A 64,722-nucleotide genomic window follows, 5' to 3' on the forward strand; every position below is an offset into this window, starting at 1 on the left:
GGAAAAAATTAAAATGCAGTTACATCTGCTCAGTTTAGGGTTGATAAAAATGTATGAAACGAAAATATGTATTTTTTAATGAATATCCTGGATATTTTAAATTTTATAAAAATAATAGTTATGAGAATAAAAAAGAGAGAAAACATGTCCTATTATTATTCATATTAGGTAAATGCATTTTTAACATGTGTTGTCAAGGTAATCACAACTAAACAAAAGAACGGCGCTGCGTAGTTATGGAGCTAGAAACTAGAAACCTTCAAAGGTAACTTGATCAACTATATGGAAAATGATTTTCAAAGTTCGATATCTCGAAAACGGTTTAGGTTAGGTAGTTTAGGTAAATGACGTGCTATATGAATTTCGTTTAAAATTTCGAGAAGAATTGAAATATGGAATAATATAAAGGGTGTTCCTCTAAAGAGAAAGCTACTTTGTTCCGTCATGACTTTTTGACTAATCCTGTAAACTTAATTTTTCATTATTGTAATAGATTTCAAAAAACTAGGTACTAATATTGTTAGTCAGTATCCTGAAACAAGACTCTCTTCATTTTATTAAGAATTATTTTTTATACTGGGTGTTCAGCAATAAGTTCATAAGCAAAAGTTTTGTGCCTACTTTAAATTTATCTGTTATTATTTCTGTAAGTATATCAGTGTTGTTCAATACAGTTCAACAAATAGGCTATTGATTAATATCCAAAAAAAACAGGGTTAAAAGGAACTATGACTTTCAAGCAATTTTATTGCATGAATGGTTCAGAGTCATTTTAGACGAAAAAACCGTGGAGTGCTATTAAATTACAGGGTAGAAATTGGAGATAGGGGTGAAAATACACCCCTATCAGTGTTTTAATTGTAGCTCGAAAACGAAGCAAAATTTCACTATGGTTCATAGGAAAAATTATTTAGAGTATTGAATTTCTCATCGATATGGCTTATTTAAAAAATTTAAAAGGAAAATTTTATGCAAAAAATTGGTAATAAACAATTTGAAAAAATAGCACGATTTTTTTTTACTTTTTTGCCTCTAGTTTTTTTTTGAGTAAATATAGGTATAGGCATTGCTTCATAAAAAAAGTAGATAAAATTTCCTTAAAAAAAAGAGGTTGTACAGTATTTTTGGATGAGAATTGACTGATCCTTCAAACTTGGCCAATTTTTCGATTTTCCTCGTGTTTATCCTTATACGTTTTAATTCCCATTTTTTGCAAAAAAGGAAGGAAGGAAAAGAAAAGAAAGAAATTTTGTAGAGAATTGAATTTCCCTTCGAAATGGCTTATTTAAAAAATTTAAAAGAAAAATTTTATCCAAAAAAAGTAAAAAATAAGATTTTTTGATTTTTCTTAACTTTTTTCACTCTACTTTCTTTTAAGTAGAAGTAGGCAAAGGAAATTGCTGTACAAACAAACTAAATGAGATTCCCTTCAAAATGATGCGTTTTCAAGATTTTGGACTAATATTGACTGAGTCATAACCAGTTAAACTTAAATATTTTTTAGATTTTCGTCGTTTTTAACATAAATTAGAGTCAAAGAAGTAAAAAAAATTTTAAAAATCTTATTTTTTGCTTTTTAAAATTGTTTATTAACGATTTTTTGCATAAAATCTTCCTTTTAATTTTTTTTAATAAGCCATTTCGATGGTAAATTTAATTCTCTTAATAATTTTTCCTATAAACTATAGCGAAATTTTGCTTCGTTTTCGAGCTACAATTAAAAAACTGAAAGGGGTGTATTTTCACCCCTATCTCCAGTTTCCACCCTCTAATTTAATAGCACTCCGCAGTTTTTTCATGTAAAATGACCATTTGAACGATTCATGTAATAAAATATCTTGAACGTTATAGTTCCTTNGCGTCTATGCTTAAGCCGGGGATTAGGTCGGTGATTAAAAGGAAAGAAAGGGATTCTTTCCAGGTAGCCTTAATAAAGGCAGGTAGAAATTGCTCCTTGCACTACACTTTCACAAAACACGTGTGCTCTGGTCGGCTGCCCGCTAGGAACTCTGATCAAGTCGGCCGACTTTATTCGAAAACAATAATTCGTATAAAGCAGCATCCGTTTTTAGATAATTCATCCAATCACGAGGTTCCAGTCACAATTCTTCAAATAAATTTACATGTAAAAACGATTCCCGTTTTTTAAATCAGTCTTTTGTCCACCGTGATCGTTTTTTACATTTTTTTTTTCTTTAAATGCAATGAAATTGCTATTGCAATTAAAATATCGTCCGACACCATATCACAAGAAGCAGAAGCGGCTTTCTCAGTTCTCTCGCACGTTATTCTTATTAAAAAAAAATCGTCACCAAAAGTATATGTGGTGTGAAAGCCAATCGACAGACTTGCATGAGTGTGTGTGACAGGGCATATGCTCGTGCAAGTCGGCCGACTATAGTACGATCGTATACGATGCAAAGTAGAGCAAAAAATTGTCGGTCTTTTATCAAAGAAAAATCGTGTCATCATTTTTAGGAGGCGTAAGATGAACCGTTTCAAATTTAAAATGAAATTGAATGTAAAATCTGAAATACCGCCGCATACGCACTGTGTTCTGGTACTAGCTGTAGTCGGCCAGGTGCATCGAGTGTACGAAGTGGTCGGTTATACGTCAAATACTAACCTGGCGAGCTTGATCGTAGAGCAGGGAACAATAAACAGTGGCGCGTACAGAGGTGAAATGTGGAATTTAAATAACGAATTGGATTTATAATAAATTACATTTAAAACAAATAGTTTATGAGAATAAAGGGATTTTTGTAGGAACAGGGTTCCAGACGTGAACTGATCTCTTCATCGCACCCCATTACGATTATTTTTTTTATAAGGAGAACGGAGTTTCAAAGCAAAAACCTTGTATAACAGATATACTATAAATATTTACAGAATGAAAACAAAATATAAATCCTATGATATGATTCTATCAAATGAAAACACTAACAACAATTCTCTACCAATCTCAACAAAATAAGTTATTTTTCTATCAAACAAGAAATGTTAACAAATTATAAACAAAATATAAATTCTATGATTTATGTACTGTACGCCAAACTGCATTTTTCTCATCTTCATTTAATATTAATTTCTTCTTTGCACCCCCTTTTTTAGGTTTCTTAACGTCTCCTTCAATTTTCTTCTCTCTTAAAATTTTGAAAACAGATAATTCGCTTACTCCAGTATATCTAGAACACATTTCCACCAAACCAGTCTTCAGTTTCATGGGATGATCCTTTTCTAAAGGGTTATAGACATTTAATATTATCGTTTTTTCTCTGTAACTTAATATAGATTTTTTTGTACCCACAGCAGTACATCCGGCTCGCGAACATCCAGGCACCGCCTCCATTTCTCCATATAACGACAACAGAGCAATAATAATACAAAAAACTTCACTTCACTAGCACAGAAAATATAATAGCATTCACGATTCACAAACAACTGCCCGAAACACACACAGCAAACAAATAAAACACTAAAAACACTTTTGTTACGGAGCACAAGAAATATGATTTCACTCACAAATTCTCAAATAATAGCGCGAAACACACATATAGCCCTAAAGAAATATAATTGCACTTATAACAGTTATAACCTCACAAATATCGCGAGCGAGAAACACGCAGCACCAATACAACCGAAACGAAACTGACCACGCCAGGCCGGCACGCGCGCCGCCGCAAAAAACACAAGACACCTGCCGCCCAATGTGCGAAGGAGATGCCTTTGTTTTTCATTTTGTCCTTCATAAATATATAACTGCTAATCCATAATGCATTATTCAATTTCCAAAACCCCCTATAAAATGTGTTGCACTGATTCCCTTGACAGGCAATGATTTATTACTTTGCATCAAATACGATCGTACTATAGTATTGTACAAGCCAACTTGGCCGACTTGCGTGAGTATGTGTAGCAGCTTTTACACCCATGGAAAAGACATTTCTGATGTCCCCAGTCTAATATATATTCTTCCAGAATCAGAAATTTACCAAAGAAAATTAATTCCGGTTGATCAGAATACTATCTTTATCCTTGTTATACTTATGGTTTTAGAAAGAGAGAATAGTGAGAATACAACGAATAAATGATCACTACGAGCAGACTGCAGAACGAATTAATTTTCGTAAACTCCTGTGGTTACGACGTTACGTTTGTTTGTTGTAAGTTCGTGTTTATGTTCCTGTGAAGTTATACTAATTTTTTTTATATACCTACCAAATATTGATTTCTTCTATGTTTTGTGATTGATTTTCATAAATATAGAAATTCTTATAATGTAGTTATACAAAAGATTATAAAAGGGACTGATTTCACGAGTTATTTCTACCTGAGGTGTTAAAAGTTTCACAGGTAAGCTGTTGGATGAATGTATGTAAATAATGAAATATTTTAGTTTATTTACCACCGCTGTGCTGACCAAGTGGCAACATTTTTTCAATACAGAAATAAGTTTGTTGTTTTTAAATTAGATGCCCTATTTCAGGACCTAGTTTAAACATTTACTAATGATGACTATATCAGGACAGTGTCAAAATGGCTCTACAGTACACAGCAACAGCACAGAAATACCTCATTCATCTACAAAAGTTTGTAGTCTTGAACCAATATCTGGTGTAACAAAGAAACTTCTGCCTTTGGCAGCCTTTTTCATGGCTTTTACCACAGTTATGACGGTTTTGATTATATACATGGAAAATACTGGTATGTTATTAACTTGTAGTTCATGTAGGTAATTCAAGATATTTATTCTCAAGAATCCTCTTGGCATTTTTTTCATGTGAAGTTAATTGAATATTTACATTTATAAGACTGGCATAAGTACTGCATTCGTGCGACATTAAAAAAACTTTCAAATTTGATAATACATTTTTTAGTGGTTGTTAAAGAGAAATTATTTATATTTATGTACTTTCGTTTATTTGAGGTTGCTACACTATTATATTAATTATCAGTGTGTTCATTTTCACGAGAAACGTGTGGCACATAAATAACAAACATTTCTTAGTGATCCTTATATTTTTACAAACTGAAATTGACACTTGCTCTTCTTTCATCCTTTAATCAGTACTTTACTACTTCGATAAATACTATGCTCTTTTGTCTTTATACAGCTTGGCATATCTGCACTAAGGACATTGCCTATTTGTTAGGTTAATTTTAATGCCAAATGTAGTATTTACCTTTTTTTTTTAACAGCACAATCAGTTTATACCTGTATGTTGGAATTTTGTGGTTGTTTGTTAGCTGTATCTTGAAAAGTAAATGAGACAGAAAAACCGCAAAATTTCTATCCTAATTATTTTTTCTCCTGAAGTGCTTGGTAACATTAATTTCAGTTAAAATTATTAGCCCATGTTTCATCATGTTGTGTAAATAAGTAAATTAAGAGAACATTTTTAAACCAAACTGTTGCAAGTTCGCTGTTTCAAAATACACCATTTTTTTAATGAATGTCAAATATACTTACAGCATTAACAAAAAAAATTCCAATCACATACGAAGAAGTTGTGATATCTCCAAACCAAACCGTTAATTAAAATTTTACAAGAGCGAGGTAAAGGATACAATTTCAACCAAATGTTTTAAATGAGAATTATAAATAAAAATCTTTTTTAAACTGTATATATCCTCTATCTTGAAAGGACACCTAAATAGGACATAAGGAAAGTACTATTATTTTGTAGTTAATGACATAAAAGCACAAAATACATTGTGATAGTAGATAGAACAGATCAAAGAAATTCTACTCATTGCTGAAGCACAATGAAAAAGACAAATAAAGGTTGTAGCCAATACCAAATAGCAAGTAACAGATGATTAACATTATTATTATCAAATCCTTTTCAAGCACTCTGTTGACATCTCTAACCTTTCTTACTGTGTTAATTTCTAGCTATGAGGCACTACCAGTTTAGAGTTAACATGAGTCAGGATTATGAGCTTCTTGGAGTTTCACAGGACAATCCCCAATTAGTTACATATATTAGGGAAGTTCATTTAGCTCCTGCTATTGAACCACATCATAAGCCATTAGAATCAGAAAATTCAGTTTCGAAAGATACCGCATACGTTTTAAAACTTCTTAAAAACAAGGTTAGTATGGAAATTAATATGTTGTCGTTAATGTTCGTTTTTGAATATTAAATTTAATTATTGTAGAAAGTTTTGCATGAAATATTTGCTGCCTGTCTGACAAGCCTGGAGAATTTGTTTTTGTATGACAATATTACAATTGTTTAATAGACCTTTTTAGTAATGACACCACATACTCCAAATCATAGACAACCCCATAGTACACATTGTCATGAAGAATTCCTCAGTATTTTTACTAGATCGATTTTCGACCTTATGTACTTTGGACATAAGTGCCAAAAAAATGTCTTCTTTGTCATGACCTTAATTATCGCAATATTCGGGCAAAATTAGAAATATTTAAGAAGTTTCAAACCCCAAGTGACAAACTTACAGAACTATAGAATTGATATTTTTAAATTTATAGAACAATATTGACTTTTATAGTAATTAATAAATTAAAATTATATCAATGTTATTGAGCATGCGCATTAAAGATAATTTCATGTAAGCGAAATAGCCTCGCAACAGGATACCATTCAAGAAAAGTTATATAATATATAATAATCTTTTATATTGTTTTTTATAAGTTTTAAGCACATTAGTGTAATTATTTTACGAAACAGGCGTTGACTGTTGCTTCTAAATCCTTGTAAAAATAAGTAAATTTGAAATTGTTCATTTCTATAGTATCTATGTAAATAGTAAACAAGGGTCAGGTTTGATCTGTACAAAATTTCAACTATGACAATTTGGTGCGGGTTGCCTAAATATGTGATGTCACACTAAAAGAGTCTATTGACTAATGCACTGTAGCTCTAATCATTTGTGTTGCATGTTACAGTTTTGTTATAAATATCACTGTTGATGTTGATCCAATTTAACAGTCATTCGTTTGTCACACCGATCTAAATTCTGTCAACTGTCCGAACAAACTGATTTTCATATCAGTATTCGAGCAGCACAAATGAACAGATCTGATGTTTTTCTTAATTTTCATGCTCTTCCAAAATCGAACAATAACAGATAAATGACAAAAAATCCCTAAAAAGATGTTGGTCAAATAGGACTGTGAATTTTGAGGGATTTTATTTTTTTGTAAATTCAAGGCTTTATTGTGATAAATTGTGTACATTATTATTTTTCAAAGTATTGTCCATCGCTGGCTACTACTTTTTCCCTTCTTTCTGGCAGCATGCGGATTCTGCTTCGAAATAACGACTCATCATTTGATGCTATCCACCAATCTATAAGATTTTTCGTATCTTTGTAAAATTGGAAGTGCTGCTTAGCTAGGCCATGTTCCATGGATCGGAACAAGTAGTCTAGTGAATATGGCGGGTGGGATAAAACGTCCCATTTCAGCGTTTCTAAATATTTTTTGACTTCATGAGCAACATATGGTCAAGCGGTGTCGTGTTGAAAAATCGAATTGCAGCCATTTTTCTTTCAATGCATGGCTCAAGCGCATCAATTGTGTTCACCAGTGATGGTTTCATTCGATTGAAGCAGCTGGTCCCATGAAATACAGAGCATGAGCTTCGAACCATGAATATTTGGCTTTGCAGTTGATGTTAATGTATGACCAAGCAAACCCCAAGGTTTTCTAAGCTTAGGATTATCATAGTGTATCCATTTTTCATAGCCAGTGAGGATACGATTAAAAAAAGCCTCTCTTTTTTGCCCTTGAAGCAATAGTTGAATGTGAAAAATTGCTGTTCAACATCTCTCGGCTTCAAATCGTATGGCACTCAATTTCCTTGCTATTTAATTATACCGATCAATATGCAACTATTCAGCAAGTTCAACTTGCGTTTGACACGAATCTTGGTCGAGTAATGCTTCTATTTCCTCATCTTCGAACTATTTCGGTTGACCGTTCTTTGTCAACCGCCGTTCTTTGTGGTGAAAATTGGAAATATTTGCAATTTCCAAATTTCGTGGCTGAAAACATACATAGGTATTGTATTTTTGAAACCGAGAGAGTTGTACGAAACTAAATTTGTACAGGACATAGCTAATAAAATGTGAAACGTCGCCTTAATGTTAAAAATGTTGTCACCGCCGGTCTTGGTGGTGAAAATTCGAAATATTTAGAATTATTCAAATTTCCACTTCTAAAAAGTCAAAACCAATACTAACACATTTTTATCAATGTAGTATGTATGTTCACCATAAGCCTAACAGCACTCAATGACTTTCTGCTGCGTTTTTCTTTGCATTAAATAGGAAAAGTAAAATTTCCTGCAAATGTTTTGTTGGCTCCTAATCCGACATTTTCGGAGCTGACAAAAAATATGTTGTTTCAACAAAATGACTCATAATAAAAAGTAAAGCCTAATGACAAGAGGTTTGACATGAATATAGTTAGACAAGGGTCCGATGCCATATAGCATAAGTTACGCCATCTGTTGTAAATCCCACAAAATGAATTCACAGTTCTAGTACTTTTCATAAAATAGTATAAATTAATTTGTTGATGATTTGTCAACGTCGATGTTTCACCAAATAATGGTTGTGATGTCAGAAAAGTTATTTTCTCTATTTTAAAAATTAACAAACAAATATGAAAAATTGGCTTTCTTAATGATCTTTCTCATACATTAATTATGATTGAACAAATATATTAAAAAAAAAATCTATACATATATGTCCTTCCAGAGGGATGGAACATTTGTTGAATCTGGTGCTTATAGTGATGGAAAGACATCAAAGACTGAATGGTTAGAAGAGAAATTAAATTGGCGTGGACTCCTTATTCAACCTGATCCAAAACATTATTTTAGTTTACGTAGACACAATAGGGTACGTTCTCAAGCTGTACACGCTTGTCTAAGTCCAATGCCATATCCCAAGGAGGTCACATTACACCAAGAGAGTGATGGCGTAAAAATAAACAGTGTACATGCTAATAGTATTGAAGACCCAGACTGGTTCAATACAAGAGTAAAATGTTTTCCATTATATTCTCTACTTTTAGCTATGAATGTAACGAATATTGACTATTTCAGCTTAGAGACAGGCGGCACTGAGCTTCAGGTGCTAGAAACTATACCATTTCAACGTGTTAAAATTGAAATTATTGGAGTACATTTGGTTGCGAGTGACTCAGAAAAAGATACCATAAAAAAATTTTTAGCTACAAAAAAATATAGTTTTATGGAGAGCTTCAACAGTTCTTACATTTTCATGATGAATCACATCAAAATATAAATAGATTGATAAGAATAAGGCACATAAAAGACTGAAATGCACAAATCAATTTTAGGTTTTAAATACGTCTGTATGTCATTCCAAAATAGTAATATTTTACCATTTATTGATAACACTACTGCAACTAATAATTTTAAGACGGTTTGAACCAAAAAATAGTTAAAAATGTATAACTGGTATTAGATTGTAATAGTTGAATGCATTTATATTTGTTATTTTTGCATAGAATTTTTTAGCTCTCTGTATTATTTTTATTGTAAAACGTGACATAACTGCGGAAAATACAAAAATGAATCTCCCAAAAATTATCGAAATATTTCACATATAATTTTAACTCCAGTACTCTTCTAAATCTATAATTTTTCGATTCATATATATCACTTTCTCAATCTAAACATGTAGTGCCATGTAGTATAATTCTGTTTGGAGCAGCTAACTAATTTTTATCGGTAAAGTGATATACATTTGTGTGATCAATAGGAATTGTAATCATCAAAAGGCTCAAAATATATAGATAACATGCCCACTTGCATAGATATATGTTTAAAAATTTGTTAACTAGATTTATTAGTTACATCCAGTGCCTTGTAGATATTTCCAGTTGTTAAAAAAGCATTCCTTATAACGTTAGTTATACTGTTATGGATATTAAATAAATGTGCCCTTATAGTTGCATAAATTAGGTACTAGAGATCATCACAAATTAAATACTTCATATTTTAAATGCACATAAATCGAATAAAATTTTTTACAAAATAGAAAGCATTTCTGCACATACGAATAAAGTAATGATAAGTTTCAAGTAGATTTAAGATAAACGAAATTCATTTCAGTCTGAACTTATGATTTGTATTTTTTAGTTTTTTTTTTCATATAATATACTCTTCTATACTGAGGTATTCTCCAATACTTTTTTTATTGTTTTTTTTTATTTTGCACCAAGTTCACATTTCACTCGTAGATATGACATAAGTATTAATAGGTATTAGAAATTGGATTTTACTTCAGTGTAATGTGATAAATGATAAGATTTTTGTTTTAATGGTATTTTCATGACATTTTTTGTACTTATTATTTCTATTAAAGACATAAAAAACAACCGTATTATTTTATTTTCTCTAATCAGTAGTAAATGATTACCCATTAAATTGAAATGTAATTTATTTTTGACAAATCAACAATTGTGGATTTAAATACAAGTGCTAAATAAAAAAAAATTCTAGGGTTCCTGTTATGAGAGGGGTCTCATATTAGGACCTACAATGCAGTAATTTTATAGAACAATTTTTCAGGAGAATTCTAAACGCCATATAATGCACTAAGCAAAGGTTTTCTCCAGGAAACAAATGTAGAAGTTTCTTTCTCACCGGCTCTATGTTTTTTGGGGTGCTGAATCCGAATCTGAGGTTTGCCACCTCGCCAGGCGTCGGCTTCACAAGGAAAGTTGCAAAAAACCTCATATTTTCCGCACTTTCTTCAGTTTTTGAACTATAACTAAGCTTTTTTTATTATAACTATGATATACCAGATTAAAGTAGACAAAATTTCCTACAAATACGTATAATAACTAAAGTCTGGACAATCCATAATGTCGTTAGATTGTGTTGAAAAAATGGCATTTCTTGACTTTCCGCTAAAAAAGTTGAACTAAAATGTTAAATTTAACTGCGCTGGTGCCCTACTATCAACTTCATACACCTCTAAATTCAATTATTTTATGATTACCTGGTATGTCCAGGTTACATTTAAGGGATTGTCAAACTTGAGTGGGGTCCATATACGGTCAACGGGCCTCCTAGTTCAAACGAAATCGTACTACTCTTATTTCAAGGAGAAGATAGAAGGTTTTGATAAAAGGAAACACATTTGGAACAAATTTGTATATACAAGAAAAAAAGCAAAAATCATTATTTAGTAATTTTCATATTCACGTCCTCATTTGCAGAATTATCACCTCGAACAACGAAAATGGAGACTTTAGGTAACTATAATAGAATCCATGTAGTTTATGTTCACTATGGACAAAATGAAAAAGAAACCGAAAATATGTATGTAAGATGAAGAAGAAGACTGCCTGCATAAGGATCTGGATTGCGTTCGCAGATGTTTCGTTTAAATGGACCAGGCTGTATATCATATAACTATTGTGCAGACATAATAAATTTTGTCCATAATGAACATAAACAACATGGATTCCATTATAGTTTTCTTCTCCATTCTCGTTTCAGGTGATAATTCTGTAGATGAGGACGAAGAATGAATACGAAAATTATTAAATACTTAATGGTGTTTTTGCTTTTTTCGTGTAAATACAAATATGTTTCATTTTATCAAAACCTTTTATCTTCCCCTTTAGAAACTTCAAAAGATTCCAGTGACATTGAATACACTATAAATCGTGTATGCCCAGGTACTTCAAGAGATTTCAACAAATCATCCGCGTTCAGGAACCTTAAAATATTGCAGTGACACTGAGATGCTTCAAAGCCACGTCTAGGATATTCAAAAAGCCCAGTGGATGTGTTGGAAGTGTAGCTTCGATTATGCCCTCTCCATATTAGCATGACTTTAGATAAGAAGTTACCTTAGTATAATTATGCTTCCTTAAAAAGTTAAAGCCATGTTTAGGGCGGTTAGCTTCCCGAGGACAAGGTCCGTCCTTGTACAGGAGTGTGGAGGTGCCCTGGAGTTACTGGCCAGATGAAGAGAGGTAGAATTGGTTTGGGTTCCGGGTCGCATGGATATCCCTGACAACTAGAGAGCAGACCAATTGGCTCTCCTTAGATCCAGAGTACCTGGCCACGGACCTGAACCAATCTTCGGAATCACACGAGGTAGCATTAACGGGACCCTTAATAAATGGGCCTACCAAATACTAGGTCAAAACAGGAGGATGTACAAAGGATGTAGGCCTATAGGTTTATCTGAGTCTTCATCTTCATCTTCATCATCTAGTGGTTGGTCCACTGCGGCCTAATTAGGCCTATTGTGCGTCCCACTACTAGTCCTATTCAGCAAGTAGATTAGTCCTTTTTACAAAGTCCAAAAGCTTCCTTGCTGACACTTCTCTCAGCTCCTTGGGTTCCAAATAGGGTCTCCCAAGGAGCGCCATTCTGCTACGTGCAAATCCCGGGCACTCGCCCAGGATATGCAGAGAAGTTTCATCCGCCGATTCACATCCTCGGCAGACCGGACTGTCTACAAGCTTTAGTCTATGTAGATGTTTCTTAAAGTGACAGTGTCCCGTTATGAGTCCTGTCACTCTCCTGAGCCGGATTCTATTCAAGCTCAGTAACTCAATCGCTCTTCCATTCGAAGGATACTCCATAAGCTCCTTGGAATGGCTATGTCCTGGCCTTGAAGTCCAGTATTTCCTATGTTCTGTCTCTGTCCATTTGCCCATAGCCCGCCTGACCACACTGGGAGATGTGCCACAGAAGGGCTCCGGGCCAATGAACACTGTTTCGGATCCCTTCCTCGCAAGTTCATCCGCTTTCTCATTTCCACAAATGCCTTTGTGCCCTGGCACCCAACACAGTCTGACTGTATTGTTGGTGGCCAGTTCAGTTAGCATTTGTAAACAGTCCCACACCAGTTTTGAACTTACCTTGTGTGCGGCTAAAGCTTTAATTGCAGCTTGACTATCAGAGAATATATATATGAGTTTACGTCTATAACCTCTACGTACATTCTCTGCCAGACACGCCATTATTGCGAAGATTTCTGCTTGGAATACAGTAGGGAACTCCCCCAGACTGTAGCTTGCACTCCATCTGGGTCTGAGTCCATATATTCCTGCACCCGTCCCTCTGGTCATTTTGGAGCCATCTGTAAACCATACTAGGCTCCACCTTTCCAGGGTATTAAACCTTTCCTCCCACTCGCTTTGATCCTCTATTCGAGTCTCAAATGGCTTGTGGAAGTGAAACTTTGGAACCATCTTGTCGGATACCATCCCAAGAATTGGTTCCGACATAGATGTATCTTTGATCCTGGAGTGGGAACCACCCCTCCAGTCATTATTATTCCTGAGTCGATATGCTGCTAGCCGCGCTTCTCTCTCCACCACTATATACAGCGGTGGCAGATTTAGCATGACTTCTAGTGCAGCTGTCGGGGTCGATGCCATCGCCCCCGTTATACCTAAACAGGCCAATCTCTGAATTCTATTCAGTTTTTCCTTCGCTGTGGTCTGTTGTGTTTTCTGCCACCATACCACCGCGCCGTAAAGAATCCTGGGTCTTACTATCGACGTATACAACCAGTGTGACATCTTTGGTTTCAGTCCCCAGGTTATCCCAATAAGGCGGCGACATACACACAGTGTCTGCTTCGCCTTACTCACCATCTGAGTCTTAGTCAAAGAGCTCTATACCAAATGGTGGGGGTTTATATCCGAAATGGGAGAAGGGGAGGATACTCCTACCCATCTTCTGTGACACTGTGTAGCCTTCGGGATGTCAAGATAAGTCTTTGGTACCGAAGAGCTGCAAGGGGAAGAGGTGAGGGACTTACCATGGACCAAAATTTTAGCGATCATCAGGGTGTCAGGTAAGTTCGAAGAAGGTTAGAGGCAAATAGTGAAAGGTGATGGCATGGCGGGGTAAGTAAAAAGGGCCCACTTGTGGCCTAATTGCCAGGCTGTAGCCGACCCATTTCACTGCTACTACTACTAAGGGTACTCAAATAGTACATTGTGTAACGAGAGGAAAAGTTTGCCAATAGCGCCACGCGGACGCAGTTGACGCTATGGCAACTTTTCCGAACGAGTTGCACATACTATTTTCTATCACAAGTGCGAGTCGTTATGGGACCTATAGCATAGGGGGTTATGCGCTTCAGCGTTGTACTATCTGGCACTTTCCGTGCGCATAACCCCCTATGCTATAGGTCCCATAGCGAGCGTGTGATATAAAATTTATTTTTTTAATATAATTGAATAGAGGTCGCTAAAAATGCCTGAAATCTTTTGTCCTTTGTTGGTAAGGATTTTGATAAAACAGACTGAATGCTCACTTTACTGCAGAGAAAAATGAATTTCAATTTTCTAGTACTCTATTAATTACCGACAGTAGAGTTTTTGGATATATAATTTAATTAAACTTGATCTGTTTGCTAATTTGTAGGTATACAAAGTATTTTTACTTATATTAATTCGTTTATATTTTCCTCTTTCAGTTGTCATCGTCTAATAAGATGCAGCTTCCAGGATGTTTTGCGAAACGAGATTTAGACATATGTCGGCATTGACATTTTGTTTGTTTCTTTGTTTATTTAATTCCAGGGATCAAGACATTGTACAACATACAATTCTTAATATAGGATACGTCACAGAAAATAATTAAATACAAACATTAATGTTAAAATATTCATCAACCGAGTAGAAGGACCAAGGGAGGAGAAATTTTTTTAATTCTTGTTTAAATTTTGTTTGTGAATTTATATTTTTTAAATATTTTGGTAGCTTATTAAATATACGAATAGACATAGACTGAATACCTTTAAAACACTTATCTGTCCTACACTGTGGCATTCGCAGATCGTGTTTGTACCTTGTGTTATATGAATAGATATTCATATACATAATTCACAAGATTCTTGTTTTATAAATTCATTTATGTTCTTTACGTATAATGCACTGAAGTATATGTATATAGAAGGGAATGTTAATAAATTATATTTAAGGTATAGTTTTTTGCATGTAGATCTTCTCAGGACCTGTGCCATTATACGAATGATATTTTTTTGCGCTATCAAGATCAAATTTGCAGTTACAGCGTTTCCCCAACAAATTACCCCAAAAGATAGTAAGGAATATACATGTCCATAATATAATGAGAGAAGCGTTGAATCAGCAACTACCGGTCTTAGTTATCTAAATAAGAAGATTAAAGAGTTTAATTTTTTACAGACATGGATCACATGTTAACTCCATGATAATTTCATGTCAACATGTATCCCTAGGAATTTACATTCATATATAACAGGCATGGACTTACCAGAATCAAATTTAATTAATTGGCTGAGCTCAGAAATTGTATTTCTTGCAAGAAATTTCATAAGATGGGATTTATCACAATTTAACTTTAACTTATTCTTTTTGGTCCATTCCATTATATTTTGTAAAAGACGTTGAATCTGTTCGGTGGAACAATTGCCCTGCTTGATTTTGAAAATGAATCATCCACATATAATATCGGTAACACATCTCTGTCTGCTATATCAGGTAGATCATTAATCATAATAATAAATAATACCGGGCCCAACAAACTGCCTTGTGGTACCCCACTGTTATTCAGTAAAACTTTTGATTGTGTGCCATCACCGAGATGCACACATTGCAATCTATCCTGTAAATATGATTTGAACAGAGATAAGTTAGTTGAAATCGCAAAAAAAATATTTAATATAGCTACAAATTTAGCAAATGAATCATGTTTAATCACATTAGGATATCACAAATAATTGGGTTTTTGTAATTGATAAATGCAGCAGAAAATTGAAATTTTAGATACACACAAGTATACTTACAGTACCTGCAGTAAACAGTGATAAAAAGTAGTTGCACAAAAATACCTGTATTTTCCCAAAATCCTAAATTAATATTCCATTGATGGGTAAATGAAACGGATTTCTCAAAAAATTATATATTTTTAAAAATTAGTAGACATAGCAGAAAATTTATCAAATACGTTTTAAATTAACAAAGCATGATAAAATATCATCACAATATCTTCAAAATTATTAAAGTTCATATCACTATAAAATAATCAGCGTTCGAACATAACAAAAACATTAAATAATTCGCTTATTTAAATTAAAAAATATAGAATTCAACTACTTCTTGTCTTTCTCCAGACTTGATTTAATTTCTTCTATGATTCCATGGGTATCAAAAATATCACTATCTGGTAAATCACTATTTGTATCTTCCTCTGTCTTTTTATCTTTGCTCGCTACAGGAAAATCTGTCACTGCTACGTTACGTCTTTTATGTTCCTTCATCCTTCCACTTTTTGATAAAGAAAACCTTCGACTGAATACTGGAATTTCTTCATCTTCGTTGTCGGGAGGTTTGTCGACCTTCTTCTCATTTTTCGGTACTGGTACATTTTGTTTTGCTTTCTTATTTTTGTTACTCCCAAATAAACTCGAAAAGAAACTAGACATATTTGATAAATGACATTACAGCATTAACATTAAGACTGATGATAACACCTGTAACTAATCAGTGCAAAATGATAACATCTGCATGAACTAAGATAACAATAAAAGTGTCTGATAAAAATACTCTGTTTATACTTTATCACAAAATACCCCTATAAAACAATTTTAACGCTCAAGTAGTGTTTAATTAAAACATTTACACTGAAACGTACGTACTCTAATCTATGCTGTTACAAACATTATTGTCTGATGAATTCGTTACATTGGCACTGAAGCAGTTAAATTTTTATTACTGGATACACCAAAAATGCAAATAATTTGGCCTTATCAGCAATGAAAAAATTGGTTTGTACATTGCTAAACCTGCACGTAAATCAATTGTGATAAATATCTTATTTTTAATTGGACGGCTATAAAATATTTATTGTTCTACAAATGTTTATCAGAAAACGTTGTACTAAATATTTAGAAGTTTTCATATATATTTTAAATTTGATATTTTTAGGTTTACTATAAGTAAATACGGATATTTTGCTTTATTTAATTTTTTGTTTGATTAAATATTCAATTCATTAGTAAAAAAAGGATAATAATGAATTTCAAAATTTAAAAGAGTTCTTTTACCACCTAATCAAAGTGATTTAAAAAAGTATATGCTGGTTTTGTATTAAAACAAATAACATTGTTTCTATCAATGTGAGTACGAAACCACTTAAGTGGAATTAAGCAAGGTAGAAATATCTCAGTCATTATATTAGATTTTTATGCAGTTAATATCATTCCTACATAAGTGAAGCACTCAAAAATGAAAAATATTAAACTCTTATCTATATTTTTTTAGAGGACAATCCACATTTCATATAATAGTTTCAGAATATTCCTGTACTAAGGAAATATGAAAGCATTTGGAGACCTTTGTTCATATAAACTTTTGAAAAACTTCTTATTTATTAAAATCTTATTTGATATAAATTTATTATGCACCGAACACCCAGTTTAGTAGTGTATCTCATTTTCAATGTCATGTTACAGTTATCTATCTATTATTAAATATAAAAGTTGTGGTTTTCCCGTACATTGACAATTTTTTTCTGAGAGAAACTGAAAACACTTTTTTTTAATAGGTATATGTTTTAGTTTCACAGTTATAATCAAAACATTAAAATTTCGATATTTTAGACGATTTCCGTAGTGGCTACAATTTTATCCTGTTGTTTTTTTGGTGAATGGGAGCAAAGCATAATCAGAGGACCAACATCATGCCTCAAAAAAATCAGGGCTAACATGATTAGTTTTTGAAATAGATGAAAAAAAAAAAACGAAATTTTGGAAATAGGGTTTTTAATTTCAGTTTTGTTTGAGGTGATATTGAACAAAGAAGAACACTTTCTCATGGCAACTTTTTGCCCTGTATGGAATGACGTAATCAATTTTTATATGTAACATTTTGTCTATCCTGGACCATCATCAACTTCATTTTTTTAAATACGACCCGGGAAATTTATTTACATTTTTTTGTAAGCCTTCATGACCCCCAATACTGTACTGCCTCAACTCGAACCAGATTCAGATGTTTTGTCTCTAAAAATTCAACTTCAACGTATTCATTCCAAATTTATCAATTTTTTTTTAGATTTCTGTTTCTTGAATTATCGTACACTTAGACCCTGTGAAATCCACCTAGTTATTTAAACTGTTACTATCACATGTTACAATAAAAAATTAGAGTTTTAATCTCCATCATTTAGTCATATATAATTCAATAAGTTGTTGCATCAAAATTAAAACATTACTACAATTTTAATTTCATTATGACAAATTAATTCTTAAAAATGCATATGAACAACCAAAATTCGAAATAAATATTATACTTTAAAAAATTACAATAAATGTTCAAAAACGTTTCTGTTTTGGCAAATGTTGAAAATGAAGATAAGCATAATATGATTGAAATTTATTATACCTATAACCGCAACCGTGAAAGAGCATGTCAGATGTATGTGTATGAATATCCTGAAAAAAATTAGATCGAAATTTGCTTGAATTTTGAGCACTCGAGAAACCTAGAAATAACTATGAGCACAGGATTAAAACACTAATATTTTATTGAAACTTGCGATGGTAATAGTTTAAATAACTAATAATGTTAGACAATTCAAGAAACATAGAAATCTAAAAAAAAACTAGATAAATTTGGAACGAATACATTGAAGATGAATTTTTAGAGACGAAACGTCTGAATCTGGTTCGAGCAGTACAGTATTAGGGGTCATGAAGGCTTGCAAAAAATATAATAAAATTTCCAGGGTCGTATTTAAAAAATGGAGAGACAAAACGTTACATATAAAAATTGATTATGCCATTCGATAGAGGGCAAAAAGTTGCCATGAGAAAGTTTCTTCTATTTTCAATATCACCTCAAAGAAGGTTGAAATTAAACAAAAACCAAAAAAAATCTAAAATTCCAAATTCCAAAATTTTGTTTTTTTTTTCAAATATTTTGAAAACTAATCATAGCCTTGATTTTTTTAGAGGTATTATGTTGGTCCCCTGATTACGCAACTTTGCAGGCATTTAAACTACTTCTCTTACCGTTTCGGAAATCCTTAGTCAAAAAAATTTGTAGCAGAATATAGTGCTATTTCATCCTATTTAATAATATAATGTAGGTATTATTATAATTTTAAATAAAAAAATATATACGAATTGGACAATTTTATTATTTCATAGCGAAATTTTTTAAATCAGGTTGAATTGGATACAATTATTAATAAATTTAAATCTTCAATTATTTAAGGCAATTCAAGTGGAATTTAAGTTCAAAACTCCCTCAGTCAACTCCAATTTTGTTTATTAAATTTAGAAAATAGAAAATTTAAATTAAATACCCAAGCAACAAAGTTTTACAATACTAAAATTTTGCTATTAAAAAAGTGTAAACTTAATTTAAATCAAAAATGAAACAAAACAAAATTAACAATACCATCTGTATTTGATATGATACAACGTGAACCAAATGTACCGATTTAATATTTCATCATTCTAGTAATATACCTGTTTATAAAACTTTTGCTACAATTTTTGTTAATAAAAAACTTCCCATAATATTTGGGTAAGAAAAACCCAAGACATATTTCAGACTGCCTGATTATTCCTTTATGACACCTAATACTCTTTATCGATTATAAATTATATGTGTCATGATTTAGTTAATTAAGTTTAAGTTGATAAGAGATTTGTCAAACGATTATGAGATTAAATGTACTGTATTGTATTTATAAATAGAATAAAATTACATCGTGAAATTTTAAGATTACAGTACGTACACCCTAAGGAATCAAGGCAATTCGATAGATGTGCACTAGTTATGTAAATTAAAGGCTTAAAAGCTATTACTCATGATGATATCGTATGGTAGTACTTATAAAGTTCATGTGAAATATAATATGAATTTGTCATTTCATTACCTTGAAACTTGCCATTATCTACCTTCCAAGAATTCTTTCCCCTCATTTTCTTAGAGCAGCTAAACCATACATCAATCATTTGCTCCGTATAATTATTGAACTATAGGGAGCCCTGATTTGATTTATAATTTTTGAGAATGAATGAGGAAGTGCTGTATCAAAAGTATATTGTAAAATGCAGAAAATTAGATGTTTGATATGTACGGTGATCCTAAAGATTAAAGAAAAGATAACAATCAGCATTTGAAAATTAAATTTAGTTTATAATTAACTGAATTTTATTTTACTGATTCTCTATGCCTTATAATTCTGGTATAAAATTATATTCATTCATTCAGATGTTTTTAGCTGTATAAATATTATGTACAAGTATGATACAGTTCATAACGTAAATAAAAAGAATTTTAATTTCATTTGGACTTTCAAATTTCTCATGGTTCGATACTTCAAATGGAATGTGATTTTAAACAAAAAATGTCTCAATTTTTAATGATTGATATATTTACTTTGATACAAGAGTACTTATTATTTTAGTAATCATAAGTGTTTACTCTATTTGATTATAAACATTGTGTTCTTAATACTTTGAAGGCTATTAAATTCATACTGTCGGAAAAATTTACAACATTGAAAATGATTGGCATTAGAAAGATAGATAATAAATTTGTTTTGAAAATTAATCGCTACAGTGAAAGCAGATTAAAAAGTATTTTGCCAAAACAAAATTTTGGGGAATTTTTACATGTAATAAAATTTCTGATAAACAATTTGAATTTCCACAACGAATATAGTATACAGGGTGTTTCAAAAAAACTTGTGTGCAAGTTTCTCTTGGAAAAATAATAGGGGCAGTTGATGTAAAGTTTTTTTCTTAGATGCACTGTTTTCGAGATACAGTGTGTTGAAGTTGTTACATTCCAAATGGTTTTTCTTAATTATCTTTAAATCGGCTAAAGATAAAAACATCAAAATTTGTACACGAGTAAACATCAACTGTGCGTTAAGAATAATGTGCAAACGGTTTCTTTTTGAAAAGCAGTGTCGCGGATACAGGTAATTGGAGGGGTACAATTGAAAAAAAATATGTTAAAAGTCAAAATTTATTATATTTCTAAACGATACTGTAAACTTTAAAGAATACTACAAAAAAAAATACTTGTCGAAATTCGGTAGCATGTACCATTTTCGAGAAAAATGAAGTTGCGTAGAATGGGGGAAAAATTTCAGAATCTACTGTAGTATTTCGAGTTTGCACATTTATTTAATTGTGCAGCTGTTTTGTTCTGTATGTCTCCGAGACTGTTTCCTAATATTTTTCCGTTTTTATCACTTTTTTTAAGCATTCATGTCCATCAACAATTCAGTCCATTCAACAATTGTTTATTTTAGTAATAATAATAATAATAATAATAATAATACATTTATTCTCAACGGATTAATACCCAATTACAGAGAAAAAAAAATATATGTAAGACAAAGTGTATAACAAAAAAAGTAGTTCACAATATACGACAAAAAAAAAAAAGGAAAAAAGAAAAACAACAATTAAGCAGGATAACCCATCAATAACTATAGCGTGGACTTAAACTTAGCAATAATATAATTTATACCATGAAAATTGATGCCGCACTGATCGGCTATACCATCGAATAATTGACACATAGTATAAATCGGTGATTTAACTAATATATTAGTTCTAGGGGTTTTACAATAAAAAGTAGGCTTATATATTGACTGGGCTCTTGGCACTGAAAATGAAAATTGTTGCAAAAGATAGTCACAATCAATTGAGTTATTAAACAGTTTACACAAAAAAGTTAACGCAGCGCAGTTTCTTCTGTCTGACAATGCAGGAAGACTGAAAGACTCGAGTAGAGTTAGATGATCAAATCCTCTGGGGGGGATAAAACCCATTACATTTAAAATACATAAATTTTAGACATTTACGCTGTACGGATTCTATATGGTGGATAGAATTTTGATATATAGGAGACCAAATGATTGATGCATAATCCATTTTACTTCTAATAAATGTTACATATAAAATTCTAAGTGAATTTATTTCGGAGAACTCGCCCCAATTCCTAATAAAATATCCTAACAATCTGCAGGCAGAAGAGACAGTTTCCAGGACATGATTGTTGAAGGAGAGTCCCTTATCGAATATTACTCCCAAATCTTTATATGTATCACATCTCTCCAGTACAACTCCATTCAGTGAATAATCAAATATTATAGGATATGATTTCCTATGGAACGAAACAACCTTACACTTAGTTAAGTTTAGTTCAAGCCTGTTGTTAAGACACCAGCTGTGAACTTCATCTAGCGAGGCCTGTAGGACCTTGCAATCAATAACTGAATTAATTTGTAAATAAATTTTCAAATCATCAGCAAAAAGCAAATGTTGCACAGATATTTTAGTTGAAATGTCATTCACAAAGAGAAGGAACAGTAAAAGACCCAAATTCGACCCCTGAGGAACACCTGATGTCGACACATACATCTCAGAACGTACACCACCATATTCAACATACTGACGACGATTTAGTAAATATGATTCAATTAGGTTGGATAATGAACTTGAAAACCCTGTCGCTCTGAGTTTAGACAGCAGACGTAGATGATCAATTCTGTCAAACGCTTTTCTTATGTCAGTATATATAACATCTACCTGGCCTGCAGCATCTAAAGTTTCCGAGATATATTGCGTGACACAGCATAAAATCGTCATAATCCATCTGTTCAACATAAATCCATGCTGAAAAGATGAGATTGTGGACCTCACCGAACTATAGATGGTATCATATACAATAATTTGCCACAAATTAAAAAAAATTGATTCCTATAATCAATTTTTTTTATTTGTGGCAGAGGTTTCTGAAAAACTAGGAAACTGTTTCATATTTCTCTTTGTCTAGGTAAGATGACAAAGAAATGTAAACGTCGGTCAAAACATTTTGTTCAATGTTCTTCCTCTGCTCCTTCCCTTATTTGATAAGTTGCACGAAATTTACTCAGAATTACAATAAGAATATTTGCAACCTACTTCATGTAAATATATTTTTGAAAATGGGTTTTTGTAGTTGACCATGTCCATTTATACCATTTTAAGGGGAACTGTGAACTGAAAAATGATTTCCAGCAATTTTTATGAACCATTTCTGAGATATGATCGACATACATACATATTTCCTTATTTCAACACCCTGTACTATCATGCGGTAAAGTGATAAATACAATATAAAATCCCATCACATAATTTTGGGAAAAATGCTTAGACACATGGATTTTTATTTGTAATTCGTAAATTTTGTAATAGTAATGTATTTAGGGCGTAAGTAATTAATGTGACATGCTTCCTTGGGTGAAATTAAACAGTTGGTACAATTTTTCATTTAAGATAACTTGGTCATGTTTTAAGATCTGTGCATGTGAGTGTGAATATGACATTTTTTTTGTAGAAGAAAAGAAACAGAAGTCGCTAAGAACACCTTGCTTGTTACTTTTTCTTTGCCATATTTTTTTTAATTGGTAGAGATTTTAAAAAATGTACTTGTTGCATCACTAAAACGCATTGTTTCTCAAAAAAAAAAAAATGATTTTAAATTTTCATGTAATCGTCAGTTACAGACAACTGAATACTTGAAATACTCTAATACTAATAATAATTTTTTATATTTTAGATCAACCTACATCTATTAAAAAGTCAGTGTGTACTGAAATATAGACTTTTGACCACCAAGTTAAATAAGTGTTGACTTTTAACAAGGGGTAAGTTGATCTAAATTGCTAATTTGGCAAAAAAGTGAGGTTTAATCGGACTAGGGCATCCAAAAATATTTGGCCGTCAGTAACTGAAGACTGCAATAAAAAATTTAAATCTGTTTTTTTTTCTAGATTGTTGCATTTTAGCAGCATGCAACAAGTACACCTTTTTAAAAAAATATCTTTGTTTCCTCAAAATCTTTATCAATAAATAAATTGTTGCAAAAATAAAGGACCGATGCAGGTGTTGTTAGGGATTTCTGTTTTAGGTAAAAATAAGCTCATTTATACAGGGTGTAACTTTAAATGGCAGTCAGTTCTTGAGGGGTAATAGCACGTGTTCCCCTGAATATGAATCTCAAATTCTTTCTCTTTAATAAATAAATAAATAAAGGAGTTATAATTAGTTTTTTAATCTGCACCATAATTCTTATTCACACCACTACTGAGGAGAGTAAATCGGGCCACCAGGAATCAGCGGGGCAAATTATATCGGTGCATTATTATTGTTGCCAGTTGTTGCTTTTATAAAACAATATATAATTTTGTAAAACAAATTGCTATTGTATAGCTTAGTGACGTGTCATTTTAAAGTCACCATATATTTTTTTTGGTATCGACGCAAACGAAGTGCCAAACATTAAAAAACATTGTTTAAAAATATTTTCGTTTTTTACAAAATTTATTAAACATATTGGTACGTGAATACATTTGTAAATGAAACTAATTTGTTTTAAAATAATTATTTTCGGCGTTTTAAAAAATGTACATAATAAACAACTAATCTAATATAAAATATTCTTTTAAAATTCTTTCAAGATTTTATAAATAATTATGTATTATTTTTTTTAAGGTGTGTATGTATTTAATTTTTGATTCTCGGTGTCAGTGACCTCTGACGTTGACCTAGTTTAGCTGAATTATACTACTGTCGCTTTGTAAAATAGATAGGAACGCATTTAGAAAATTTTAAATAGATATTGTCTTTCCAAAGTCAGTTGAACATGTATAAAAACGCCTAGCAATAAAATTTCATGAATTTCATAGGTAGGTAGGAATCCCTAAAAAAGTTTTCTGCTAAAGGTAAATAATATTAATTTGTATTTGTTCATTTGACCAATAACATATTTTAATTATTTATGCTCTCAAACAATTTTATTATATTGATGGTAAAAATTTTGGTTATGCATATCAAAAAACATTTTCACTAAAACTGTTCGCCAAGAACCAACAGGAAGGTATGAACATATCCTTGCCAAAAAAGGTTGAGGAAAGGTTGTTGGTTTAGGTTAGAAAAGTTATTAAATAAAAATAATCAACAATAAAATAATTCCGCATTTCTGCACTGCACTGCTAGGCAATTTGTCAACAACTGAAATTTATGGCCCGGTCGCCCAGTGCGGCTGTGTTTGTGCTGCGTTTGCCCGCGCGAGCATTCAACAACTACATCGTATACATTTCTACCACCTCCACTTTTAGTTCGACCAGATCTGTATATGGGTATGGCTAAATAAATATTGGAACAAGTTTTTCAAATATTTCAACACCAAGTTGCTATGTTGCGACCGAACCTGATACATACTGCCTACCTCTTTAGTCTTCAATTGAGATCGGAAAGACTATAATAATAAGTTATAAAATTCTAAACAAAATAAGGTATGTTTCTACTCTTTTTTCTTATTTAGCCCCTTCGGCAGGCAATTGGTGCTTAACAAATTAAATAAATCAAAAGTAAATGAAACAGCAACAAAATTAAATCATGAACAGTTTAAATTTAAGGAGAATCTGATCCTGTTCCGAAAGCTTACAAAGGGTAACGGAGATTAGTCTCCGCTGCTGTTAAAGTTCATACAGACGCTTCTGAAAAGCCATCACTGCCAGTCGACTTCACACATGGTATGATACGATGGGATGATAAACGGATAAAAAACTAACTGCCACTTTAATTCCACAAAACAGGATAGGCGAATACGTCATCACCGCTGTTATATTTTAATTTTAATTTGTGAAGTGTATTTGCGTGGTGTAAGTGTACAACTTTATAAATTTAATTATTTCAGTGTTAGTAACGGTATACAGTGCATTTTTGTGTTTTTAAGTTTTTCCGTGATATGAAAAAGCACCAAGAAGGACTTGATAAGTTTAGAGCTTACTTTTTGTCAAGAGCAAACACAATATCAGATAGATTATCCTGATATATAAGTATCTACCAAATAAGAAAATGTTTATCAGATTGGTTCAACATTTAAGAGATTACGGGAGCTTTGAATGCCAATACACTAATGTTGTATGTGAACAAACTCGGAAAGTGAGAAATTTAGAACCAGAACCATTGAAAATTATCCTGGACCAGTATTCGAAGATTAGCTACAAGATTTCAAGTATGTCATGTGCTGTAAATCAGGTGAGTAAACACATTATTTACTTATTTTTGTGTATTTAATTTTTCATCGTTTATTTATTACTGTTTAAGTTTTCTGATAGATTACTTGTTAGGTACCATTATATAGTTTATCTTATTTAACAGAATTAAATTTTTGTTTATTAGTCCAGTCGGTATCTGTTTCAGGATGGATTTTTTATATAGTAACGTTAATTTTTGTTGGAAGTAGTTCTAAATATTAAGTAAAATGATAATTGCGATATGCATCCGCTGAAAAAGTTGTGCGTAATTGTCAGCGCAAAAAATTTGCGATTTTATGCATTTTAGCAACAATTAGAATTTTTTCAAAATTTCTTCGAAAAAATTATTATAGACATTTAGAGCTGGATTCTTCAAATGTAATGATAAGATAGAGGAAGGATTGACGAACAAAATCCACTTTTGATGTTGAGGATACAATGAATCGTTATCGAGATATGAAAGCTCTAAATTGAAGTGAGTTTACGGCAAAACAACGTACTGTACAATAACAATCAAAAGTGGTTTCGACTGTTTGAAGCAAAGACTTTATAACTTTGAAAATTTGTTTAAAACGGAAATGTATTTTAACTGTTCTGATGCAAATAATATTGATACACTTCACAGGAATCGAGCAGAGTCAAAGAGTGAGGAGTGGGGGGACTATGCGAACGGAGAAGCATAATTCACTTACGCAATTTCAATCAATTTTTTGTCAGCTTTGTTCGAGATATATATGAAAGAATGGAGAAAAATGCGCCTTTTTAAAAATTTTTTTTTTCATTTTCTTGCTATAACAATTATGCACAACTTTTTCAGCAGGCGCATATGGCAATTATCATTTTACATAATATTTAGAACTATTTCCAACAAAAATTAGCGTTACTATAAAACATCCATACAACCTACTTTTAAAACAGATACCGACTGGATTATATGTCGGACGATAGGGCTCATGGTAAACACCCATTCAATAAAAGTCATAATTGAAATAATTTTCAGATACTTATGCTTCAAAGACAAATTTCCGATTTGTTATGGTTTTTTTGCAACCTCTTTTCATCGACATTGAACAATAAAATAAGTGGTGCTCTGAAAATAACTATAAAATATTTAGGGGGGAGTTCTTCTCAAAAATAATAATACAATTACCTGCAACACTTTTTCGAAAACTCAGTAGTAATGGAATTTTAATATTTTGCCTTTTTTCAGTTAGGCATTTTTTTTTTAAAGCTTCGCCTAGAGTAAATTTATTTCAAAGGTGTAGTAAAATGATTAAAACAGTTTGGTATAGGGATAGAATATAATCCCAAAATATTACAAAGTTTAGTAGTTACAGTTTACATACAAATTCATGCAAAAAGAGGCCACTGGGTATTGTTGCTTGGTATTGCGCACTTGCACACAAAAATTTAAGAAACACATCCCTCTACCAATTTTTTGTGTGTAAGTACATTTTTTTACATATTAATCATTCTAAATACATACTTAAATTATTAAACAATATATACATATAGCGTGTATATTTCAATAACAATATAAAATATGATAATGATAAAAAACAATTTGTTCTAGTTAAAAGAAATGTACAAAAGGTTTAAACAATTAATAAATAAATATATTTTCATCTATATTAAAAATTATTACGCAATGAGAAATATTTTATATAAAAAATTAGATTTCTCAGTGCTCACTAAATTTACCACATTTAATGCAAAATAATTGTTAAATTATACTCTCATCAAAGAAATATTAAAAGGCAAGCTGACTATTCTGATATTTTAATATCCAAGTCCTATTATTCTTTTAGATAAATAAATGATACTCAATTTTATGAATATTCAGAGTAGTTTAGAATATTTTCAAATTTTAATGTACCACCATATTTTTTATTTAATAAATAATATTTTACCAAAGTTCAAAAAATTATTGATGATTTTTTCCAAACCCATGTTATATGCTTGTTACTTATCAAATAAATTACGTATTAATTACTAGCATCAACTTTTCAATAAATTTTTAGCTTAACTAATTGCGAACATATTTTCACTTCTGAATTTCTAATAAAAATATGTCTCGTAATGTTCAAAATTATCAAAAAACTCAATGTCTTTAAGAAACTTACTTTGACAATAATTTAGGTCAAAATAGTTTACACTTGTAGTGTCAGGATGTTTTTAAGCTTACTCAATATTTAATAAATAAAAACTAAACATTTGAAATCAAATATGTTTTATAAGATTTTACATAAATATAAATAGCTTTATATAAAAATATTTATCTATTTACTTGACAGGTAACTTTATATATAGATGGAAGGATGTCATTATAGTATGACTAATATCAGACTTAAAAAAAAATACTGTTGAATTCGAATAATCCAAATTGTGCATTATACAACAGTAGCATTGCTACATATGCTACAAATTGACTCTTAAGCTGAGCTTCGTGTTAATGTTCATGATCAGAACGTTGGTTTAATAAATTTAAAAAAATTAAATAATAAAGGACTTAACGTTTGTCTTCCTACGAGGCATATCCACAAGGTAAGAGTATTGAGACTCTATGCTCTATGGCTTTTGTTTTCGACAAAGTTGGCAACAGTGCATTCAAGGCCAAGGCGTTGGGAGCAGAATGTGAGCTCATTGGTCTCAGTATGTTGAAAACTGTAGTTGTAGTGGGGTGTTGAAATGTGTGCCGTTATTCCGAATTCCATCAGCTGCGAAGTGAGGAGCATAATCCGTTTTTTTCTTGCAAAGGGAAAGGTGCCGTTCCAGATTTTTAACAAAATCAAAACTGTTTATGGGGATGGTGTGACGAATCGTACTAATGTGTACAAGTGATGCAGTGAGTACAAATATGGCAGAACGAATGTTCATAATGAATAAAAGAGTGGGCCTCCCTCAATCGGTACTGATGAGGTGGTGAACAAGGTTGAAATGATTCGTAGCAACCGTTAATTGACTTTGGACGAGATGAATGCAGTGTTTCCACAAATCTCCAGATCTCTTCTGCATTAAACCGTTACCGAAACACTTGGTTATCGAAAATTGTGTGCGAGGTGGGTACCAAAACAGTTCACAGATCAACACAATTCACGGAAATTTTTCGAGCGCTTCAAACTGGAAAGTGAACAATGCCTTGATTGTATTGTGATTGACGACGAAACGTGGGTGGTCCACTACACTCCTGAGACGAAAATACAATCAATGTAGTGGCGACATCCGCCTTCACCATCAGCGAAAAAATTCAAAACTACTGTTTTGGCCCGAAAAATCATGGCTACTGCATTTTGGGATTGTAAAGGGATTCTTCTCATTGACTTTTTGCCCCAGAAAGAAACAATCAATGACGCATGGTACGGTGAAACCTTGGAAACACTACAGAGGGCGATTGAGAAAAAAGAAGAGGAATGTTACTGAAGGGAGTGTGCTTGTTGCACGTCCCCACACAGCCAATGCCAGTCCCCACACAGCCAATGCCACAGAGTAAGTCTTGGATTCATTCGGCTGGAACGTCATCAGCCACCCCGCTCACAGCCCTGACATGGCACCTTCTGATTTTCAAGTTTTCTCTTCTCTGAAGATGTTTATGGGTGGAAAAAGGTTTCCTCCTGATGATGAGATACACAGTGATCTGAAAGGCAGTGGGATATTTTTTTGATGAAGGTATCAGAAAGCTCATCCCTCGGCTCATAAAGTGCATTGAGGTTGAAGAGATTTACGTGGAAAAATACTGTTCGATTTACCTTTCTGAATATGTAAATTTTTCATAAATATACTGCCTTTCAATTGTTTAAAAATTGAGTACTCTTACTTTGTGGATATGCCTCTGTATATATTGGTGGTCAATGTTATCATTAATATTCTATCTACTACTGGTTAATTATTAACTGGTAAATTTGTATAGCTGATATTGATTATGTGTGGCAGTTATGTAATGACTAAACTGACAGCTTTACAACATATGATTAAAACGAAAAAAATATCTAAAAATGTACATAGCTGCAGCTGCAGTGCAAGCGATTTTTTTTTACTAAATGTTAGTCCATGGGTATGAATGTTTCAGTGACTTTTGGTAGACTTCATTTAATAATTACTAAAAAATGTAAGTCATTTTAATGTACAAATGGTTTTATGACAAATTCACTTCAACAAAAATCACCTACATTTTAACTATTTGGTTATTTAGCTTGCCTCTGTAACCGCAACGTAATATATACTTGAAAACGAAAATATTATAGCTTTGTTCCAAAACAGTTTCCAACAGCATTCCGATGCTTACACAAGGTTCAAAATTAATTGTTTTCAATCAAATGCTTTTGCGTCTAACTGTTGGAAACTGTTTCCAAAGAATTAGAAACAAAGCTCATAAGATTCTTGATTTAACAAATTTCTGATAGAGAAGAATTTTTGTTATTAATAAATGTAGCTCATTTGGCAAGAAATTCCTGATTTTGAGAACATGAAGCCAAATTTGACAGTCATTTAATTGTAAGTAAAAGTTAAAGTTATCAATAAATAACCAGTAAAAAAATAACAAGCTACAAAATATTATTTATAAAATTAAAGCATTTGTTGTTGCACGTCAAATAACTAGATAAACACAGGCTTTGTTTAGCTGTTGCAATATTCCGCTGACAAAATTGTACAGCTCTTTGAGTTATGGCAGAGTGATAAATTCTAATTTTTATAAATTGTATCTAATTAGGATAAGATAGTGATAAGTTTAGTACGCAGAAATGGGAAGTGAGGTAGGAATGCTATAGCAGGAGAATTGCGGGAAACTCACACAGATAGTACACTAAAACTAATTGCACTCGCAGAACTGTGATGAATGGAATAACAACTGCCGGGCTTAGCCAACCAACATTTCACGGTTGGTACTGTGAACTAAAAATCCTTAATTGCCAATGTGAAGGAAATAAAGTTACTGTTCCAAACAGAATTACTGGTCACGTGTGTTGCAATATAGCAGAAATGAATAAGGTTTGCTATTAGCCTTCATTGACATTATGAAAGTTTTTGACACTTTAAAACAAAAAATTTGGAAAATTCAAAGAGTTTGGATTCCCCCTGAAATTAATAAGATTAATTAAACTCTGATGAATGAAAAAGCAACATGCCAAGTATATAAAGATCACCTGAGTGGAAAAATTGAAATTCAAAAAGAAGTAAAACAAGGACCAATACTATACTCTCTACTTTTCAATATCTATCTCGTTTGTTTATTAGAACAATATAAGAAATTAAATAACGTAATAAAATGGAACCTCCTACAAAACAAAAAAACTTAGGTTTGGAATATGTAGACGACATTTGTCCAACATCAGAAAATGTAAGCGATATGATGGATATATTAAATAATCTCATACAAGAGGTACAAAAAATTGATCTTAAAGTAAACAAGAATGAAACTAGGGAAATGAGAACAGGGATTTAGATGGAAATCCAAAGTGTAGAAAAAATGTTGCCATCTGGAAAGTGTAACAAACATGAGAGGAACAGAAGAGGATATTTAATATACAAGGGTGTATGAAATATAAACGGGACTGATTTTTTCTTAAAATTACGGAGAGGTCCTTGACCTTGAAGGAGTTGATGCACAGACAGCCTGTACTGTTAGGGAGTGGGGAGAACTGACTGCACTTCGTTCGAGTCCCTTTAGGTATGCAAAGAAACGATGAGCGAGACAGAAGTGCATGTCTCCATGGAGCAACGGATTATAATTAAGTTTTTGGCTAAGGAGGGGGCGAATCTAACCAAAATTTTACGGCAATTGCAGGCACAGTTCGGGGTCAAGGACCCGTGTATTTGCATGGCACAAAGAATTTTCGCTCGCTCGCCGCCCAAGGACAAGTATGACCAAAGTCAACATTGAGGCGGTCCAAAATCTCATGGAGGGAAATCGCCGCATAACTCTCTGGGAAATCATTGAGGAACTGAACACCGGATCGTGACTGATGACTTGAAAATGTGTAAAGTGTCTGCTAGATGGGTTCCCCGTCTGTTATCGGAGGAACACCAGCAACATCGATTAGAGACTTCGCAGCGACACTTTAATCAATTCCAGAAAGAGGGTGAAGCTTTTTTTGAATCGCATAGTCGCCTGTGACGAACCTTGGGTGCACCACTACACGCCCGAGTCGTAGCAGGGGAGTATGGAGTGGAGAAAAAGCGGCGAGAGGGGACCGGTGAAGGCAAAGACGCGCTTGTCAACCGGAAAGGTAATGGCAACAATATTTTCTGACCGGCAAGGTGCTTTTCACGTTGACTTTCTCCATGATCGACGCACCATTAATACACAATATTATTGTGAATTACTGGATTCCACCAAATTGTCATTTCGAAGGAAAAGGAAGAAGCAATCGGTAAGAAGTGTCTTTTGCATGACAATGCCAGGCTACATGCGGCCAATGCCACAAGACAAAAACTGGATGCATTAGGCTGGGAAATGCTGGAACATCCGCCAACGTCCAAAGAGTTTCTATGACGATGGAATAAAAAAGATCTCAATCCGATGGGAAAAATGTATTTCTAGGGCGGGGGACTATGTAGAAAAATAATATATGTTTTTAGGTTTAATTAAATAAAGTTAGAAATTTTTACAAAACAAATCCCGTTTATATTTGATACACCCTCGTAGATTGATGGAAAAACAAGAATAAAGACATTTGGGGAGAATTAATTGTCAAATGAAATAAGAAATGAATGGTTATGAAGAAAAAAACAACAGCAAATTGTAAATGAGATAAAAGCAGGGAAATGGAGATAAATGACATGCTTTATAGAAACGCTATAATTGTGGCTCTCGCAAGAGCAGTATTATTTGCATCATCCATTTTTTCTAATTGTATAGAAAAGTCAAGTCACTAAGCATGACCATTTCCAATAAACACTGCTCATTGTTTTTTTACGATTTACTGAGACTTGCACTGCTTCTCAAAAGAAGTCAATATTAGAAAAAAATGAAGGTAGTGATTCCAATAGGGTATCAACCTGTGTCTCCAAAATTGAATTAATGTATCAAACATGAATGGATTACTTTAAAAAACATGTAAAATAAATTAAGACATGAGAACCAAACCAAAAAATAATGAAACTTTATCACCTCCCCTGTATTTTAAAACCGAAGCACTTGCGGATCTACATTCACATGAACTTTTTTCTTATTTTTGATCTAATAACTGCGGAATTTTGTCGGTGGAATACTGCATCATCTTGATGAAAGTGCTATTTTAAAGAGCTTAAAAATTTTTTAAAGATAGACATTTTTTCTGTTAAATTTGTTGTTAAATCAGAATCTGTTATATTGTATATTAAAAGCATGGTTTGCCAAATTATTTTTTTCTACATTGCCCAAATAAGATAATAAATAATAAATGTTTAAAACATATATAAATCAATAAAAAAAAAACTTTCCAACCAAATTAAACAATTATTTTTCCTCATATATGTATAAAATACTCATTAATTAAAATAGAACAAAAAAATAAAAAACTATTTTTACTTAAAATAAAATCTCCCTATAGAGGACCTTCTGTTAATTTGAGCACTTGGATTTGCTTATGGCTGTTTACTCAATATTGATTATTAAGATGCAAAATTTGCAGTCGTTTAATTTCGGTTGGAAAAAAAAAGTGTAAAGAGGGAAAATATTTCAAAAACCAAATGCAAAACATTTAAGACTAGACTTGGTAATGCTACAGTCATTCTTGACTAGATAAAATGTGTTCTTACATTCCACTACTCAAAATAAAAAAGTTACTTATTTTATTATTTCTTAAAAAGTGGCCGAAATAATCAATCAATAAGAAGCTGTTTAAACGAAATAACAATTTCTAATATATTTTCAGAATTTCTTTATAAAGTGATTTATAGTAAAACTTTTATTTCTAGAGATGGAAAAAAGTAGCAAAGCGAAAAGCTTCTACTGTTAATATTATTCATGTTTACAAACTAAACTTGACAAAGAAAATTATCCAAATCAAGTCAAAACAAAAAGATGGATGATTTAAATATATAACTAAATATTTTCCCTCCTTTTTCAATAAAAAATAAATCATTGTTGATATGGCAAATAATTTTCTTATAACGTAAAAAAAATTAATTTAAAAATCCGTCAGGAAAAGAAAACGAACCCGTCCTACTGAGGAATCTCGGGAGCATTTCCAGTACCCCCTGCGAGCTCGAAAACTTTCAAAGCTACCTCTGCTGCTAGTTTGTCTGTTTCCTTTCTTGTACTAGCTTCAGCATAAATCCTAACAATATCCTCCGTCCCCGACGGTCTAACAAAAGCTCGACCTTTACTGTACTTGGAAACTAAAGTGTTAATTTCTTTTTGTAAACCTTCTGGAGTCACGCATATCCTTTCTGCATCCTTTGTTTTAATTACACGACGATCCTAAAGGCATATATTTGAAACAAAACTAATAAGGTGATTTCAATTTCACTACCTTGACAGTTACTTTCATAAGACGGTTTGGCAAATCTGTGTAACACGCCTCCCAATCAGTTACATTCCAACCCTTAGCGTGAAGTATAGTTTCCACTAATAACATATCGGAAATCGCATCACCGACAGTTTCATTAATCACGTCTATTAAGATTTGGAGCTTCTCGATGGCTTTTCTTTGTTCTTCTGAGTAGCTAAAGAAATGGATGGAAATACTCGGTTACTTTTAGAAATAATTTACTATAAATATATTAACACAATGTTGATAAAAATGGTGAAAACTAATTTGCAAATTTTACCTATTATTTTTCGCTGCTTCTTTCAACTTATTCTTGGTTTCTTGGCTAAAAATTACTGTTCCATGGCCATTTGCCTCAAAGTAAACTCCTATGTCGAATGTGAGAGCTTTATGATGTAAATGTTTCACTCCAGTAGGTACACAAGCAACAGGCACTTTCTAAGGCAATAACAGATCTTATTAAAATAATTATAGATCATTGTTTTAGTAGGGGTTTGAAGCCACAGAATAATATAACAGGGTGTTTTTCAAGTCAATATCATAACTTCATGAGGTTCTTTGTATCAATTTAGGCCAAAAAGCGTTACACAACAATTAACTTTTTATTTGAATAAAAACGTCTATTTATTCATTAAGAGTTTGTAAAACTATTGGCGAAATCTGGCAACATTGTACATCAGTGTGGCGTGGTGGTAAAAGTTGGGTCAACTGTCAAGTGAACTGTGGTTGGCCGCTTGGCGCATATACCGTAAACATGAATGAACATCCAAGATACAAAGGAAAAGTAATGACTGAAAAGCAATATAAAATGCGTATGAAACAGAATGTGGATCAAGAAGCTCAGTGTATGGTAGTGGGACATCGCCTTGTCAAATTGAAGATTATGAAAGGACATCTATACTGTTCATTTTGCAAAGAGATCCTTTCAATTTTTGTTTTAAATTGCTATTATACTGCATTAGATCATGAAAAATTTATTTAATATTAATTATTACTACATTATGTTTCAACTAAAATAATTTTATATTCTATTGCCATATTTCCTTTCATTGGATCAAATTTGTCAAAACTTTATCTATTCATTCCATTATCTCAATAATTACATTGTAAGTGCATATTTTTATTGTTTTAAAATGTTTAGTAATATTTAATTCTGTAACTACAATTTTATTTTCCCGATCCTAACCATTTTTAAGTGCAATATTCACGTTTGATTAAAGTTTTTTCCCAACTCGCATAAGAGTCTGTGTATAAGAGCATAATTTTTAATATCATTTTTCAAAAAAACTATATTGGCAATCGACCTGATATTTTTACACGAGGCAGTTGGCATATTTATTAACAGATTTCAATGATTTTGAAAACTTTTTTACCATTTTTTTTGGGTATCGAACCTCCTTAAATTGTGTAAACGATATTTTTAATATGGTATTTCTATAGGATTAAACTGCGACTTCCAAATTTCCTTGTTATATCTAATATATCGCATAAAGCAATGTCGTTATAATCACTTTTCACTGAATATTTATGGGAAATTGCAAAAATATATAGTCATACAATATTTTGTGATTTACTTACGAAGGAAGTATCACAGAGTTGTCTCCTCAAAAAATTTTAAGGAATTTATTTAATTTTGTTTACAATTGCTAATACACAATTTGTAATAATTTATTTTAATTTTTATTTCATAGCAGACTTTAAATACATTATAGATTAGGGCCACAAAGTTTGAATCACCACCACCAGACTCATACGACTCGTTAAGTAAACAACGGAGGCTAGCCCCCTTGCCCTTTGTACAGATCAGGATCAGAATCTGCTGAGATTTAAACTATTTAAGGTTATTGAACATTTGGTTGCGGATAAAAAATAATAAATAATGTTAATCTAAACATTTTCTCTATTTTTTTTGTAATAGTATAATGGAGTACCTTTTGATATTCAAGAAACAGAATCAGAAATATACTTTTTAATCGGATAGAAAAAAATATTTAACAATACTGTTACCTAAAATTTTAATCTATATTGGGAAAGATTTTTTAATTACTTTTTAATCTATTATTAGACACTAAAGACCCCACTAGACTAAAGCTCATTAAGGTCATGTCAGCTTTTCAAATTTTTTTCAAATATCAGAACAGGGTGAACATGCAATTGTAACATCAGGACGAATTTGATGTCATAAAATCTGACTTATTATTAGTGTATCTTTGTTTTCCAATTACATGAAATATAGGCAGAAAAAATTATTAAAAATATATAAATAAATGAATAAACTATGCATTTCATGTTTATTCTGAGAGTAACTTAAGTATTTATTTATTTTACTGACTTGACCAAATTAGTTTGATACGAAATTAAATTTTAAATTTTAACATCAAATTAATTTGATAAAAACAATTTGACAGAAACTTGATAGTTTGGCATGAGCCTAGGGCTCTTTGGCGCAAAATAACCCAAGGAACAATCTTCTGAAGTTATGCCAGTTGATAGAGAATCATTTTTTAATAAGAAAAGTTCCTATAAACGTAGGTCTTAGAACGCTTCGCTTCGTGAGATATAGGATGTTGAAAACAAACTTTTTTTAAGAATTTTTCTTAATATCTCTAAAAGACCAACATATATTGAACTGAAATTTGGTATTAATAACACATTAGTTATGGTGAATAAAACAAAGATATCTGTTATCTATTTCATACACCAGTGACGTGCCTGAAGTGGGTTATTGCCCCCTTTAAAAAAATAATTCGTACGCCTGTGGATTTTTCTTGAAAATAACATCATTTCTAAATTTTTTAATCAATTCTAAACAAAACAGCTCTCTTTCAATTTTTTATAAAATGAACGGTTTTTGGTTAAATTCATTTGGCATGAAACTGTTCCAACGATATTGGTAATACATATCTGTAATAAGAAAAATATGATGTACCCTGAAAATCAACAAAAACGATTAAATGTCATAACGTTAACATAAGAACGCAAACATTGTGTAACGTGTGTGTCAATTAGTTCTTTCTTTAAATTCTGTGTTTGTTTTTTCATGCCAAATTTCAGTTTAATATCTATTGGTCTTATATCCCTATATCTCACAAACGAAGCGTTTTAAGACCTATGTTTATAGGAACTTTTCTTATTAAAATATGATTTGCACGTAGCAGAATGGCGCTCCTTGGGAGACCCTATTTGGAACCCAAGGAACTGAGAGAAGTGTCAGCAAGGAAGCTTTTGGACTTTGTAAAAAGAACAAATCTACTTGATGAATAGGACTAGTAGTGGGACGCACAATAGGCCTAATTAGGCCGCAGTGCTATGGGACTTTTATAGGACCAACCACTAGAAGATGAAGATGAATACCAAATTTCAGTTCAATATATGTTGGTATTTTAGAGATATTAAGAAAAATTCTTAAAAAAAGTTTGTTTTTAACACCCTATATCTCACAAACGAAGCGTTCTAAGACCTACATTTATAGGAACTTTTCTTATTAAAAAATGATTCTCTATCAAATGTGAAAATCCTACTACAAAAAACTGACTCGCCCTGTATAGTACCTAACTATACAGTATGCTGAATAGCATAAAGGTACCTTACAAACAGTTTAATATTGAAAATAAAATATTTTGTTTAAGATCAGTATGCAAAAGGTATTATGTAACGTAAAAAAAACAAAACTTACTAATTTTTCAGTGATATATTCAGTAGATGCCCCATTGGCATAGGCAGTTTGTACTAATCCCATATTGAGATCAATTCCTGTTTGTTGGACAATTTCTTGGAGATATCCCGCAACTAAAGTTGCTATCCTATCTCCATCCATAAGATGAAATTTATTGTTCTCATCTAAATAATAATACACAATTCGGTCTGCATCACCATCAACTGAACAACATCTAGCGTTGGATTCAACAGGAAGGCCAGTGGGGAATTTTTGTTGCGATTTGACAAAATCAGCACCACACTGGAATAATAAAAATTTATCAAAATATTTTGAAAATTAATTAGATGGTAATAAAATAGTTACTGATTTATTTTCCAGATATGTATTATGAAATGTCATAAATTATTAATTTATTAGTGACATAATTTGTTTTTTCAATTTATGTATTTCGATTAAGTGAAAAATTTTAAAATCAATCAAAACTGTTGTCAAGTCGTAGGTAGCTTCTCTGAAACTTTTTTGTCTAAGCAAAAGTTTCACACTGAAAAAAGTGGATAAGTAAAAAATACACATCATTCAATCAATTTTCGTTCTTAAAATCATTGTTTAAATAACTGTTTTTGACTGGCAATTTCTTTTTATAAAGTTTGTTCCTTAGTTACAATGACAAATTTTTTTTTTTTTCAATTTTCCTATATACAAGGTGAAAGAGAGAATAAGTTTTTCTTCCTGAAATTTGAAATACCTGGTAGGGTGTACTTGAACTAAACTGAGCAATTTCTTTTTTGCTATGGATAGCCAGACTCAGGTGGATGCCGGGTATACTGATTTTAGCAAAGCATTCGATAAAATTAATCATAATGTACTTATATCTAAATTGTCTGAAATTGGTGTACATGGTAACCTACTAGATGGCTTACCTCTTATGTTTTCAATAGGTCGCAATTGGTAACTATTAATGGTTACAAATCTCCCCCCTACATTGCAATGTCAGATGTTCCTCAAGGATCACATTTTTGACCTTTACTATTTTTAATATATATCAACAATATACGTCATTGTTTCAAATTTTGTAAATTTTTACTCTATGCAGACGATTTGAAAATTTACTACAAATAAATAATTCCGATAATTGTATTGCCTACCAGGAAGATTTAAACTCTTTCTTTGAATACTGTAAATTGAACAAGCTTCAATTAAATTTAAGTAAATGTTTTTATATTTGTTTTACCCGTAACCAAAATATATACTCTAATAATTATAACTTTAATAAGAATATTTTAAATCAAGTTCAAGAAATAAAAGATCTTGGGGTTGTCTTTGACAGGAAAATGAGTTTTTCCTCACATATTGATTAAATAACTTTAAAAAGCAACAAAATGGTTGGTTTCATTGTCAGTTTGCAAAAATTTTAGGTCGATTTTTGCTATTAAATCTGTATATTTTGCATACGTGCACAGCATAATCAATTTTGCATCTATTGTATGGAGTCCTCAATATACCATATATAAGTCTCGACTTGAGGCCATACAAAACAGATTTATGCGATATTTACACTACAAGGAGAGTGGTGTGTATTCTTTTTATTGTAGCACGATGTTACGAAATCATTATCATATTATTTCATTGGAGAATCGAAGAATTATTGCCGAAGCAGTATTTTTGTATAAGCTTCTTAATGACTTTATCGATTCCCCAGATTTATTAGCCTTGAGCTGTTTACATGTACCACAACATGATTTTAGAGTAAATGCACTGTTTCATGAGAATTTATCGAATTAATTTGGTCAAAACTCCTATAAACAGAATATGCAGACATTTTAACTAATACCACATATTACTAACATTTACTATAGTAATATGTGCTTATACTGTAGTATTCTAGATATTTTTCATTTCTCGCTCATTAGTTTTAAAAGATTTTTAAAGGGAACTATTATTGTAAATTAACATTTTCTATTATAATAATCTTTTCTGTACTTTTATGTTCAATTAGCTTTAAGTAATTTGTGGGCATTGTTTTGGGCTATAAAGCCTGTGTTTGTCCCTTCTCCATAAATAAATAAATAAATATCATTATCTATTTATAATATGTCAATTTTACATCAATTCGTGTTTAGGTAGCATATCTATAGATGACACTATTGTTTACAACCTCTACGTCAAATAATTAAAATAAAATAAGTATTTCTAAAGTACACGATTCGATTATATACCTACTCGACAATTCCTCTGATTCCACAGAAACACATTGTCAGTCAATATCTTGCAAATATAGGTATTACATGTACAGACATATAGTACTTATGCAAAAAAACATGTTTCTTTGGAAAAAGCTTGATTATATATTTTTTTGTCAATTAAAAAGCTGTAGGTACTTATGTTTCAAAAATCTCCTGTCTAGGGCTGAAATGTATCTGAAGTATACAGAGCCTTCATAAATAATTACAAGCCATGTGACCAGTAATTTTGTTTGGAACAGTAATTTTATTTCCTTCATGTTGCAAAATAAATTTCAGTAAAATTAAAACAATAAGATCAAGATTACACTAAAACAGTACATTCTGTTTCACTGAATGGTAATTGGTGTGAGTATCTTGAGGTAGACATAACAGTTTGTCGTTGTTCATTGTAAAAGAATCATTAATATTACTGATGCTAATATTTAGGGATTTATAGTTGACAGTACAAGCTGTGAAATGTTGGTTTCCTAAGCTCGATGGTCATGTGGCTTGTAATCATTTATGAAGGCTGAAGACAGTCAATGTAATAAATGTTTCACATATTTCACTCATATTCGAACATACATTCATTTTTTCTTGATAATATATTTCTAAAATATAAATGCGACTGTTACAGGAAGCTAGTAGGGTATTTATGTTATCTGTCACCGATTTTTTTTTAATCTTATGACTTATATTTTAAGTTTTTGGTTTTTACAATAAATTGGTATGCATTTACTTAATAATTGTGTCTTAATTAATAACACACATATGTGTATAAAAACAAATTATTCAGAAAAGATGAGACTATAGTTTAATTCAAGCAGACATTCGCTGATTTAGCTGACACACCCTATACGGTAAGTACATCAAATTTTGTGGAAAAAACTTAGTCTCCTTTTCGCCCTGTATATTCTGAGAACGGAAATTATAATAAAAAATACTACCATATCGTCTAAGAAATGAACTTGTAATAAAAAAAAATCGTTAAAATCTGACAAGCTTTTTGGGCTAAAATCTAAAGTTGTGTTATATTTTTAATTTTGAATAGAAGTGTATTTTGTTGTTTATTAGTTTCATAATATTAATACTTAAATAAAGTAAATTGCTCTTCCTTTTCTATAACTAATTTTAAATTTTTTCACAGTTGACAAAATACCAAAATAAAACGGAAAATACTACAAAATACTTACCAAATAATTTAATTTTCCCGAACCAATAATTTCATCATTATACATATCGATAATTAAGCTACCTTGTAAGGCTTCTTTGAGAAATTTTACTTTTTTAGCACCAACTCCATTCGCACCATCATATATTACCCTATTTGTATAATTACCATTCGTAAAGTTACTACCTCTGATGTTTTTAAAAGCAGTTGTTAATTTTTTGTAGTAACCATCTTCAGTAGGTAGACCATATGCTCCACGTGTGTTTCTACACTTTACAAAGTAATGCAATTGTGGAGTGGTAACTATTCCAAAATCTATAGGCTTCCCAGATAGAGCTAGTACTCCATCAACTACAGATTTAGCTAGATGTGGACTACTAGGTCTTGTATCTTTTCCTACAAGTATTTCTACCCTGTCATTCATATTTGTAATATTATATTCTTTGATTAATTCATTTATTGTGTCTTCAAGTTTGTTGTCACTAAAATAGAGCGCAGAAAGAGATGTAAAGCATGAGGTGATCTAAAGAACAACTAAATGAAGTGAACATAAGGTCAGAAGCGATCAAAGAATAAAGCTATTACCAAAAAAATAAACTAGTCAAAAAAGTTATAATTAAATTCAATTCAAACCTTATTACAAATATATAAATTATAAAAACAAAATCCAATTACTATTTGTCAATTTACGAATCATTAAAAACTGATCTAAACCTTGGTAAAAATAAATGTAATTACTATTCGTTAATTTATCATCTTATTAATTTGATTTAGAAAGGTCTAATTAAACTGTTATTAACAATGCTATAAACAAGGTTTACTAAGGTTTTAGGGAAATACTACTATAACATGTAAAAACCCTTGTATGTTAAGAATAAATTTTTGGTATATAAAAAAGTTAAATATTCTCTTTGTGATTGATTTCAATTTCAGTTTGGAGGGAGCGATTGAAAAAAGAAAAGAAATACCTAGGTATATAACTCTAAAAGGGGCTATGTGAATTCATTTTTAAAGTATGTGAACTTATATTTGAAATATTTGATAAAATATTCGTGTTTGTTGTACAGGGTGTACAGAAGCGAATGAGACATACAAAGATCTTCCTTGGATGAAAAACCAAAACCAATTTAGATTGATCTAGTTACCTTAATGCAATTTTGCTTACATAAAAAGGTACCCACACATTCAAAATATATATATTTCATGATAACTTTGAAATAGTTGAATATGAATTTGAGCTTATTGTTTTACGTAAAACATAAAGGTCGCTAAAAACACCAGCCTTAAACAGCATTTTATTTCGTGCCACATTTTTACTGTGGTACTGTTTTCTGAAATGCCACTTTACTTAAAAAATGTACACTTGTTGCATGTCATTAAAAAGTACTGGCTTCCGATGACAGGAAGTAATCTTTTCATTTACAGAAGCTGGAATTTAGTTGATAAAATTATTTTAAGAATTATTCAAAGAGACCTTATGAGTTTACATCTTCATTCAAAGGGCTGTAAATGTGGATACAATTTAAACGAGGAATTGTAACTCAAAACTTTTCATCCTAGAAGGCTGACACTACATAACTCGTGGGCCTGAAGAAATATATAAAAAAAAATGTAAATAAAATTGTAATGTCCTAATAAAAATAAGTTCCATTGGCTCTAGTCTAGGCCTTTTTAGATCACATATACGTTATCCTGAGGTAATTAACAATTGCTAATTAGCGTCTACGATGACGAATGTCAATGCCCTGGCTTGGCTTCTATTTTCAAACTAGTTTCATTTATAAAATGAATATTGTTTTCTACCACCTTAACTCATGTTATGTATTTGATATTTGAAATGACCTACTCTTAATAAGTTAAATACTCTTAAATTATATTTCCTTGAAGATATTAATATTATGTTTAATATTTCTTCATTTAAAAACGTTCTTATGGAGAAAAACTGCTTTATATATTACCAACAAATATTTAATGTTTAGATAAATTTAAAGTTTATGTAGTCAGGTTAGTATAAAACATAATTTTACCTTTGGAAGAAACAGACTTGCTAATGATTATTTCAAGATCAAATATTTAGCATCTATTTTCAATAGAAGTAAATATTTTGCTAAAGCGGATTTCAGAAAATCCTGTGTGTTAACTGTTGACATGAACATAAATAAATGCAGAAAATACCTCTATTACTTAAAGTTATCAAAACTATTTAAAATATATAGTAAATTGCTTATGCATGTGCATGTCACTTTTGGGAAATATTTAAAAAGGACTTATAATCATTAGGTAGACTTGTCCATTTGTAAACTTTTTTTAGTGATTATTATTTAGTTCTAAAACCTACTAGGTAATTTGTTAGATTTTAGAATCAATAACAGAGAGTGTAAATTTATTTAGTTAACTCAATAAGACCTTTTAAATTGTATTAAACAAATCATATTGGCAAGTAAATATAAAAAAATAGTGTATAATATTCAGTAGTATACAGAAAATTTTGACAATTGGGAAAAATTATGGGGATGACGAGGACTGATGAAACTTGAAGAAATGGGCACAATGAAAGAAACAATATTACAAATTACAATTAATATACATAACAGTTTGCAATAACAGAGAATTTTGGAAATATTTAAGTTTAAATATAGTATTAAGATACTGTTTCATTATATCAGTTAAAACAATGATAACTTATCAATAAATCTGGAACATTTGTAGGCACATAGATAAGGAAATCCTTTTTTACACATATAGATCCTTTGTAATAACTGACTTTAATATTAAAAAAATTCTACACATGCAAATACTTACGCAACATTGGCAAATTTTGTGGCCCAAGCCTCCCATGATTGCTCTAACATTTCTCCATGAGGATCGACTAATTTTACACCATTATCTGGCTCAGGATTATGTGAGGCAGTGATCATAACTCCAATGACAGCTAAAATAATACTTATAAACATACAGCAGCCATATAATTTCAAAAAAACCGACCTTTCTTGTATCTTGCTCTAAGCACAGCCAGGAGTCCCATACGGTACATCACATATTCAAGATCAACGGCTCTAAAAGGAAATTTTCATTCAAATTTTACCCTTTAGGTCACACCTTTCCCATAACTTAACCTCAAAATATATAAAATAACTGAATTGCCCTACCTGGTTCTAAATCCAGCCGTACCATATTGTATATCGGTTTTCACGGTTTTGGGGTACATTTCTCTTGCAAATGCATAAACTGTTCTGTAGCTGTTATTTGCCATGTTGATGAAAACCACTTGAAAGTTGTTTTGTGGACTTTCTATTTTGCAGTAGGTGCGAGAGAGAAAGAGAAGTATGAGTAATAAAGTACACCTTAAGGAATTGACTAATTCCATTAATTATATGTTAATATCCTTTCCCTTTCAGTTCAGTATCTAATTGCTCTAATAAAAATAAATACTACAAGAGAAATATTGGACGCAAAGGAACAAGGGGCGATTTATTTAACTTTTATTGGATTCAATTACTTAAACTTCAGAAAATTATTTCGTTCGTTAATATTTATACAGGGTGTAACTTAAACTATTGGTCAAATTTTAATGGTGGATTAAATAAACAAAAAATTCCTATCAACTTATGAGAATCTTTGTTTCCGAGATACAAGATATTCAAAATTAATGAAAAGATAATATATAGGTATGTATAGGTATATGTATATTCCTGGTTTTAAAGCCTGCTATATGATTTCTGTCAAGGTATGAAATAAAATGTACCTATAGGTATTTATAAAAAAGATGTCGGAAAAGAAAGAGGGGAAAAAGACAATTTATTTGCGAGCGAGAGATTGGAAGAGATAAAGGAAACAAAGCATTGCAATTTATCTACACAAAGGACAAAGGCTGCCGTTTTCCGCGTATGGTTGACTTAGGTGTGGCAATTATTATTTTAAAACAGACTAAACTTAACTGCACAGAGCTTGAGCTGTTCAACTATACAGGTTATTCGGAAAGTTCCCATGGTACAATATCTAAAACGGGCGGTGACTATTCAGATTATGAAACGTCTTCACTATAGCCATCCTTGTCTATCGCATGGATTTCTTTACTTTACTTTGTCGCTCTCATGTAAAGGCAGATGGACCATGTGGATTTTCCAGCACTGATGTATATACAAAATAGCGTAGGTTGTAAGAGCGAAAAATGGGAAATTGATAGCATATAAAACATATACAGGGCTGGCAAATCCACATGGTCCATCTGCCTTTACATGAGAGCGACAAAGTAAAGTAAAGAAATCCGTGCGATAGACAAGAAAGGCTATACTGAAGACGTTTCATAATCTGAATAGTCACCGCCCGTTTTGGGTTAGAAGTGGGAGTGACTATTCAGATTATGAAACGTCTTCAATGTAACCATCCTTGTCTATCGCACGGATTTACTTTTTTACTTTATCGCTTTCACGTAACGGCCGATGTATCATGGGGACTTTCCGAACCTGTACACATAGTTTTGTCTTTATTTTCTTAAACTTATGATTTATAAATATATTTTATTTTATCTAAATATGAAATCTAAATATTCAACGTAGGTATTATACGATGTTATACTATTTATTCTCTATTTTTAAAAATATGTCGTCCTCATATCAGTAACCGTCATTGGCATCATTTACTTCTTTGAAATTCAAAAATAGATGTAGCCTACTACCACATATCTACCTACTACAATATTTACCCAAATTTCAATACCCTCTATGTCGAAGCTATTCTAGACACCAACTCGCTGGTTTTTTATTGATTTGACAGAATTTGCCATTGCAGTGTTCGGAATAGAATTTATTGTAGTTACACCCTGTACTCAAGCCGATATACTTCCTTATCACTGCAGCATTATCTAATTGACTTATAAACAAAATACATTCAGTGGCAATGGGTAAATGTTAGTGGTTATATTTTGATAATAAAACTTATTGGGACCTAAGTACTATTTTTTAGAAAATGACTTCTAGGCTCACAAAGGGAGCTTTTATGAAGAACAAATGGCTTATTCGTTATCAAAATATGACCACTTTAATTTTCACCAGCCACCATAAAACATACCTATAATTATAGACATATATATATATATATATATATATATACAGCGTGGTAAAAAAGTTCTGCATAAAATTCATATTTTCGTTAAACAATTTTTTTTTTCGAAAAACGGTGAGACCCGTCGATTTTTATTTGATCCAGGGCACCTTGTTATGAGGAAAAATTTTTTTTCGATAATCCACTTACGGCAGCGATGACATATTTTTTTTTTAAATGACAACGCATATTTTTTTCGTTCGAAATTGATGACAGTGATAATTATCTAAACAACGGTGTGAAAATTTCGATGTCTTACATAACAATTTTTTTTAGAAAAATGCACCTTAAGTTCTTATAAGTGATAATTGTCTACTTACACTATTAATGGCTCCGAAAAGGACAAAGTTGACAAAATTACATTTCAAACGAGTAAAATTACACTAATGTTTGTGTAAGTCTAGCGAAATTGTTCGAATTGCCCACCCTGTACCATTTGGCATTGTCCTAAGCGTGTGTAAACGCCGTCTACACTTCGTTCAAGCATTCCCGGGTCGATTTGATTTATTTCAAAACGAATACGGTTTTTAAGTTCTTCCAAATCACCTGGTCTGTTTGTGTACACACGCGATTTCAAATAGCCCCAAAAAAAAAGTCTAGAGGTGTTAAATCAGGCGAACGCGGAGGCCACTCGATTGTTCCGCGTCGCCCGATCCACCGGCCAGTAAACGTGTTATTCAAGTACTCCCGTACTTGCACTCCATAATGGGGCGGTGCACCATCCTGCTGAAACCAAATTCTTTCCTCAGGAATATCAGGATCCTCGTTGTTCGGGAATAACTCTGCTAAGCTTGGGACCAAATCGAACCGCAGGAAATCCAAATAGCGAGCAGCAGTTAAATTTTCCTCGAAAAAATACGGGCCTAAAATACGACGCCCTATTATTCCCGCCCAAACGTTCACCTTTCGGGGGTGCTGATGATCTACTTCTTGCACCCAGTGCGGGTTTTCCTGAGACCAATACCGGCAGTTATGTCGATGCACCGATCCATTAAGATAAAAAGTAGCCTCGTCAGAAAAAATTATGTTCTTGAGGAAGTCGGGGTCTCCGTTACATCGATGCATTAAATCTTCACAAAAGTGGAGACGGCGGTCTGGGTCGTCCTCAGTCAATGCATGTATCAAGTGACCCTTATAGGGGTGAAATTTCTCTTTTTTGAGAAAGTTCACCACAGTTACATGTGAAATATCATTGTTCAATGCAATCGACCTTGTACTAGAATGAGGGTTGTCCTGGAGCTCCACCAGGATATTCAATCTAGTTTCATCATCTACTCTAGGACGACCCGCACGAGGAGCATCTTTCACACTACCAGTTTCCTCAAACCTTGCCAGTACCCTACTAACCGTAGATTGCGTAATTGGTGGTCTGTCAGGGTACGTTGCATTAAATAATTGGCAAGCTTCTTGATGGGTTCGTAACTTATCGCCGAAACCAATCATCCTCAAAATATCAATTCTTTCGCGTTCACTAAGTTTTGCCATTTCGAATTAAACGATTTCACCAAAGAATGTTAAATCGGTACTGATTTTTAGTCTTCAATATTTCAGGTAATCTACTCCTTTCAAGTAAACATTTCTTTGGATCTTTTTTTTTGAGGAATTTATCGGCAAACTCGAAGACAAAAAGTCGACCTTAATTTGCTACATACTATTTGGATTTTGTGCGGTTGAACTTGGTTCTAAATTTTGCAGTTTAATCAGGATCCTGACAATATCTGATGAATAATTCCGCAAATATTACATAACACCAGTTGCAACCGTTGTTTAGATAATTATCACTGTCATCAATTTCGAACGAAAAAAATATGCGTTGTCATTTAAAAAAAAAATTATGTCATCGCTGCTGTAAGTGGATTATCGAAAAAAAAAATTTCCACATAACAAGGTGCCCTGGATCAAATAAAAATCGACGGGACTCACCGTTTTTCGAAAAAAATATGTTTAATGAAAATATGAATTTTATGCAGAACTTTTTTACCACGCTGTATACAAAGCATTTACGAAAGGTTGATGTAATGAACTCATTCACAATTATGGACTTTCTATACATTATTGTTTCAGTCAAATAAAAGTAGATACTACTTGCCAAAAATATTTCTCTTTTTTTTCGTCGAGTATATTAAAAAATAAAAAGAATAACATTCAACCCCACACATACTGACGTGCTTTAATGGTATACTGTCTCAGCCCGTAGTTTCAGAAAGCAAAGTATCATTTTTATACTGGTGAACATTCCAAGGGATAAAATAAGCTCCTCTAATAGAAGCTTCCCAAACTCATAGGTACCTACTCAAAGGAGGCCTACACAAGCACAAAGAAGTTTTCAAACTTCCAGATACTCAAAGGAGACCTCAAAAACAGTTAGGTAAGGCAAATCCTAATATACAGATACTTTACTAGCTCATACTCTAGAAGTGTCTACAAACCAATTAGTGGAACTAGCCTCTATATTGAGATTGGCTTTTTGTCCCTTTGCGGCAAGCAAGAGACCAAGGTTTCAGTATCGCAACCAATATACGTACCGCTCGATACAAATGCCGGTTTTCCCCATAAGAGGTATTGGTAATCCTCGAAGGGAAAGACGTCGACGACATGACATTGTTGTGTTCGAATTTCCGAAACGTCAAAAGAATGTGGTGAAAAATATGGCGCCCAACGTGGTGCCCGATTCGCCAAAGAAATGTGATGAAAGACGAAAATACCTTTGGATCAAAGTGCCTTTTAATGCGTCGGGTGAATGTTGCCCTCACCTATGGCCTACACCCCAGAGGCAACAATTCAAAGATATTTTAGTCCCATGATACGAGCGACTTAAAAGTCAATGGCTGCTTTCAGAAAATCGTTTTTATGATAATTGTATGCTGAACAGCTGAACACACCCGGAAATATAAATATTTAACCGGAATGACGTGCATAAACGAACGCTATTTTTTTTCATTTTCTACAGGGTGTCCCGAAATTAATGGGACACAGCAAGAGCAGATTCCTTGCATCAAAATAATGCGATTAAGCCAAACTTACCTTGGTCCATTTGTGGCTAATAAAAAAGTTACAGGGCGTTAAAGTTCAAATTTTGAATTCGAAATTCTTAAAATTCTTAGAGTTTTCAAAGGATTCTTTTGAAAATTTGGATTAGAGGGTTTTCTGGGACGAGAAAAACGAATCCGTACTTAATTTTGCTGCAGAAGCTAGAGGGCGCTACGAAATGTACTCTTGGTTGATAAAAACTGGTTATAACTTTTTTTATCAGTGTGTGTACGAAAGTTTTAATAGAAAAATATTGTTCTAACTATTTTTCACAAATAAGGGATACTTGTTTTATGTCGATAAATTTAACCGTTTAAATATGGGCTTCATGCGGGCCATGAAAACGCGTGCTGCCGCGACCTATTCACCGTTGGGGAAATTGTGCGTTAAGATAGTTTCGCACCTGTACAGAAAAATGGGCAGGGGCACCGTCTTGCATAAAAAAACATATTGTGTCTTTCATTTAATGGTAAATCATCAATAAGTTCCTCAAAATCATGTTCTAAGAAATGTAAGTAAGAACGGCCATAATATGGCAATTCAACAGGGCCCAACATATGATTTCCAACAATACCACACCTAATGTTTATCTTAAATTCATGTTGGAAATGACGTTCTCTTAATACATGTGGGTTTTCATTATCCCAAACATGTTTATTTCTGAAGTTTTTCAACGCCCCGGCGAGTAAATGTGGCTTCGTCTGTAAACAGCACCTTGCTTAAAAAGTGTGGATCATCATTGTGTCGGTCTAAGAATCGAAGACAAAATTGTTTCCTATCTGGAAAATCTGCAGGTAGTAAATTCTGCACTGGGCTAAAGTGATACGGGTACAGTTTTACATCATGAAATAATCTATGAATAGATGATTTAGGTACCACTACAGCCGCAGACGTTCGTCGTAAACTTATTTCAGGAATTTCTGTTACACGAAGCAAAATATCCTCCTCTTGTCCTGGTGTAACAGTTGTTGGAAGGCCAGCATCTCGTCTTTTAGGACGAAACGATCCAATATCTCCTAGCCGGTCATAAAGATTTTTAAATAATTTGTGATTTGGTTGTAATCTATTTGGGTAACTTTCTAAATACCTGCGACACGCACGATGTCCATTAAAATTTTCTTTTGCATAAATACATACCATATCTCGCATTTCTTCATTAGAAAATAAATTATGGCGAGGCATATTTCACGCGATATTATTAATTGTAAACAAAAACTTAAAGGAATACACTATTTAACATAAGTTACTTGTCAGTCAGCTAATTGTCAATAGTACAATTTGTTTTCAAATAACCAAAGCTTACTATGACAGTTTTACGTAAGTAACTACAAACTTTTATTTTATTTTATTGCATCCAATAGGAAAACAAGAAATAAATCGGAAACGGTTAAATTTATAGACATAAAACAAGTATCCCTTATTTGTGAAAAATAGATAGGAGAACAATATTTTTCTATTAAAACTTTCGTACACACATTGATAAAAAAGTTATAACCAGTTTTTATCAACCAAGAGTACATTTCGTATGGCCCTCTAGCGTCTACAGCAAAATTAAGTACGGATTCGTTTTTCTCGTCCCAGAAAACCCCCTAATCCAAATTTTCAAAAGAATCCTTTGAAAACTTTCTAAGAATTTTAAGAATTTCGAACTCAAAATTTCAAATTTAACGCCCTGTAACTTTTTTATTAGCCACAAATGGACCAAGGTAAGTTTGGCTTAATTGCATTATTTTGATGTAAGGAATCTACCTTTGCTCTGTGTCCCAATTTCGGGACACCTTGTATATTCGATTAATAAGCGCGAATATTTGTAGTTTCAATAGTGAAATTTGCATTATATATCATCATCATCGCTTGTATATTGTGTTATTCTTGTCAGTTATCAATGAAAGTTTGAATCACAAAGTATTCATGTTTAAGTACAAAACATCTTTTAGAAATGTGAGAAACAAATCGTACCTGTAAATTCTCAATAAACAATAAAAGTATATACTTCTCTAATCCAGGAATAAAAGAAAAATGTGCTCGACATCGATTTAGTCGGCAAAATGTAACCAATGGCACGCCGCCGCCGGCAAGAGATGACGGGCCGCCGGCAAGAGATGACGGGCCGCCGGCAAGAGATGACAGGCCGACGCATCGTTAGCTTGGATCCACAAGTATGCCTAATCACGGATTCGTTGCAGCCACGTGACCATCAATATCCAATCCGTTTTGACCTCGACGAAGTGTCAAATTGCTTTACTGATGCACAATTGGATGTTGATGGTCACGTGGTTACAACGGATCCGTGATCACGCGTGCATGTGGATTCATGCTTAGTTAGAATACGAGATGTACGCGCTTTTTTTAATGATTAAAAATCGCTATATTTGGTGAAAGTTTCTAAGTGCTTCCGGCTATAAAATTAAGTATACAGGATGATTAATTAACAATGGGAAAGTCGAAAGCTGAAGATACTACACGTGAAATGGTGACGATTGGCGCAAACATGCCTTATCCGAAAGTTAATAGTTTCGGAAATACAGGGTGTTGAAAGTTAAAATTTTAAATCGTTTTTTTCGATTATTCTGAAAATATGTAAGTTAGGAACTTGAAAATTTGTGAACTATATTTTTTTAGGCGATGAATAATATGCGTGCTGAAATTTCAGCATTGCTCGTAGAGGGCGCCACTTACGACCAATTTTACCGAAAATTTAGTTAATAACTTTTTGCCCTGTATATTTAACATGAAACTTTTTGCCCTGTATATTTAACATGAAACTTGATTCAAAACCTGAAAGAGCTATCATTTCTCCATTAATTATGTACTCTTGTTTCATTTCGGTATCTCGATCCGTTTTCGAGAAAAATCGATTTAAACGAACACTATGTTTTGATAATATGAGAAATTAAAAGCGAAACAAACCAAGTGTTTCTTCGTGTTACTACAACAATTAACAATAAAACAAATGAAATACGTAATTATGATTTAAAGTAATTGTTCGAAGAATCCACCGTCGACACTGATACATTTTATACGTTTTCTGAGAGATCTTCGAGTTTGAAACAACATATTGGGATTGCGTCTGACTTCGTTGGCAGCGATTTGTATTCTTTGCCACAACTCCTCACACGAGCCAAACTATATCTTTCATTCGAGACCAAATAGAAAAATCAAGAGGATTGAAGTCCGGACTTCTGGATGGCCAAGCAAAAATGCTTACATGGCCAATCCAGCGATTTGGAAAAACTGCATCTAAATATGCACGCACTGGCCAAGAAAAATGCGGTGGAGCTCCGTCGTGCATGAACCACATCTCTTCTTGTGTAAAGTGAGTAAATGTCAACGATGGATTCTTCGAACACTGACTTTAAATCATTATTACGAATTTCATTTGTTTTATTGTTAATTGTTGTAATAACACGAAGAAACACTTGGTTTCTTTCGCTTTTAATTTCTCGTATTATCAAAACATAGTGTTCGTTAAATCGATTTTTCTCGAAAACGGATCAAGATACCGAAATAAAACAAGAGTACATAATTAATGGAAAAATGACAGCTCTTTCAGGTTTTGAATCAAGTTTCATGTTAAATATACAGGGCAAAAAGTTATTAACTAAATTTTCGGTAAAATTGGTCGCAAGTGGCCCCCTCTACGAGCAATGCTGAAATAACAACACGCATCTTATTCGTCGCCTAAAAAAATATAGTTTCACAAATTTTCAAGTTCCTAACCTACATATATTCAGAATAATCACAAAAAAAACGATTTAAAATTTTAACTTTCAACACCCTGTATTTCCGAAACTATTAACTTTTGGATAAGGCATGTTTGCGCCAATCGTCACCATTTCACGTGTAGTATCTTCAGCTTTCGACTTTCCCATTGTTAATGAATCACCCTGTACACATATAGGTACTTTGTAAAAAATCTGAACCAATTAAAAAAAATATCGTTACCGTTACGATTTTCTAAAATAAATTTTCCGTTTTTTTCATGACGAGTGTATTTAGTACAAATCATAAAATTGTATAATTGCGCATAAGATTTCTTTATTTTGAAAATATTAAATATCAAACGCCTTGCATTATTTTTCCACGTAAATAGCAGTTTATAAGTATTATTTTTTTAAATTTAGATTTATAGTATTTTTAATAATAAGATAACCTTAAAACTGAGAAACATTACTTTTTAAGAAAATCGTAATAGACGTTTTTATTATTGGTGTTGATAGCAAAAGATTCTTCCTCAATATGCAGCAAAAAAAAATCACAATACCTGTATTCTATAATTATATAAATATAAAATTCTGTAGCTGCGGCATATGAAATATTCACACACAATACAATTTTCATGAATTTACTGTCCATATAATATATGGACACTACGGATATGTTGAAAAGAGGCTTTATTAGGGTTGGCGTCAGCCCTTACGGGCTTTTGGTGTTGACTAAGGGACCCATATTCTTTAAATAGTGTTTTCCGCAAAGACAAATAATTTCAAACATTTAATAACTGAATAATCTAAAGCTTATCAAATAATAGGAATGTTATGTCATGCCATTTGGGTATTTTCAAAGACGCCGCAGTAAAACGAATAAACAGGTGCAAAAAAAACGATCAAACCATCGTTTTAGGTACTGAAATCTACAAAAATACTAACATTTATATATATAATTCCACTTGTAAATATTCTTATAACATTTACTTGCTTAGTCCTACATATAAAATTGTTTATTTTTATTTATAAGTACGTGAAAATAATTCTTAAAATGTGTGGTTAGAATAACAGCAAACGCATGTTTACAAACGCTTTTTTTTAGTTATTATTTTATTTGAGTAAATTTAAATGGTAACAATGAATAAACAAAACATCAAAGATTTTATTTTTGTACTTACTTTTGTTCTACACGTTTTACTTTTAAAGATTTCAGTACCTAAAAACGCCAGAAATTTCACTATTTCTCGGCCAGGAATATGGCCACCTTAACAGACTTAACACATATAATTTTATTAATTTTTTATGCCTTAGCATATCTTCAAGAGGTGGGTGTGCTTTGTCTCGTTTACACGGTGTTTTTTTAATGGCATACACTCTCAATAACTTTTATACAGGAATCCAGGACTGAAAGTATGTGGTTGATGTGACAAGAGCAATTACAATCCGTACAATATTTGTTGATAGAATTCCAAGAAGACCCCTGCGCAGAGCTGGGCAAAATACTTTCAAAATGTATTTAAAATACAAATTACAAAATACTAGTACGAAAGTATTTTAAAATACCTACTTATAAATAAAATACTTCTTTGGGAGTATTTTAAATATAAATTACTTAGTATTTAAAATAGTATTTTAAGTATGTTGAATAGTAAATATATTGAAAATATTCATTAACAGTTTTTAAAATATTTTTATGAAATATTAAATCTGAAACTCTTAAAATGTAATTTAAAAAAATATACAGAGTGCATGTATATAAATAACACCGAAAAAATGTAAGGGGCGATTCTTTGATGAAAATTAATAGGGGTCTTTGGTAAAACATTTTTTGAAAAAACTGAAAAAAAATCCAAAATTGTTTTATTTATCCTCTATGTATATCTAGATAAAGAAACCAAAGTTGGTGAACCTTATCTGTCAAAAAAACTACTTTTTGAAATTTTTTTCAACCTTGAAGTATTTTTGTAAGGGGTTGAAATAATCAACCCCTTGACATTTTCGGCAAAATACACTGGCGTTAAACAGCTGACCTTTTAAAAATGCATGGCAATACAGTAATTTTTTTCTCATAAATCCTTAATTTTTCGAAAAAACTTGAAGAGATCTAAAAGTTAGTAAATGAATGGTGCTTACGACATATTTTTTAAAAGGAAAAAATTTTATCGAGAAAAAAATTATAAGAAAAAATGTAGGGGTCGATTATTTCAACCCATTACAAAAATACTTCAGGGTTGAAAAATTTTAAAAAGTAGTTTTTTTGACAGATAATGTTCACCAAGTTTGGCTTCTTTAGCTTGAAAGATAAAAAAGAAAAACTTTTTTTTTTTAATTTATGGTGGGGCATAACTTTTTAGGCGAGCTTTTTCAAAAAATTTTATACCCAAGACCCCTATTAAACTTCATCAGAGAAGCGCCCCTTACATTTTTTCGGCAAACCCGATTTCAAGATCAAAATATTTAAAAAAAAAACTAGCTATCTGGAAATATCACATTTCCTTCATTTGGATTACCGAGGTGCAGAATATTTAATTTAATTCACTCTTAATTTTTTCATTAGTTTTTCTGAGAATATCCCACTGATACAAAAATACATTAATTTTAAATTTTGGTGACTGACTATTGACTTGACTAGTGATGATAGTGAAGTGACCTAAAAAGTAAGACAGAATAGCAATAACACAATAAATCCAGGCGTGCAGATCCGTAATTTTTTTTATCAAGTGTTCTACTCCATCAGTCACCAGTCATATCAGGCAAAAAGGATTTGTTTTTGGTAGGTATTTAATTACAAAATACAAAATAGTATTTTCTTCGAATTAACCGCATTCGACACCTGAGGTAAAAAGACCTTGGTGGTATGGCGTTCTACCTTAGGTATCGAATGCAGTCAATTCCAAGAAAGTGACGGTCTTTTTGAAATTCTATCTCGACAAATATCGTACCGACTGTACATTGTTAGATTATCACAAGTACAGTAGAACTTCTTTAATGGAACATACTATCTTTTTGCATACTTTGGTAGAGTGGCTTCTTAACATTACATTTGATTTATATATTTTGATTATACAGGGTGACCGAAATTCATGCATCATAATTTGGTCATAAATTCTTAAGACAAATTTAGGGGACCCGTATTTTTTCTTTTTGCCAATTGCCCCCTCTTTCGGAGTTACAGCCCCCTGAAATCTGCCCCTAAGAAGTCTTTTTTATATTTCAAAACCATGTTGTTCGAGAAACACTAAATTTGGTACACAGGGGTTTTATGACGTGGAATCTCACAGTGCTAAGCTTTCCCCCTTGTCTTTGGAATCAGAAAAATTTGGTCGCAAATTTGATTTTTTTTTTAAATTATTGGTTAGCTAGAAAGCCATTGACTTTAGAAACTTTTTTGTCTCTTGATGTTTGTTTCGTAAAACGCAATGTTTTTGAGGCAAATGGCGAATCACGATATGCATTCGATCATATTTTGACATTTTTCTCAAAAACATTGCGTTTTACGAAAAAAGTATAGACAAAAAGTTTCTAAATTTAATGGCTTGCTGGTGCTAATTTTTAAAAAATTTAAATATGCAACCAAATTTTCTTGGCTTCAAAGACAAGGGGGCCCACGAAAAATTGTCATAAGGGGGTTCCCCGCCAAAAAACGTAACACCATCAGATTCCACATGTCATAAAACTCCCATGTACCAAATTTAGTGATTCTTGTACAACAGGGTTCTGATATAAAAAAAAAGATTATTCTTAGGGGCGGAGGGAAAACTTGATTTTTTGTTATTGTCTTTGAGTCCTGAAAATGGCCATTTTTGCATTTTTTCATACTTTAAATTGTTTATAACTCAGAAACCGTTGATTTTAGGAGCATAGTGCATAGGAACTATTTTGTTTAGAATACCCCAAAATACTTAAATAAACAAGTTATTTTTGCAATCTGTTTAAAAAAATTGTGACCAGGTTACCGGCCGGTAACATTTTGATCCTCATTCAGGGACATCTCATGGAGGTGATTATGCAAAAAAAACCGAATCCACTAATTTTTTCATACAAAGCCCTTGTCTAAGTATGTAGAATTATTCAGGTTTTTCAATACAATTTATGTAAATTTGATGTACGACTGTCAAAAGATTTAAAAGTAACACTGAAGGAGGCCAGGTCTAGACAATATTTATGTGAAAATTTAAATATTAAACACTTGTACTAAAGGATCAGACAGATGTTTTAATGAAAATAGCAGAGATAATTAAAAAATAAATAATACACATATCTGTCGAAATTAAAGCTAAGTAAATTTATTTCCAGAGCACAATCACTCCCAGCTCGCTGCAAGAGTGCTTATTGTAACTCATGAGAACGCGCGCATTAGTTAACTATTATAGAGGCCATATTGAGTCTGAGACTAAGCCAAAAAGAGGATGAAGAAAATATCAATGTAGAAAAATTTTAAAAGCGTTTTTTCCAAGAAACCAGCCAGAAACATAACTCAAAAAGTTTTCAATGAATCGACTTGAATTTTGTATAGAGCTTTACAATAACATAATTCTGGGAACATCATAGGGCTTGTTTGATTAACAATTTTCATCGTTATTAACAACTTAATGCAAAATTTTTCGCTTTTGCGAATTTTTTTTTAAATATTCACTAAATCAACAATTTATTAATATTTTTAAATTTCTCTACGATGTTTCCTAGCTTTTAGTATATATCAGAAAATGTTTGATTTTCTGTTGCAAGACTATCTGTTAATAAGAAACCTTTCCGGCCATAAAAGGTGTCATTGCTTACCATCCCCTACAGTTGCCATTTTGAATCCAAATTGTCTAAAAAAATTCACAATACTACCCCAAAACATGTACAATAGAGCCTTTTTGTTTCTGACACTATTTCGTAGATTTTTCCTTGAAAATTCCCAAAAATTACCTTTTTTCCAATCTCAAGAGTGGCGTTTAGAACTTGTATAGCTTGTGATGTGGGAAAGGTAATAAGAAAATTTTCCTTTTAAGTTTTATTCTTGCAATACCTCATTGTAACAGTTCAATTACAAATGTCGAGCACTGTTATTAACTTAAAATATTGGCAGATGCCTAAAAGAACTATTGTATTGTATAACTGCTAAAAATAAATGAGAAAAATCATAATGTTACACGAATAACAATAAAACTAAATTTACAATTTTAATAATAGTACACACATTGATTTTACATTAATTCTGGATGTTAAAAAACATTACCATAGCAGTTGCTAGGGTGGCAACTATGGAAAAATGTACAGTTTTAGATTATTAAATTAAGTTACAAAAACGAGTTAAAGAATGGATGGCCTTGAAAACCAATCACAGTAACCTTTATCTATTGATAACAAGTAATCAACCTAACACAAAAGTAGTAACAGGACGTTCTCTATCACAAAAATTTTATTTCTGAAATAATTGTTTCCTTTATCTTTGGCAATCTTGTGGTAGTTCGATTCAAAATTAATGATCTTAAAAGGTTTCGGTAATGGTTTCACTCACCGATAAAGGTCTTTTGTAAAATGTTACAAAACAGCTTTACCACGGTTATCATGAAAGCTAATTATTTATTGCACTGTTTAATTGCGGCCCTGAGACAATGAGAACAATAAAAAATTCTAGAAAATGAGAAAAAAACACCTTATATGAGACCGCATTCAAACAACACAATTCACATCCTTATAAATATCAGTTCGTGATTAATAAACAAATACAATAACACCATCATTTCAACACGCCACATTATAAAAATAATGCTTTATTGAAAATACCGTCAAGATCACATCCGCAGGTATTTTATAATGTAGCTCTTCTTACGGAGGCCCCATAGGAATTTCACATTGACATTACGGTACTCACTTATTATCTCGAATCCGACTTGTATGTTACAACCTACTCTTATGAATAGTTAAATAATACAGCCTGACTTGCATTCACTCACGCACTTCATCAAATACTTACATACATTTTCAAAGATAAGCGGCCTATTTGTAAGTGGCCGATATCCCACTTTATTATATTTTTTGCAATTTTATATTTTATACAATATCCGTTTAAACGACGGGTAGATAAAGTAAATTATAATTCGTATATGCTCACTTATAATAAAAATTTAATTTTATATATAAAAGTCAGATGCCTTTTGACAAAAGACCATCTTTTGACCAAACAGATGCGAAGTTAGTCTTAGCCCAGACGATGCAAGTTGTATGAGATGCGTTAACGATTACCTGTAAATAAATAAAAATATTTTAAAGAAAATGTTTCTACCAGAGGATTCTGTAAACATGCAACAAAATTAAACATGAAACAGTGTTAATAATTGATATATAGATGATTTAAGACTGATAATGAGGAAAACTGCTGAAATTTATTGATGAGTTAAGGTGCTGACTGTATGAGATACATTTAAACACTGCATAGAGCACCAAAAACACCAAATTTAAATTACCTGTTTGCTTTGACTAATTTAATACCATAACCCACTCATCTCCTTTATTTTTCTTTACAGATTTTCTTGGTTGTAGTAGAATTGATGAAAGAAATATGATGTTAAATTAAAATGTTTTTCACTGCTATTGAACATGTAAATGGTAATTTAAAAAAATAATAAATTCATAGATGTTGTCAAATTTTGATATATGTATCTAATTATTTAATAATACTAACAATACAAAACTAAAAAATATATAATCATACTGTAAAAGTGATATTCAGTATTTAACTTTTTTATTAGCTAAATCTGTTCTGATAGCAAAGGCAAATTTCTCAAGATTTCTTTTCAGTTACAGAATTTATCACTAGTTGTAATGTATTACGATATAATAAATTTCTTAGCAAACTTTCTCTTTAATTTAAAATCCTTATAATTATGACGACAAATAGTGTAATGACCCATCATTTTCAGCAACTTGAAATATCTATATACACATACATATGTCTTGGACAAAGACAACTTAAAATCGCATTTGAATTTTTTTGATAAATGATCGATGAGTATTGTTAGAACAACATACATATCACTTTAAACTATATACTAATGGGACGTTCAATAAGTTCTCGTTGTTTTCCAGTAGATGGCATTACCAGAACCAAGCGTTTTGTTTAATGCCGGGTTCACATCAAACCGACAAAGGAGAAACAAAACAGAAACTTTATGTTTTTCAACAATTCTGCAACAAAGGTGCAACATTTCAGCGACTTTTTTGTCTCGGCTCTGTTTTGTCGCCGGATTCCCGAACAATTTCGAGTCCCGTCGCTTGTCGGCTAATATGGTCGGTTATTTTGTTTGCTTAATCGGGAACTGTGTCGATTCAGTGTGGACGGAGAAACAAAACTTAAAATATCATTCACGTGTGCTCATTTGTTGAATGTAATTATTACTGAAATGATGTCGGAGAAAACGAAGTGGACAGTGGATAACACCTGTAAATTAATAGAAATGTATCGAGAAACCTCAATGTTATGGGACCCAACAAATAGTGACTATAAAAAGGCTGATGCTTTAAAGGAATTTGGACGATCTCTGAATTTACCAGTGGAAGAAATTGAAAGAAAAATAAGAAATATCAAAGAGAAAGAAGGAACTATAAGCCGTGCAAGAAATCTGATTCGAGATAAGTTTATATCAAAATCACCAAACACGAAATCGTCGTCTTCTTCAGCGTTATGAAAACGGTAACAAAACATGCTTCTAGTGAGGATTGCAAAGACAAAACTGAAACATGAAATGTTTGTTGCCATTTTGTTTTGAATAAATGGTCTGCGGTGTAGACTTTGTTTTGAAATTGTTTTGTCAGTTTAATGTGGACCCGACTTAAGCTAGTAACACACCTATAAAGAAGTATTATAAGTAAGCTTAAAATTCAGTGGATGTTATTTTGCGGAAGTGTAAATTACTTTTTTTTTCGTAGTGATAAACATGTCGAATTTCGTGCAGAAAAAAGAGTATTTTTGAGGAATTTCACTGCATTATTTTATTCAGAGCATGCAGATTGGTTTAGATGCTTCAAAAATAATGATTTTGATGATTGCGTACCGAAACCGTTTGAAGATGGTAACTGAACTTGCAGAATCATTTGGAGCTGATCTAAGTTTCGAAATGTTTGAAAGCATTAAAAATGATGCAAAAGCGAGGATACTGGGTGCCGTACGAGTTGAAGCCAAGAAACTTCAAATGGCATCTTTGTATGTGTGAACAGTTGCTTCAACAACAGAAAACGAAAAGTTTATTGCATCGCATTGTAACTGGCGATGAAAAATCGGCATGTTATGATAATCCTAAGCATAGAAAATCATGGGGCAAGCCCGGCTATGCTTGAACATCGTGAGCAAAGCTGAATATCCATGGTTCCAAACTTCTGCTCTGCATTTGGCTGTAGTTTATGAGCTGCTTAAACTGAATAAAACCATCATGGGAGATCGTTATTGACTACAACTGATGTGTTTGAAAGAGCATTGAAGAAAAAAATGGCCGTTATAAGAGATACGACAAAGTGATTTTGCATGATGAAACGTTCAGCCACATGTTGCAATACTGGTGAAAACCTACTTGGAAACGCTTAAATGTTGCTAGAAAGATGGGGAAAAGTGGTGGCTAGCGATGGACAATACTTTCAGTGACGTTTTTTATTAATTTTTTTAAATAAAGCATTCATTTTGATGAGAAAGCGAGAACTTATTCAACATACCATTAGCGTTTGTTAGAAGATCCAAGAAAAAAAAAAGAGAAACATAAGATCTCTCAATGGAACATCATTTAAACTATATACAAGTGAAAAAATTTAACTTTAAGAACAAACAGCTTCTGCAGTATACATGAATTAATGGAAATATTATACTGAAATTAACATATTTTAATTATACGAATGTGATTCAGTAAAAAAAAGAGAATCAATTACAGTACACGTTTTTATATATACCATAATTAATTCATTGCTTGGATCATTTTAAAACTACACGAATAAACTATCAGGCAAGTTTCAATTTTAATTTAGGTAACTTTGAAATTTTAACATTTCGTGTGGTCTTCATCTGGTAAAAGATATGTAAAACTTCATATATTCTTGTTTATCGCAACATAATTCATTCCAATATACTCCTTTGAAGTTATACCAAATCTAATTAAAAAACGTATTTCTTAAACTTATATAACAAAAAAGATCAAAAGTATTTAAATTTTTTTAAAAATTAGATGTTTAAATAATTTACTCCCCAGTTTAAAATAGTCATAACTTTTTTTTTTTAGTGTTCTTTAATTGAGTAAATAATAATCCATAAGGCAAAATGGTCCAAAGCATGTTAAAATTTACATAAAGAAAGCAAAACTACTAATGGTGTACAAATAAAAATGAAGGAATGTATTAATGGCAGTTTTTTGAATTACCATCACAATCATTAAAAATATACCAGAAACGTAACACTCGAGTATTTCATGGCATTATTTTAACGACTGCGCAATTTTTTGTTTTTTATAAGCTCAATAAAACACAACTAAGGTATTACAATAATTTTATAAAAAATGACTTGGTATTACAAAACAGCAAAAATTAAAAAACTAAATAAAAAACAAAAGTCGATTTAGTGACCTTTAAGGGGTTTAGCAATATCGGTAGAAGAAGCATGGACTGTTTTAGATTGAGCTGTACCTTTAGCAGAATTCTGCTTGTTCTTTTCATCATCTTTTTTGTCACGGTTCGCTGAAAAGAGGTTCACCATAAGAACATATACTTATATTTAAAAAAAGTGCTAACATGTTTCAAGGACGCCATATTTTGAATCAGAAGAATATACAAATTAAGCATCCAAACTTGAAAATACAATCAAAGTAACAAGCAATTTCTCTTAATGGTTTGGACTGAAGCTAGTTAATATCATATTATTAACGCAAGCAGTTACGTTTGATTTGAATGTGGCGTCCTTAAACAGAATTTAAACTTAGCATGTCAACTGAAATTTGACTGGAAGCACAGAAATTTATTTTGTTCAAACAAAAGGATATCAAGCTATGTTTAAATTCTCAATATTAAAAAAACGAAAAGTAAAAGTTTAACAGTAATTTGTAAAATGTACATCATGAACATTTTATTTTCAAATTAAGTCCACTAGTCTCTTAAGTCTTATGTGTAGGCATATCAAATTTATTCATTAAATAGGGGTGGAAAAAAATATCCCAATATTAATAAATGCTGACATTAAAATATGTAGAAATTCACAACTAAGTCTCAAAAAATAATTTGTTGATTTATCGAAAAAGTTCTTGAATTTATTTGATTTAAAAGTTAACTTAAATTTTTAGTATAGCTAGAATAGACTGCTTAGGGGATCTGCACCATGCACATCTTGGAAATGTCCAATTGGTGGTTGTGATTACTTTGAATTAATCGGAAATTATCCAACTGGACTAATATATTTAAGATGTGTATACTGTTGAAGAATCCGCTCTAGTTAGACTGTGATACTTATAGTTCAGGAACACTATATATTAGCATGGCTGTTACTGTTACAATGTAAATATAACGTAGTGCTAGGTAAAAAAGTTGTGCTATTTGCAAATCAAAAAGTGCAAAAATGCGCAAAAATTACGTACTCTCCCATATTTTCAATATAACTTTGTAAATAAGCAGTTTAGAGAAAAAACTATTACTAATGAAATTGTTTGTTATGAAATTTCCAAGACAGAAATTGTTTTCATACTCACGAATATTATATTTTTATGGCTAGACAGCCAAAACAGCCATAAGTGTTGAAAATCGGTAATTTTGAAGAGTTAAACTGACAGGTAACAAAAAAAAAACTTCGTGAAGCGGTTTTGCGGGTTGGAAAATATGTCAAAGTAAAAAAAGTTCTCGGGAAGACGCTGAACTTGAATAAAGGAATGTTCAAATCGGTCGTATAAGTTCTGAGATATCAAGTGTCAAAAATAACAAGCGCTAAAAAAATGAGTGTGTGCCGATGGTCACGGTGTGCAAGAAACAAATTTTATTCAAACAAAAATGTCGAGAAAAACTGCTTATGCAGGGGGCTTGCTACTTATAAATACATGCAGAATCTATAGTTTTTAAAATCTGATTTGATCATTTTAAGCTATTTTGGTAAAAAATGTAAATACATAATAACAGTGATAATTGATCGTATGAGAATATATAAATTATATTTATGGGTAAATATGTAAGTATGTAATATAATATATAACTAGGCACACACATACTCACTTACCCACCACCCATACACATATATATATATATATATATATATATATATG

At 31.8% G+C, this 64,722-nt stretch overlaps 3 protein-coding genes across 5 annotated transcripts in view; 1 reads left to right on the forward strand and 2 right to left on the reverse strand.

Annotated features, from left to right (window-relative positions):
- The first annotated feature begins 3,835 nt into the window (after positions 1-3,835).
- LOC108915001 (protein Star) lies at positions 3,836-9,567 on the forward strand. Its single transcript, XM_018720942.1, has 5 exons — positions 3,836-3,902; positions 3,979-4,353; positions 4,487-4,704; positions 5,897-6,096; positions 8,737-9,567. Exons 3-5 carry the CDS (start codon positions 4,509-4,511, stop codon positions 9,286-9,288), a joined length of 948 nt encoding a protein of 315 aa, XP_018576458.1. The 5' UTR covers positions 3,836-3,902; positions 3,979-4,353; positions 4,487-4,508; the 3' UTR covers positions 9,289-9,567.
- A 23,976-nt stretch (positions 9,568-33,543) lies between these two features.
- On the reverse strand, positions 33,544-44,915 carry LOC108915003 (phosphoacetylglucosamine mutase). Its single transcript, XM_018720945.1, has 8 exons — positions 44,765-44,915; positions 44,601-44,671; positions 44,418-44,547; positions 41,638-42,097; positions 38,241-38,522; positions 34,845-35,002; positions 34,547-34,739; positions 33,544-34,494 (listed from the first exon to the last, which is right to left on the reverse strand). Exons 1-8 carry the CDS (start codon positions 44,866-44,868, stop codon positions 34,237-34,239), a joined length of 1,656 nt encoding a protein of 551 aa, XP_018576461.1. The 5' UTR covers positions 44,869-44,915; the 3' UTR covers positions 33,544-34,236.
- A 13,524-nt stretch (positions 44,916-58,439) lies between these two features.
- Positions 58,440-64,722, reverse strand: part of LOC108915004 (casein kinase I) — a 36,192-nt gene continuing 29,909 nt past the window's right edge. Inside the window, exons 5-6 of one of the 3 annotated variants that reach the window (XM_018720946.1) lie at positions 63,107-63,157; positions 58,440-59,689 (exon numbers count right to left, since the gene is read on the reverse strand). In XM_018720946.1, the coding sequence (XP_018576462.1) occupies positions 59,679-59,689; positions 63,107-63,157 (62 nt within the window). In that variant the 3' untranslated portion in view covers positions 58,440-59,678. Of the gene's footprint in view, positions 59,690-62,992; positions 63,158-64,722 lie in introns of those variants that run through there. The other 2 variants (XM_018720948.1, XM_018720949.2) reach the window with 2 other exon arrangements.

Source organism: Anoplophora glabripennis, unplaced genomic scaffold (genome assembly GCF_000390285.2).
Source record: "Anoplophora glabripennis isolate ALB-LARVAE unplaced genomic scaffold, Agla_2.0 scaffold924, whole genome shotgun sequence".
Taxonomy (NCBI): Eukaryota; Metazoa; Arthropoda; class Insecta; order Coleoptera; family Cerambycidae; genus Anoplophora; species Anoplophora glabripennis.

Bases quoted from the DNA above. Each gene is read 5' to 3' on its own strand.
- LOC108915001 (XM_018720942.1), top strand. From the start codon at position 4,509: ATGATGACTATATCAGGACAGTGTCAAAATGGCTCTACAGTACACAGC. The intron at 4,705-5,896 runs GTATGTTATTAA...GTTAATTTCTAG, and splicing joins TATATACATGGAAAATACTG to CTATGAGGCACTACCAGTTT. The intron at 6,097-8,736 runs GTTAGTATGGAA...ATGTCCTTCCAG, and splicing joins TAAAACTTCTTAAAAACAAG to AGGGATGGAACATTTGTTGA.
- LOC108915003 (XM_018720945.1), bottom strand. From the start codon at position 44,868: ATGGCAAATAACAGCTACAGAACAGTTTATGCATTTGCAAGAGAAATG. The intron at 42,098-44,417 runs GTAAGTATTTGC...GCTCTATTTTAG, and splicing joins ACAAAATTTGCCAATGTTGC to TGACAACAAACTTGAAGACA. The intron at 38,523-41,637 runs GTAAGTATTTTG...TTATTATTCCAG, and splicing joins CGGGAAAATTAAATTATTTG to TGTGGTGCTGATTTTGTCAA.